This window comes from Microcaecilia unicolor, chromosome 11 (genome assembly GCF_901765095.1).
Source record: "Microcaecilia unicolor chromosome 11, aMicUni1.1, whole genome shotgun sequence".
NCBI lineage: Eukaryota > Metazoa > Chordata > Amphibia > Gymnophiona > Siphonopidae > Microcaecilia > Microcaecilia unicolor.
The window spans coordinates 186,316,759-186,388,847 of record NC_044041.1 but is presented as its reverse complement, the minus strand read 5'-3'; the positions used below and the strand labels follow the sequence as shown (position 1 = coordinate 186,388,847).

General features: G+C 43.5%; 1 protein-coding gene across 1 annotated transcript; it reads left to right on the top strand.

Moving 5' to 3' along the window:
• The first annotated feature begins 28,469 nt into the window (after window positions 1–28,469).
• Window positions 28,470–70,252, top strand: SERINC2 (serine incorporator 2). The gene is made up of 10 exons (XM_030218784.1): window positions 28,470–28,612; window positions 44,122–44,283; window positions 47,108–47,286; window positions 50,347–50,426; window positions 54,717–54,854; window positions 57,054–57,223; window positions 59,106–59,196; window positions 60,527–60,653; window positions 64,174–64,386; window positions 68,334–70,252. Exons 1-10 carry the CDS (start codon window positions 28,574–28,576, stop codon window positions 68,470–68,472), a joined length of 1,338 nt encoding a protein of 445 aa, XP_030074644.1. The 5' UTR covers window positions 28,470–28,573; the 3' UTR covers window positions 68,473–70,252.
• Window positions 70,253–72,089: the final 1,837 nt, after the last annotated feature.

The window sequence follows — 72,089 nt, the reverse complement described above, 5'->3', positions numbered from 1 at the left end:
AAGTTGTATGTGTAAGTGGGAGCCCCACCCATGTCCTGCCCACATATATGCCCCTTGCATTTACGTGCTATGTAAGCTATGTGCTCTATTGCAGAATAGCAATGGCACTTTCACAAGTGTACATTTATGCATATAAGTGTTAGGACTCTTTACATTTATGCACACTAAGGGGTGTGAATATGTGGCACGTAGATATAGAATTATTCCAAAGGTCTGTTCAGCTTTTGTCTCTGTATCACCATGGGATTGATATTCCTTGACTTGCTAATATCCACTATCCTAGGCTCATTGCTTTGATGATTTTCCCCACAGTGTCCCTTTGCTTTTTGTTGATGACAGCCCAGTATCAATAGGCTTCAGTCCACTACCCTCTCTGGCCAAGATTTCACAGGGTGCATCAGGCGCCAGGACAAATTAAAAGAGTTACAAGAAAAAATAAACTCATTCTTAATGTCAAGGGAAGACAGGTACAGCTCATATACCACACCCTTAAACCAATTTGAAGCTATGCTGATGGGGATTGTGAACTTTGCGTCGTGAAAACTATTCCCTGATGCCCTCCTGGCAGGGTGTGGACAGGCATTACTCCAGAATTAACTCACCTCCTTGCAGGCCACAAATAGTTTGACACAGTAAAACCATCCAACATGAATGGAGGAAGGGGTATCATTTACTTTACACAAAAGCACCCTTCAGGCAAGCAGTTTCTAAGTTATATATATATATTTAGAGTTGAATTGGGTTCTCTTAAGATTATTACACATTTTAATCAAGGAGGGGCGAGTTTAGTTGTTGATTTTAAAACTTGTCTTTTTAATTGTTATTTTATCAACCACCAGATATGTCTTCCATTGATCCTCTAGGGCAGATTTCACCAACCCTCTCCCCGAGGCACACCTTGCTAGTCCGGTTTTCAGAATAATTACTATGAATATGTAAATCCATTCTTTATGCTAATCCTGGCTAGATGTGCTTCCAGGAGAGGGTTGAGAAGAGTTGCCCAAGAGCAAGGATGCTCAATGTCGGTCCTCGAGGGCCCCCAGAGAATCTTATTCCTACTACTACTACCACTATTTAGCATTTCTATAGCGCTACAAGGCGTACGCAGTGCTGCACAAACATAGAAGAAAGACAGTCCCTGCTCAAAGAGCTTACAATCTAATAGACAAAAAATAAATAAAGTAATCAAATCAATTAATGTGAACGGGAAGGACGAGAGGAGGGTAGGTGGAGGCGAGTGGTTACAAGTGGTTACCAGTCAAAGGCAATGTTAAAGAGGCGGGCTTTCAGTCTAGATTTAAAGGTGGCCAAGGATGGGGCAAGACGTAGGGGCTCAGGAAGTTTATTCCAGGCGTAGGGTGCAGCGAGACAGAAGACGCGAAGTCTGGAGTTGGCAGTAGTGGAGAAGGGAACAGATAAGAAGGATTTATCCATGGAGCAGAGTGCACGGGAAGGGGTGTAGGTAGGGTTACCATATGGCTCCAGAAAAAGGAGGACGGATTGAGCCAGCCAGGTTTTACTTCCATTGCTTTCCATTGAAAGCAATGGAAGTAAAACCCGGCTGGCTCAATTACTTCCATTGAAAGCAATGGAAGTAAAACCCGGCTGGCTCAATCCGTCCTCCTTTTTCTGGAGCCATATGGTAACCCTAGGTGTAGGGAAGGACGAGTGTGGAGAGATACTGGGGAGCAGCAGAGTGAGTACATTTATAGGTTAGTAGAAGAAGTTTGAACAGGATGCGAAAACGGATAGGGAGCCAGTGAAGCGACTTGAGGAGAGGGGTAGTATGAGTAAAGCAACCCTGGCGGAAGACAAGACGGGCAGCAGAGTTTTGAACCGATTGGAGAGGGGAGAGGTGACTAAGTGGGAGGCCAGCAAGAAGCAGATTGCAGTAGTCTAAATGAGAGGTGACAAGGGTGTGGATGAGGGTTTTGGTAGAGTGCTCGGAAAGAAAGGGACGGATTTTACGGATGTTGTAAAAAAGAAACGACAGGTCTTGGCGATCTGCTGGATATGAGCAGAGAAGGAGAGAGAAGAGTCAAAGATGACCCCAAGGTTTCGAGCTGAGGAGACAGGGAGAATGAGAGAGCCATCAATTTTAACAAACTTCTTCAAAATATAGGTTTTTACATTTTTCTTGAATAAACAGCAAAACAAAAATTGAAATCATTCCAGGACCTCGATGCTTGAATTGCAAGAAATCTATCACAACATTTTAAATCTCTTTACTCCCTTAATAGATGGAAGGATGAAAAGTGAATTGTGAAATGATCTTCTATCCCTATTATTGGACATAAATTCCATATGATCCGTTATATAAATTGGGCATTCACCGTTTAGGAGCTTATATAGAAAGCAAAAGAATTTGAACATAATCCTCACCTCTATAGGCAACCAATGTAATTCAACAAAATATGAAGAAATTTTACCCTGCTTCTGTAGTGAAAAAATTAATTGGATTGCAGTGTTCTGGATTGTTTGCAATCGCCGGATAACTTGTCTAGGTGCACCTAATAAGATTAGAATAGTCCAACTTGGACAAAAGCAAAGCCTGTACTATTAATCTGAACTGCTCCATTCAAATTACTTTCTAATGGGCAATTGACAAGTTCTAAGGCAGCGTGGACAGATCATTTGGTGCTGCAAATGTTAGCAGGATTATGCATCAAGAACTCTGTGTGGAACGATAAACAGATGTTTATTCACAGTTGTTTTATTGCTGAGGCCCGGTTTAAGGATGACCTAGAGTCACAGTGAGTGAGATGTTCAGTTAGTTCTCATTTAGAAGTTTTGTTAGATAATTAGAATCCACTGTTGGTAGCTTCTTGAGCTGTTGCTTGCCAGTGTGTAACCTCTCAAACAAAGGTCTTAAACTCCTTGGGTGAATAGCAATTTATAGGTATTGAAGTGAGATTTGCGTCCTGCAGAAAGGATATGGCAGCACATGGAATCATTTGAGAAGGAAGGGTATGTGCCAAAGCTGATAATGTGCAAAAGGGGCTGTACAGCATAGGGGAATAGTTTATTTATAGATATGTTTCTCACTGTTTAAATCAACCTAGAGCCCCTTTTTCAGTAGTTAAGAAGTTGAACATCACATGTTGAAGACTCGGTCAGGATTTACCAGTGTAAAGGTGACATCATTTAGGATCACAGGAAGAACAAACTTTTTCACTAGAAGCTTAACCTCCCGGTAGGCCAAGGCCAAAACAGCTTAGTATCCCCAGAGGGGCCAAGTAGGAGATGGAGTTACTGCCATACCCAGGTCAACCTGAAGTTGCTGATCCATTCCGTGCATATTGCTTTACTTCTAATTTCCCTTATGGATCATATTTCCATTCTTGCAACAGAGCAAAATGAGGACCAGACCAGCATGTACTAGGGGTATGAATGCACTCGATCTGCAGCCCCCCCTTACCTCTCTACCCACATCTCCCCTTATGTTCCTACCCGTAACCTCCGCTCTCAAGACAAATCCCTCCTTTCAGTACCCTTCTCCACCACCGCCAACTCCAGGCTCCGCCCTTTCTGCCTCGCCTCACCCCATGCTTGGAATAAACTCCCTGAGCCCATACACCAGGCCCCCCTCCCTGCCCATCTTCAAATCCTTACTCAAAGCCCACCTCTTCAATGTCGCCTTCGGCACCTAACCACTATACCTCTATTCAAGAAATCTAAACTGCACCAACTTGACATTTCGTCCTTTAGATTGTAAGCTCCTTTGAGCAGGGACTGCCCTTCTTTGTCAAACTGTACAGCGCTGCGTAACCCTAGTAGTGCTCTAGAAATGTTAAGTAGTAGTAAGTAGTATGAACCAGAGAGGCTTCATTTCACGTCATTTCTTATGTTGGTTCCAGGAATGTTCATTTTTGTTGTCTTTTTTTTTTTTTTCATTTTCATTTTGCCATCACAGGAGCAATATCATTAAGAAAAGTGCGGTCTTTCGAAAACAGTGCGCATTTGTTGCGAAAGAGCACACACTATTCGCAGAGCAAGCACTGTTAAAGGGTGCGCACAATCTCCCGATAGTGCGCACATTGGCACATTGGAAGAGTGCACAGTATTGATGGCATATGAAAAACTCCACAAAGTTTCATGGTTTTTTTTCTGCTCATTTTCACTTGCCAATGACATGAAATAACAAAGGATATATCATTGGTCTATCCTGTGTTGTTTCCTTAAGATAAGTGCATCTTTATTTCCTCTTCATGAAAAAGTTTGCTTTTAGGAAGAATGAAAATTTCTAAAAAAAAAAAAAAAAAGTGCACAATGATATTTGAAAGAGTGTAAAGTACGAAGACATTAAAAGTGCAATAAAAATTTTGTTTGGGAGGTTTTTGACGAGTGATTGAATTCAGCCGGGTGGCAGCAACAGTGAAAGCTTGACTGGAAGTTAAATAGCCACGAGCTTCTGAGGTCTTTTCCACCCGTTTATTTGAAAGATGTTTATTTGAATGAAGTGTGTATAGTTGAGCTGATTCGGTCAATGGACACTCAGTTCTACATCTATGCGATTGATGTGCGGCTACTCATACCCATTGAATCTGACTTGCCTACAGCCTTGAATAAACTGATTACCTGTCTAACATCAATTCAAGAATGGGCTAAACACAACAAACTTTGCCTGAACCCAAGTCAAACCGAGCTTCTCTGGGTCTCTAACACGTGGATACATACCTGACTTCAAAATCCCTTTTAGGAAGTACGAACTCCCCCTCAAATCACAAGTCAGGAACCTTGGAATAGAGTTAGATTCAACACTTACTCTGATTCCCCAAATCCAAGCAATCTTCAAGAGCTGCTTCTACTATTTGCGACAGCTACGCTGCCTCTCTCCTTACATCAAGAAGGTAAATCTTATCCTAGTTGTGCATGCCATGGTAACATCAAGACTAGATTACTGCAATGCACTATACAATGGTCTGACTACAAAGGGCCTGCACCAGCTCCAATTGATTCAGAATGCAGCAGCAAGACTCATAGAAGGTTGCAAGTGATGTGACCACATCACACCATTTTTGCAAAAACTTCATTGGCTACCAGTACAATACAGGGCTAAATTTAAAACTCTATGTCTGATCTTCAAGGCCCTCAAAGGAAATGGCCCTGAGTACCTGAAGAATAGGACGATCCTTTACACACCGCCAAGGACACTAAGGTCCTCTCAAGGACTATCACTAACCACACCCTCTCCAAAAGACATTACATGATGTGATACCCGCAAGCGAGCCTTCTCTGGAGTAGCCTCCACACTCTGGAATGCACTGCCTGAAAAGCTTCGCTTAACACAAGACTACCTCTACTTCAGGAAGCAGGAGAAAGCTTGGCTCTTCAGCAAGGCCTTTAATGGAAGAAGTAACTAACTCCTTAGTCTCACTCACACACACAAGGAGTGACTCAGGCTGCATAAACTGCAGCAGGTCATGTTTATCCACTCCTGCCCTAGCTGTGATAATATTTAACCATCTCTCTGTACAACTTCCTTTAAATCAGTCACCTTACTTTCTAACTCTTCTTACTCTCTTACCTATCTACAGTGGTGGAAATAAGTATTTGATCCCTTGCTGATTTTGTAAGTTTGCCCACTGACAAAGACATGAGCAGCCCATAATTGAAGGGTAGGTTATTGGTAACAGTGAGAGATAGCACATCACAAATTAACCCTAGAACGCATATTGGGGGCCTTTTAGGCCCCCATGCTTACATTTTTGCTATTATCTGCAAAATTACTTTAGTTAGAATTTTGAAACTCAAGGTATTCCTCAAGTATGTCATTGTTGATAATATCCAGTTGTTCATATAATTTTTTTTCATAGGCATTATGGTGTAACAATGCTTGTTTGGTGAAAACTACATCTGTACGAATTGGGGGCCTTTTAGGCCCCCGCTGTTTTTATCATGTTCTCAGAAGTGTTTGTGTCTCAAGTTACTTTATTTGTACTCAGTAATGCTGGTGGAGGGGCCAGGGTGTGGATAATAACATGTGAGGATGTCATGTGATTTTTGGAGGGAGTGATAAGGCCATGACATCACCTCAGGTCCTCTGAACACTGAGGACAGTATACACTGTGAGCTAATTGCTGAAGGACCTATGATAAGATAAGCTGTTGAGAGGAAATCTGTTTCATTTTCTAACATCTAGTCAGCAATGGCACAGTCTTCCTCCAAGTGTCTGACTGACCAAGAGATTGAAGCGATTATGTTTCAAAGCGATGATGAAAGTGAACTATCTTTGTCTGATGAAGAATATCTGCCACCAGCTAATCAAACATCCTCATCCAGTGATTCTTCTGATGATGAAGAAGTGAATCTAGTGGATCCTCAAGAAGTGATAAGTAGAACATCCAAAACGAATGTTTTTTGGGACAGTAATCCTACATTAGTCGGACGTACTCCAATACACAATATTGTGAGACAGGCTCAAGGAGCTGTGGGAAGTCCCAGTTACTTTACCCCTAAAGATGTATTCTGTACTTATTTTTCTGACAATATTGCAGAAGAGGTCCTATTATGTTCAAACCTAGAAGGAAGATGTATCGCTTCAGCAAAAAATAAGTCCTGGAAAAATATCTCAAAAGAGGAACTTTATGCATATATTGGACTTTTCCTGCTGGCAGGGAGTCAAAAATCGTATGATGTCCCAATACGAGAATTATTTCTGGACCCACTTTCTGATCCACACTATAAGGCGACAATGTCAGTGGGCAGATATGAGGAAATTAGAAGGATCATTCGCTTTGATGATAAGCGAACTCGTGCAGCGAGGTTTGAAACAGACAAATTAGCCCCTATCAGTTATATCTGGAACATATTTATCAAAAATTGCACAAAACTTTACAATCCTAGTACTAATGTTACTGTAGATGAGCAACTTGTACCGTTCAGAGGACGCTGCAAATTCATACAATACATGCCCAGCAAGCCAGCCAAGTACGGTATAAAAATCTTCTGGATGTGTGATTCTGCAAATTATTATGGCATAAATGGCGTAATCTACTGTGGCAAAGAGGTTGGTGCACCAGTACAGAAGGATCTGGGGTCTGAAATAGTCAAAACTCTTGCTGTTCCAATATTCAATTCAGGTAGAAACATCACCATGGACAATTATTTCACCAATGTTGAACTAGGCAATTTTCTGCTTGCAAAAGCTATTACACTTGTTGGTACTATAAAGCAAAACAGACGAGATATTCCAGCAGCACTCAAACACAATCGTCAGCGAGCACTTTATGAGAGTGTCTTTGGATTCAATAACAAAGCGACTTTGGTATCTTACAAGGCAAAGAAGGAGAAATCTGTAATTTTACTCAGTACCATGCATCACGATTGCAGTGTTGACAGCAATAACCAAAAATTGAAACCAGAAATCATCCTGCATTACAATGCAACAAAAGGAGGTGTAGATAAAATGGATGAGATGGTGGGAGAATATTCGTGTAAGAGGCAAACAAAACGATGGCCTGTAGTACTATTTTCAAATATGCTTGATGTAGCAGCCCTAAATTCATTCATTATTTATACAGAAACTCATCCTGAATTTCATGCACAGAGGAAGGACAGGAGACGCTTATTCTTGAAGGACCTTTGTCATGAACTTGTAATACCTCACATGATAGAGCGAAGCGACTTGAAATGCTTGCCAAAGAAAACTAAAGAAGCAATGAAACGGTGTGGCGTACAGTTTCAGATTACTCCAGAGCCAGGAGAAAGAAAACGAAAGCGTTGTTTCATGTGTCCAAGAAACAAAGAGAGGAAAACTGAGCGATATTGTTCCACTTGTAAGGAAACTGTTTGCAAAGAACACTCTTCTGAAAAAATAACATGTCAGAATTGTTTGGAAGACTAATATAATAGAAAAGAAAGTTAGAATAAAAATGTAGCTGCAGCTAATTTGCTATAGATTTCTATGCATTTTTGTGTGTTTTCATGTCTTTGAGTGAAATTTGGGAAAAAAAAGATTTTTTGGTGTTTTCTGTGAAAAATTATAATTAAAATGTTGTCCACTATTCATATTTTATTGAGCAATTTTGAAATAAACTTGTGAAAGTTATTTAAGTGTGTTTTTCTACATTATGTGCATGGGGGCCTAAAAGGCCCCCATGACGTTAATATGTATATTTTTAACGTCATGCGTTCTAGGGTTAAATCTGGAAAATCACATTGTGGAAAGTATATGAATTTATTTGCATTCTGCAGAGGGAAATAAGTATTTAATCCCTCTGGCAAACAAGACCTAATACTTGGTGGCAAAACCCTTGTTGGCAAGCACAGCGGTCAGACGTCTTCTGTAGTTGATGATGAGGTTTGCACACATGTCAGGAGGAATTTTGGTCCACTCCTCTTTGCAGATCATCTCTAAATCATTAAGAGTTCTGGGCTGTCGCTTGGCAACTCGCAGCTTCAGCTCCCTCCATAAGTTTTCAATGGGATTAAGGTCTGGTGACTGGCTAGGCCACTCCATGACCCTAATGTGCTTCTTCCTGAGCCACTCCTTTGTTGCCTTGGCTGTATGTTTTGGGTCATTGTCGTGCTGGAAGACCCAGCCACGACCCATTTTTAAGGCCCTGGCGGAGGGAAGGAGGTTGTCACTCAGAATTGTACGGTACATGGCCCCATCCATTCTCCCATTGATGCGGTGAAGTAGTCCTGTGCCCTTAGCAGAGAAACACCCCCAAAACATAACATTTCCACCTCCATGCTTGACAGTGGGGACGGTGTTCTTTGGGTCATAGGCAGCATTTCTCTTCCTCCAAACACGGCGAGTTGAGTTCATGCCAAAGAGCTCAATTTTTGTCTCATCTGACCACAGCACCTTCTCCCAATCACTCTCGGCATCATCCAGGTGTTCACTGGCAAACTTCAGATGGGCCGTCACATGTGCCTTCCGGAGCAGGGGGACCTTGCGGGCACTGCAGGATTGCAATCCGTTATGTCGTAATGTGTTACCAATGGTTTTCGTGGTGACAGTGGTCCCAGCTGCCTTGAGATCATTGACAAGTTCCCCCCTTGTAGTTGTAGGCTGATTTCTAACCTTCCTCATGATCAAGGATACCCCACGAGGTGAGATTTTGCGTGGAGCCCCAGATCTTTGTCGATTGACAGTCATTTTGTACTTCTTCCATTTTCTTACTATGGCACCAACAGTTGTCTCCTTCTCGCCCAGCGTCTTACTGATGGTTTTGTAGCCCATTCCAGCCTTGTGCAGGTGTATGATCTTGTCCCTGACATCCTTAGACAGCTCCTTGCTCTTGGCCATTTTGTAGAGGTTAGAGTCTGACTGATTCACTGAGTCTGTGGACAGGTGTCTTTCATACAGGTGACCATTGCCGACAGCTGTCTGTCATGCAGGTAACGAGTTGATTTGGAGCATCTACCTGGTCTGTAGGGGCCAGATCTCTTACTGGTTGGTGGGGGATCAAATACTTATTTCCCTCTGCAGAATGCAAATAAATTCATATACTTTCCACAATGTGATTTTCCGGATTTAATTTGTGATGTGCTATCTCTCACTGTTACCAATAACCTACCCTTCAATTATGGGCTGCTCATGTCTTTGTCAGTGGGCAAACTTACAAAATCAGCAAGGGATCAAATACTTATTTCCACCACTGTATATGTTCCATCTTTGCTTTACCCTTCACTATCAATTAAAATATTCTATTACGTATTGTGTTGACAATGTAAGTAGTATACTATGACATACTTTGTATTATTTGAATATTTTTAGTGCTCTAATTCCCTATTGCTCATGTTTGATCTATTCTTACTGTACACCGCCTTGAGTGAATTCCTTCAAAAAGGCGGTAAATAAATCCTAATAAATATCACTTCATTCAGACTGTGTAAGTTCCGCTATTGTTGTGTTGTGATATTTTTCAAATGAATGCACATTCCCGGCATCTACAGCTTGACCTAGGTGAGGTAGCAACTTTAATTACTAGTAGCAAGGTGTTAACTCCCCTGTAGAGTACAAAAGGTGGGAGAGCGACCAAGGATACCAGAAACTGGAGGATGTTCGTTAATAAACAATTTTATTAAAAATTTGAAGACTCCTCCAGTTTCTGGTATCCTTGGTCGCTCTCCCACTTTTTGTACTGTACTGTTTTTACCGTGGGGCGTTTGAGTTCTCCGCTTGCGGGCGGATCTTCTCTCACAGTTAACTCCCCTGTTCAATCAGGGTCTGCTTAGGGATCTCTTCCACCATAGTTCTATAGATAAAATTTAATTTAGCAGTCTTTGGGAATGATACACATGCTAGAATGGCGTGCTCATCTTATGGAATACACTTCCACTGGATTTACAGGCAGAAGCGAACTTGACATGGTTTAGGAAATAGCTTAAGACTGTTTTGGTTAATTAAGGGATTGCCTATTGGCAGGGCTGCCAAGTTACCCATTTTCCGAAGGGAGACTTTTTGGCCTGTCCTGGTTTTAAATTTACATCAAAGCTGTGTGAGATTCGTAGACTCTGATCCTACCCACTGACGTAAGCACTGCAGGACCCATAAAGTATCAGGATGAAGCTGTCAGGGCAGGGGGGCACTATGGAGCCCAACCAGGACAGACACATGTGCTAAAAGCAGTGGCGTACCAAGGGGGGGGGGGGACGGTGGGGGCGGTCCGGCCCGGGTGCACGCCGCTGGGGGGGTGCCACGGCGTGCACCTGTTCCTCCGAGTTTGCTAAACTTCGTTCTTTTCGCTGCAGCTCCCTCTGCCCCGGAACAGGTTCCTGTTCCAGGGCAGAGGGAGCTGCAGCGAACAAATGAAGTTTAGCGAACTCGGAGGAGCAGGTGCGCGCCGCGGCACCCCCCCCCCAGCGGCGTGCACCCGGGGGGGTGTCATTTCGCCGGAGGGGGGAGGTGTCATCTAGCGGGGGGGGGGCACATCGGCGCTCCGCCCCGGGTGCCATCCAGGCCAGGAACGCCACTGGCTAAAAGCGCTTCTTTCATTAGGCTTCAACTGAGATATTTTCTTGATTTCAGCAGGGATTAAAATCTACACAGAAGATTTTCATACTCCACAATGTTTAGCAACAAAGAATCTAAAAATGATTCCTCCTTCTCGGTAACTTATGGATTAAAATGCCACAAAAAATAACCCACTGACACCAGAGAAGAGCTCACAGACTGATTCAACAGTTTCCTCTTCCATACTCAAAGAAATAAAAGAGCTTAAAGAAGGTATGCAATCTCAGTTGTCTTTAATCCAATCAATGCAAGCTGGTTTGGCTCATTTCATTGAACAAATGATAACCTCGCAGCAAAAAATAGAACATCTTGAACCTTGCGTGCAGACTCTTGAACAGCAGCCCGTTAAAATCCCTTTGAATTCAGCCGCCATCCTGAAAATGCAAGTGGACATTGGCTGCAGTAATGTCCTAATGCTTGGAATTCCTGAAAGGGAAGAAATTGGCAATATGATTAAATACTTAACATCTAAGCTTTCACAACTCCGAAGCATAGAATTTGAGCAGCCTCTGGAAATTGAGCGTGCTCACCGCGTGCCTTCTAGAACTTTCCCATCAGGGAAAGGCCCTCGACCAGTGCTGCTTAAACTTCTCAGATATCAACAAGCACTGGAGATCACGAATGCTGTCAAAAGCGAAAAGCCTGTTTTATCTTCAAGGAAGGAAAATAATTGCGGTGCTTTTGACTGTGCTGAACGCATAACGGTATCTTGAGAGATTAAGATAAGCACATTGAGTGCTTGGATTTTATATACACTAGCAGTTTGCAGTATCAGGTATTGCATCACTTTGATAAGTCCCCTGACGAAGGCGTACATTCTGAAACATGGCCAGTGTTGGGATTTTTGGTCAAATGCAAAGATTGTATTGAGAATACTCCCATTAGCCCCAATATTCAGACCATGGGAGATAGGCTGTCTTCCACGGCCACACTGAACCCAGATATTCAATGCCGGACTATTTCCGGTGTTTGGCATTGAATTTCCTTGGGGGTTTTTTCAGCCAGTTTGAAGATTAAAGGCTATGTCGATATCCAGACATCTTTAAACTGGCCAAAGATATACCAGGGTTTGAGGTGGCCAAATATGACCACCAAACCTAGTTTGAAAATCGGCAAATAACCAGTTATATCGCGTGATATAATTGGTTATCCACCAGCAGCTAACCCCGGATACTCAGCAGAGGATAGCCCATTTTCCTCGCTGAATATTGGTAGATAGCCGGTTAAGGTTAATTCTCTCCAAATACTTGACCTGCTCAGATCTGTACTTATAACCATACTTCAAACAGCAAACAAAAGAAATCAACAACTCTATAACATGAGAATTACACTGTGGCCTCTCGCCCGATATAAACTCTCCCTACTGCTGCACGACTGACTTTGGAAGAATGGCAGCTTCATGGAGGAACCCTAACTAATTACAGCAACTCAGGTTCAAAGCTGCTTGTTTAGTTTTTCAAATCTTACAGGGCTTCGCCTCTGAACTGCTGACTCAGACCGCTTCGCTATATCTGGTCCAGTCTAACAGACTAAAACAACCGCTAATGTGAGCCTCACCATTTCAAAAGACAATTCGAAATCAGAAGATTTTCAGCTGTCTATTCCCCATACTTGGAGTCTCTCTACCTATTCCCGTCAGAACAGAAAACAGCTCAGTAAGAGGCTGAAAACCTTTCTCTTCCCAAAGACTGCTTCATAATAATCCATCATGACTTCTCCTTCCTATTATCATCCATTATCCTTTCCTTTAATGTTTTTAGTCTCATGCATTACACCAATGGTCTCTAATGTTCCTCATTCCTCACAATAACATTATCTGCTTTTGTCTCACCTAGAATGGAAACCGCACTGAACCCTGGAAAGGGGATATTAGCAGGTACATAAGAATTGAATTGAATTAAGCACTATTTAACTGGTCAGCGCTAAATATCAGGCGGATTGTTTTTAAGGAATAAAAAGACTTTTTCGATCTTGGATTTTATCTTGGCGTCTTCCACTCTTTTTCTCTGACTGGCTAAAACCACGGCTTTGAAGAGGAAGCTATTTTTATCTCAGTGTGCAGACCTAAAGCTACTAGGAGGAAAAATATGGCCTTCAGTATAGTGCCAGAACTGTGGTCACTCATAACAACTAAACCATCTGGTATCCCGATACTGAATAATTACAGGTATACAGAAGCGCAATTGAATACGCTGAGCTGTTTTTCCTGCATCGGCAGTGGATTACAATTGTAGCAGAAGCCTTGCTTTCATTCTCTCTGAGCTTAATATTCGTGTATTTATATATCACAAGACTCCTGAAGAAGGCGTCTGTAGCGCCGAAACACGGCTGTGTTGAGTCGAGTGTATATTTAAATAAAGAGATTGTTCCTAACCTACGTCACCTACTAGTGTTGTTCAAGAGCCTACTCCTCCTAATCCCCCTTTCCTCACATACATCGAGCAGCACAAGATTCGTTCAAATAACTCCTCCATTATTTTTTTTGTTACATTTGTACCCCACGCTTTCCCACTCATGGCAGGCTCAATGCAGCTTACATGGGGCAATGGAGGGTTAAGTGACTTGCCCAGAGTCACAAGGAGCTGCCTGTGCCTGAAGTGGGAATCGAACTCAGTTCCTCAGTTCCCCAGGACCAAAGTCCACCACCCTAACCACTAGGCCACTCCTCCACTGTTGCTACTATTTGAGATTCTACATGGAATGTTGCTATTCCACGTAGAAGTCGGTCCTTGCAGACTTCTGTGCAGGACGTCAGACTCTCAGAAACAGAAGCCTGCGCAGCCTTCTACATGGAATGTTGCTAGTGGAATAGCAACAATGTAGAATCTCCAATAGTATCTATTTTATTTTTGTTACATTTGTACCCTGCGCTTTCCCACTCATGGCAGGCTCAATGCAGCTTACATGGGGCAATGGAGGGTTAAGTGACTTGCCCAGAGTCACAAGGAGCTGCCTGTGCCTGAAGTGGGAATCAAACTCAGTTCCTCAGGACCAAAGTCCACCACCCTAACCACTAGGCCACTCCTCCACTGTTGCTACTATTTGAGATTCTACATGGAATGTTGCTATTCCACGTAGAAGTCGGTCCTTGCAGACTTCTGTGCAGGACGTCAGACTCTCAGAAACAGAAGCCTGCGCAGCCTTCTACATGGAATGTTGCTAGTGGAATAGCAACAATGTAGAATCTCCAATAGTATCTATTTTATTTTTGTTACATTTGTACCCTGCGCTTTCCCACTCATGGCAGGCTCAATGCGGCTTACATGGGGCAATGGAGGGTTAAGTGACTTGCCCAGAGTCACAAGGAGCTGCCTGTGCCTGAAGTGGGAATCGAACTCAGTTCCTCAGTTCCCCAGGACCAAAGTCCACCACCCTAACCACTAGGCCACTCCTCCACTGTTGCTACTATTTGAGATTCTACATGGAATGTTGCTATTCCACGTAGAAGTCGGTCCTTGCAGACTTCTGTGCAGGACGTCAGACTCTCAGAAACAGAAGCCTGCGCAGCCTTCTACATGGAATGTTGCTAGTGGAATAGCAACAATGTAGAATCTCCAATAGTATCTATTTTATTTTTGTTACATTTGTACCCTGCGCTTTCCCACTCATGGCAGGCTCAATGCGGCTTACATGGGGCAATGGAGGGTTAAGTGACTTGCCCAGAGTCACAAGGAGTGGGAATCGAACTCAGTTCCTTAGTTCCCCAGGACCAAAGTCCACCACCCTAACCACTAGGCCACTCCTCCACTCCAGGTTTGATATTTTCTACCATATTTGGTGGCTTTGTTTATATAAATACTTACATTATCTTCACTTACTACCTTTACAGCTCAATTTACATACCTCAGTCTCAAGTTTATAATGTTCTCGGAATTGTTGGAACAGTTTTATAAACGCATGTGACTCTGCTGTTTTGTGTAAATATAATGGAGCCTCAGTTACGCTCTGCTTTTCTTTCTGGGTTTCACCCCCCCCCCCCCCCCCAATTAAATACTGCCAAGGCCGGCAAGCAAGACACGTCTGACTTGCTCTGCATGAGCCATGTGTTTTTCTTCATCAAGAGAGAAAAAGAATTTATAAGGACAGCTACTAGATGGTTTATATCGAAAGACCTTTTCATATATATATATTTATTTCTTTTACAATGTTAATTTTATTTTCTACATACAATATTCATGGCTCGTTCCTCTAAATATAAAATGCTTACTCCAAACGTCCATGAACGAATTACCCTATAAAAAGGAAATCTTTAACTGTCTAAAGAAATAGAAAAAGAGATATTTTCGTCTTGCAAATTTGATAAGTTAGAGGCTGACTGAATTTTGGTTTCAGATTCAGCACCGAAATCTGGGTTCAGGCTTCAGCCAAACCTGAAACTCTCCACTCCCTCAGTCGCCCAACCAACCACCACCCCACCCCTGATAAAAACAAGTCCCCCCCCCCTCCACCGCCAACCTGGCCCCCGTTCATTACTAGGCCCTCCACAGGCCTACCTTAGGAAACCCTAGTGGTCTAGTGGTCTCTTCAGGAGCAAGAAAGAACCCTACTCTTTCCTGCCCGGTGCTGCTGCTACTTTAAAATGGCTGCCAAGACTTCAGCAGCAACCCCACAGGGCTGGTGCGAGAGGCCCTGGCAGCCATGTTGAGTTTGACAATGGCATAATTAAAAGCAATCGCTCTTGCTTATGCCAGTGCCACTCTCAAAATGGATAGAAAATCATGTGTCCCTGCTAGTAACAAAAAGTGTGGAGTTTCTATATGGTTTTCATCATTACATATTCAAATCATTCGACAAAAAACAGGTATTAATGACAGAAGAGCGTTAGTCCTGGTTTAATTTCCTAATAACACAAATATTGTTTCTGAATATTTATGCTCCCAATAATGACTCACCACAGTTTATTCAGGATTTATTTTTAGACAGACAATCTAAATGTCGTCCCTCTTGCAACAAAACTTTACAAGCTCTACTTGATATGATGGATCATATAGGTCTACTTGATCCTTGGTGACTGACCCACCCAAGAGATTGAGTTTATGTAGAGGGGCATTTTTGATATAATGTCTATGTCTGACTTTGGAGGTTTTGCACAAAACATCCAAAATCCAAATAGGGAAAGAAAGTCATTTTCGAAAAAGAAAAATGTCTGTCTTTTCTTTTGTAAATACTGTTTCGAATGAGGTTTTCTGCTTTGGACATTTTGTTTTTTGGTGCATTAAAAAACAAAAACAAAACATGAATAATTTCAAAACGTAGATATTCATGCTTTTGGGATGTAGGAGGAGCCAGCATTTTTAGTAGACTGGTACCCCAGACATCCCAGGAGAGCAATGGATCACCCTAGAGGGCACTTTACTTCATGAAATTGCTCCCAGGTGCACATCTCACCTTTGCTCCCTCATCTTGTCCCCTGAGCTCTCCAAAACTCATCCAAAACCCACCACCCCTCACTGTACACCACTACAATAGCCCTTATGGGTGAAAGGGGCATCTATATGTGGGTACAGTAGAGTTTTTTGGTGACTTTGGGAAGGGTCACAGTTTCCACCACAAGTGTGTCAGGTAGAGGGAGATAGGGACCTGAGTCACCCACTCCATAGTGCACTCCACTGACCACTACACTACTCCAGGGACCTGTAGGCTGCTGTAATAGACCTGACTTTAACATCTGAGGCTGTCATACAGGCTGGTAAGTCATATTTTTATTTACATTTTTGGGGAGTGGGAGGTGGTCAGCAGGGCACTTTTTTGTAACTTATTCATTCTAAAAACAGGTCTAGCTCATAACGTCTTAGTTTTAGTCCTGGATGGTTTTGTTTTGTTCCACTATGGCTGAAAAATGTCCAAGTCTTAGGAATGCCCAAATCCCACCCTTAACACACCTCTGACAGGGAGGGCCCCTTAAGATTTGGATGCACTGCAGAAGAACAGCATAGAAAAACATCTGAAAAATAGGTTTCGAAAATACCGATTTGGACATTTTTGTGAGAAAAACATCCAAATTCTGCTTTCTGACGCTTTTGGATGTTTTTCTCTTTCGAAAATGAGCCCCGCGGAGGGGCATAATTGAAAGGGATGTCCTCGTTTTGATTTGGACGTCCTCACAAAACGTCCCCATCCTTATTATCGAAATAAGATGGACGTCCATCTTTTGTTTTGATAATACGGTCAGGGATGCCCAAATCCAGAAATTTGGTTGTCCCTAGACTTGGTCGTTTCTGATTTTCAGCGATAATTGAAACCAAGGACATCCGTCTCAGAAACGACCAAATGCAAGCCATTTGGTCATGGGAGGAGCCAGCATTTGTAGTGCAGTGGCCCCCCTGACATGCCAGGACACGAACCAGGCACCCTAGGGGACACTGCAGTGGACTTCATAAATTGCTCCCAGGTACATAGCTCCCTTACCTTTTGTGCTGAGCCCCTCCAAAACCCACTACCCACAACTGTACACCACTACCATAGCCCTTACGGGTGAAGGGGGCACCTAGATGTGGGAACTGTGGGTTTCTGTGGGTTTTGGAGGGCTCGCTGTTTCCTCCACAAATGTAACAGGTAGGGGGGTGGGCCTGGGTCCGCCTGCCTGAAGTGCACTGCACCCACTAAAACTCCGCCAGGTACCTGCATACTGCTGTGAAGGACCTGCATATGACATCTGAGGCTGGCAATCAATATTTTTAAAGATGTTTTTTGAGGGTGGGATAGGGTTAGTGACCACTAGGGGAGTAAGGGGAGGTCATCCCCGATTCTCTTTGGTGGTTATCTGGTCATTTCAGGCACCTTTTTGTGCCTTGGTCGTAAGAAAAACACGACCAGGTAAAGTCGTCCAAGTGTTCATCAGGGATGTCCTTGTTTCTTTCGATTATGGGTTGAGGACGTCTTAGTGTTAGGCACGCCCATGTCCTGCCTTCGCTACGCCTCCGATACACCCCCTTGAACTTTGGCCATCCCTGCGATGGAAAGCAATTGGGGACGTCCAAAATCGGCTTTCGATTATACCGATTTGGACGACCCTGTGAAAAGGACATCCATCTTCCGATTTATGTCGAAAGGTGGGCATCCTTCGCTTTCGAAAATGAGCCCAAAAGTGTACTCAATTCCACATAACACATACTCATTTATTTTTGCGTTTGTGATCTTTTCTCGTTTGTTTATCATTAATGTTATTATTTCTGTTATTTTTATATTGTTGTAACTTGAAAAAGAACGATAAAATATATTTAGGGGAAAAAAAAAGGATGAAGCTGTCGGAAATCCAGGGCTGGCTTAAAATCTCCCTCCTGGAACTGGTGGGCCTGAATTAATCCAAAATGTAATTAAGAGCTAGCGGTTCCTTCGTTACCTGGTGGTGGGCAGGCTATGCCCATCAGCCCCTCCAATGTCTAAGTTTCACAAGTTACACGATACAAGTCTTCTTTAGTTCCTGCTTTTTAAATTTGCTTTCCAAGATCTGGTCACATCCATCTCTTAGACTCAGGAAGCCGCAGATTTTGTACAGTCTGTTCTTAATTATCTGCACCTGATTTCACTTAGCTCAGCCTTCCTGTGAGCTCTGCAGTCCTGTTTGGTTCATGCTATGAGGTGGTTCTTTTTGAGTCTGGCGAGTACTGATCTAGCTCCTGAATTTCTGTCTGGTGAAATTTACCTGGCAGTTGATTGTAAAATGACTTCCCTTGATATAGATACTCTGCACTATGTCTGCTTTAAAGAGAAACCCTGCAGTTTTAGATCTTTTCCACAGCATTCAGTAAGATCTGGAGTGGAAGCAGTGAGAGACCGGACAGCCTAATGACCAATTACGACAACGCAGCCCTTCTAACCAGCGTTAATTACTTATGATGTCCCTTTTCAATGCAGGGGATTTATTTTTTTGGAATAGGGGATTAAAATGATATTACCCTCTTCTTTAGCAAAAATCCCATTCCGAAAAACCGTCTTTATACATTTTCCAAAATAATTCAAAAACTCACTAGTGACATCCTGCATGAATAAGCTGTGATAAACTATCCTATATAATAAAAATCACCTCCAACGTTCTGAAGCTGAGAAAGTGAAGCCTTGAAGCCTGCTGTATCAATCTCCTGAAATGACATCATGTACTTCTGTCTTCGTAAAAATCAGTCACTGGAAGGGAACGCTGCAGAGTTGCCAGTCAACAGAACGCAACATCACATGCATGAGGGTGTCATTGTTCCTCCCTTCCTCCCTCCCTCTCTTCCAGTTCCAGGCCCCCTACCTCCAAATTTTAAAAGTCAACTTCACTTACGAAGTCAGGTTTACGGCGGCCGACAGCAGCAGCGGTAACAGGCATGCATGCCCTTATGAGGGCGGGACCAGAGCTGAGAGAGAGAGAAGGGTCGAGCCTGCACGCCTGTTACTGCTGCTGCTGTCGGCCGCCGTAAACCCGACTTCGTAAGTGAAGTTGACTTTTAAAATTTGGAGGTAGGGGGCCTGGAACTGGAAGAGAGGGAGGGAGGAAGGGAGGGACGACAACACCCTCATGCGTGTGACGTCGTGTTACAAGGGGGGAGATCCTGGAACTGGGTGGGAGGGTGGGAGGGAAGGGGGAACCTGAAACGCGGAGGGAGGGGGGACACTGGAACTGGGAGGGAGGGAGGGGGCCCATGGCACACACTCTCATTTTCACACACTCACACATTCACTCTCTCTCACACAGTCACTCTCACACACACTCTCTCAAACGTACACACTCCGAGGAAAATCTTGCTTGCGCCCCGTTTCATTGGTTTCAGAAACGGGCCTTTTTTCCTAGTTCCACATATAAGGTACCCTATAGAAAAATGCCCTAGCTGACGTTGAGGCTCGTCTAGCCCTCTTTAATTGAGTCATAATCATTCTATTGTCTTTGCATTGACCAAAGTACTCTATTCGGGGTGTAAGGCGTCTCCAGGCCATTTAAATTATTTTAAATATCGACTTGTTTGAATAAAAATGTATGCACTCAGCTCTAGCAAATTTTCAAATAGGCCAATTTCTGAGCATAACTCTCAAAATCAGGAACATAAATCCTTTGAATATTGGACTCAATCGGTCCTGACAGCCATAGAGGGGCATAATCGAACGTTGCCAGCCAAATAGATTGCCGGCGATCTATGTTGGCGGCGGCGCTACAGCTGGCCGGAACCATATTATCGAAAAAGATGGCTGGCCATCTTTTTTTCGATAATACGGTTTAGCCCGGCCAAATGCCGTGGAGTTCGCCGGGTTTGAGATGGCCAGGTTTGTTTTTCAGCGATAATGGAAAGTTATGTCGGCCATCTCAAACCCCGGCCAAATTTAAGGCATTTGGCCGTGGAAAGAGCCAGCATTTTTAGTGCACTGGCCCCCCTGACATGCCAGGACACCAACCAGCCACCCTAGGGGTCACTGCGGTGGACTTCAGAAAAGCTTTCACGTGCATAGCTCCCTTACTTTGGGAGCTGAGCCCCCCAACCCCCCCCCCCCAAACCCACTACCCACAAATGTACTGCACCCACTAAAATTGCTCCAGGGACCTGCATACAGCCTCTAGGACTTATTGCTGCTGTATAACTTTGGCACACCAGTTCAACCTGAAGACTAATCTCTCTGAAAAAGTCCTTTCTTGAAATAACCACATTTACTCACAGTTAACTGCAGATCAGAGGTTGTGCCCCACTGGCAAAGAGTCCCCTGGTACTAAGATTAGCAGTAGGTCAGAGCTGGCACAATGGTGTACAATGCCCTCTTTCAGCACCATTCAAGGTAAGAACTGTAAGAACTACGTTCTCTAACGTGGGTAACACAGGAAAGGGAACTAAAACTGGCTTACAAAAATGGCCACTACCGCATGGACTACAACAGGAAACAAAGCAGGGCACACTCTGACCCAGTTAGCAGGGGGGAAAAGCACCATGTGAGTAGAGCCCAGTACCCTACATCCACCACAAATCATTGCTAATGTGACTCTGCAGGGCACCTAACAGAAAAGGTGTCACACTCACCCGAGAGCCACATCGCAACCAGGGAAAGGCTGTCGGAGGATACAACACATTCTGCTGTCTTGGAGGTGGGTACGGCATTTGAGGCTGGCATACAGGCTGGCAAAAAAGGTTTTTAGTTTTATTTTTTAGTTTGGAAGGGGATTGGTGACCACTGGGGGAGTATGGGGAGGTCATCTCCCATTCCTTCCAGTGGTCATCTGGTCAGTTGGGGCACCTTTTTGAGGCTTGGTCGTGAAAATAAAAGGACCAAGTAAAGCCGGCGAAATACTGCTTAACGCCTCTTTTTTTTCCATTATCGGTGAAAGCCGGCCATCTGGTAGCCATGCCCATGTCCCGCCCATGTCCCGCCTTCGCTAATCTACCGACACGCCCCCTTGAACTTTCGCCGGTGAAGTGATGGGAAAGCGGCGATGCTGTCAAAAATGCCGCTTTTGATTATACCGATTTCGCCGCTTTTAAGAAATCGCTGGCCATCTTCTGATTTGTGTCGGAAGATGGCCGGCGATCACTTTCGATTATAAGCTGGATAGTAACTCAAAGAACCATCAGTGTGTACTTTTCCCTGCAGGGAGGGTGGTTAGTTTTCAAATGGCCCATTTACTTGGGTAAATGACTATGAAAATTGTCCTCATTAGGTATGTGATACAAAATTTTTAATTTGTGAAATTATGATGTCCAATTCTATGTTTTTGCAAGAACGTTCTGGGAGGTGCGGTGATGGGCTGACCATGATTTTGTGTTTATCAAAATCTCGGGGGAGGGGGCCTCACTTTAGTTGAAGGGGTGCAAGGGGTTTACTGGGTGTTTGATATACCGCTTTACAAGGGGACACTCAAAGTGGTTTACATTCTAATTTGGAAAAGGAAAGGAATTCCATTAATCAAAGGAAAGATGAAAGGGAGAGGAGAGGAAAAAGAATATGCATAAGCATGAACAGGTCAATCTGCTGAACCCCAGCTGTGAATGACAGAGGAGCTAGGGAGCATAGTATGGTGATCTGAAGGCTTGCTGGAAAAGAGAAGTTTTTAAGGCATTCCTGAATTTTAGGTAGGAATCCTCTTTACATAGATCAGGAGGCAGAGAATTCCACAGGGATGGAGCAATGAAGAAAAAGGCAGAACTGCAGGTGAATTCAAATTGAGAGTGGAAGACTAATGGGATGCTCAGATGACATAAGCAGAGCACAGTGCAGGCTGGACACTGAGGGATAATAAGGGAAGATAGATAGGAAAGGGCAGAGGCGAAAAGAATTTTGTGGGTCAGAATCTTGAACTGAATCCTAAACCCAACAGGAAGCCAGTGGTGTTGAATCAAGAGTGGGGGTTCACTCTATCAAATTTCTTTGCTTCTGAAAAAAACGTGAATGACAGTGTTTTGAACAGACTGAAAACAACTGAGTAAACAAGAGTTGAGGCCAACATAAATGATGTTGCAGTAGTCCAAACAAGATAAAACCGTAGTGCAGAAAACAGCCATAGAGGCAGATGGCCTCAGCTCTGCGAGTATATCAGCAAATAAGTTTTGGTCCCCAGTAGAAACATAGCGAAATGGTTTTCCAGCATCCTAAAATATCTTGAAATAGCTCAAATTACATCAGTCTATGTAAAACTGTGGAACTTCCTGGAACTTCCAGGTATACACAAAAAGTAGCACGTGTGAGTTTATCTTGTTGGGCAGACTGGATGGACCGTGCAGGTCTTTTTCTGCCGTCATCTACTATGTTACTAAGCAGCTCCATCAAAGAAGACACCCTTCTGGAACAGAAATGCTGGACAGATTGATGAATAAAGCACAAATAATCCCAATAATTAATATCCCGGCAAAAATCAACCAACCAAAAAACGAGCCAGAAACTCAAAGCGTGGATACTGAGATAAGGGTAAGAGGTTGACTGCTCATTGATTCCAATCTAATGTATATAATACCATAGCTTATACTGTATAATGGAGGGCTCTCAGAATCTACACTCACCCATAAACGAGATTCAACTCATGAGTTCATTGATCTCGAAGGGTGGTTGAGCATCTCAATCATAGAGCCTCTCCGTAGTTTTTTAAATTTTTATATGCGCTTCCTTCTCTAAAACCATAACAGTGCTCTTATAAACAAAATTAAATATCTAATGTGCACTTCAAACTCATACCCCTAGTTCCACTCGCCCTCACTACAAAATTTTTAATTTTAATATTGTCTCTGTAATTATCTGTATTCCAAAGATGCTTAACATTCTACGTCACTTATCTTTTGCTTAAAAACTGTATGCTGGTTTTTTCTTTTCTCCATATGTTGCTTCCTTCAACCGCCGCTACGTCCTTGCGAAATTTAGACACAAAGGCTAAGCAGCAGTCTCTGTCTTCAAGTCATTAAAGAGTCCAACACTGCAGGGTTTCGCCAATAAACTTCCTCAGGAACTCCTAATGAGTGGAGGAGTGGCCTAGTGGTTAGGGTGGTGGACTTTGGTCCTGAGGCACTGAGTTCAATTCCCACTTCAGGCACAGGCAGCTCCTTGTGACTCTGGGCAAGTCACTTAACCCTCCATTGCCCCATGTAAGCCGCATTGAGCCTGCCATGAGTGGGAAAGCGCAGGGTACAAATGTAACAAAAATAAAATAGATACTATTGGAGATTCTACATGGAATGTTGCTACTATTGGAGATTCTACATGGAATGTTGCTATTCCACTAGCAACATTCCATGTAGAAGCCTGCACGGCCACATTGGTGATCTGCAAGGGCCAACTTCTACATGGAATGTTGGAATAGCAACATTCCATGTAGAATCTCAAATAGTAGCAACAGTGGAAGAGTGGCCTAGTGGTTAGGGTGGTGGACTTTGGTCCTGAGGAACTGAGTTCGATTCCTGGCACAGGCAGCTCCTTGTGACTCTGGGCAAGTCACTTAACCCTCCATTGCCCGCTGCATTGAGCCTGCCATGAGTGGGAAAGTGCGGGGTACAAATGTAACAAAACAAACAAATGCTCTCCAAATCTTAAGCCTTGAAGCAAACATCAGCACCTTTGACTTCTCAGTCAGATTGATGAGGTTTTGTCTATTGAATACTGTTTTTGGAAAAGTTACTTAAATAAAAAGTGTGTGTGTTTTTTTAACACTTTGGGTTTTTATTTTGTAAAATGCATTTTTAAAAGCACAGAGTTCCTACACTAGAGTGTCACGTGGGGTGGCAGAGTTCAGTTTTCTCAGGAAAATCAAATTTGATGTAGAAAATGAACAGGTATGCCAGCTCCTCTACTGAACAGGCCCCCATTGAAACAGTGGTTTTGTTACACTGCTAAAACTAGCACTTAAATTTCCGTGGGACTCAGAGGCAGTGCGATTCTGCGTGCATGCAAACTAGCGTTTAGATCCTGGTGTTTGAAAATAGTGGGGGTTTCTCCCCATTTAAAGCCGTTTTGTTTAGCGAACCAGCAGAGGGTAAAGGTTAACAGATTCAAGATAAACAATGTTTTTATTACAAATCTGCTGCTTGTGCTCTCGCACTATCACATGGTGTAAAAGGGGGCTTTACAGTGTGTGGAGGACACCCTGTCACAGTGTACCTGACCCAAATGTTTGCTAACAGGCAATAAATCCTACTAAATAAATATTATATTTTTTAACAAAGCAACCGCCTGGAGATTCTAGAGTTGCAACATGAAGCACATCCTTCTGTCACTCTACTGGTGAGAGAAGTTGTTGATGTACAGTTTACTCCATCTGCATGAGTCTGCAAAATGTCTGTGGCAAGGGGCAGGGAGAGAGCGAGGGCATATGCATGCTTAATATTTTGCAAGATCTAAGTGTAATAACTTAGGAGGTCTTTTATTGAAGCGCATTAAGCATTACCCTCGGATTCTGTACAGGCATGCAAATGTTGGTGCAGATCCCAGATCTGCGTGTAAACTAATTAGTAAATTAGGAAATAGCAGTCAATTATTGGAGTTAACAAGCAATTAATTGGCAGTAATTAGAGGTTAAGCGCGGATCTGCCCTATGCCCTATTCTATAACGTGCTTGCCTAAATGTCATAGTGCACACCTCCAAAGGGGGTGTGGCCATAGGAGGGTCATGGGCAGGTCAGGGGCATTCCCAGAAGTTTGGTGCAATGTTATAGAATACCTGCATTTGCACGCCTAACTGCCATCAGTTGGATGCCAGCATTTTCACCAGCCTTTGGCAGGCATAAGTACTCACGCCCAAAGTTGGACGTGAAATATGTGCTAAGCTAGTCCTATATAATAATTCTCACCTTCAACGTTCTGACGCTGCCTGGGACCGTGGCTCACTCGGATGTGGTCTGCTACCTGCGGTAGATAACACTGATGTCATACATCCCTTTGAGTCTGCTGCTTTCCCTTCTCTGAGCTCTGACTCTGACTCTGGTCCCGCCCTTGCGGAAACAGGAAATGAGGGCGGGACCAGAGCTCAGAGCGAAGAGAAGGAAAGGCAATAGACTCGCTGATCCTGCTCGCTCTTCAATGCTGCCGACTGGACCCCGGTAAGAGAGGGGGAGAGGGGGGTTGGCGATTTTAGAGGGGGAGACTGGCACTCAGAGGGAGGACAGAGCGAAGGAGAATGACGGAGGGAGGGAGGGGGGACTGCAACTCTGAGGGAGAACAGAGTGAAGGAGAGTGACAGAGAGAGGGAGGAAGCCATGGAAATCGGAGGGGAGGAAAGGGGGTCGTGGGACTTGGAGGGGACAGAGGGAGAGAGTGAGGGAGGAAAACCTTGCTAGTGCCTGTTTCCTTTCATACCGAAACGGGCCTTTTTTACTAGTATTATATAAAGGACGATCCACACAGAGCAAATTTACAGAATACTAGCTTATCACAAATCATCCCAGCGCCTAACTTGGGGTACCATTTATTGAATGTACCCCTTAATGCACAAATTAGCACGTAATAACTGCACCAACTGTTATATGGTGGATTTGCAGTTTGAAAGCACTAATTCACACTTCAAGTGCTTTTTGTGTTGAGGGAGGGAACTAGATGGGACATGGGTGGAGAATGAGCATGGACAACATACAGCAATTAGTGCGGGATACACACTGCACACTGTCAATTGTGCACTTCGCATAGATCCACTTACTCCCACATTCTGAGGGGTCCAGGGCCAAATCTATGGGGGCCCAGGCCCCCGTGGCCCCACATAGCTAAACCACTATGCTAAGCGTATTCTTTAATATACTGCGTCTAAATTCTAACCTGTGCAGGCAAAAAGGGGCGTAGAAATGGGCATTTCGTGAGTACTCCAAAATCTACACACGTTGTTATAAAAAAATGGGCCACTGCATGTAAATGTACGCGCAGGGGATTCACACCAGTTTTGTTTTGTTTTTTGTGTAAATGGACGCTTGTAGATTTAGACACATGAACGACTAAGCATATTCTAAATACTGTGCGTAGATTTACGTGCGGTATTTACACTTAGGTGTAATTGCCTAACACATGCCTCCTCAATAGGAGGTGCTAAATGCAGCCGCATTAATTGTGGCCTGGTTCTACGCACACTGATGCACACGTATCCATACGTTAACTGCACAGAACATGCTGGGCATTCCATCAATAATTAGCATGTAGCTACTGTACCTAACCCAAGCTGATTTTTGCTGTTAGGGCACATTAAGTGCAAAAACTGAATTCACTTTAGTAATACACCCCCTTTGTGTTATGATGCCACATATCAATACTTAGAATGGGGACAGGAAAATGTCCACTTGAATGTAATTCACTTTGAGCTACAACTGAAAATAACATGTATGCACATTTGTATAGTAATCAGCTGAATAGTTGCTACCGTGATAGGAAAAGAGTTTAGAGAAACCTTTTGTGCATGTCTGGCTCTACTCCTTGTTCACTATACCGGCTAGAACCAGTGTAAAAACCATGTTGCTGGCTCATTAGGTTTTGTGCATCTCAGTGTACAGAGTTTCACTAGTAACAAAGAGCTGACATTGTGATGTCATGATGCCTCATTCCACCAAAGTCTAACCTCATCAGTGATGTCACAATGACTTGATTGTCCTATACTTAGCTCACTTTTATTACATACAGCATTGATTTCAATTTCTAGAGACATCTCTTTTTTCTTTAATCAGCATGGGCTATCATTAAGACTTATTTTACTGTTAACCCCAGTTATTGGTAAGTAGGACTCATTAAAGTTGCCCACATTGATAATTACGCCCCGTAGTGTTTTGGCTCCAACATTGTGGAATACTCTTCCTTTGGATTTAAGACAAGAATAATCTTTTAAGAAATTTAAAAGTGGAGTAAACACTCTTTTTTTTCTGAGGGCTTTGGTTCATTATTCTTTATAAAATAATTACAGCTGTGCTTTGTGGTGACGGTGACTCAAAGTAGACGTAGATGGCTGTGAGGGTTGTGGTCAATTGATTAAAAGCAGAATGTTTTTGTTGTAACTGTTTATGTTTATTACGGTTTTATGTTTGTTTTTTATTTTAATAATATTTATTGTATAACACTGAGATTTAACTTTGATGGGTGGTCTATCAAATAAAGATGAAACTTGAAAAGTTGTGCGAGGGAAAGTCACTTCTCCAGGGTCACACCAAACCGGTCAGTCAGGATCTGAGGTAAAGTTATTTGCCTCAAGGTCATACTGAGTGGCAAAGTCATAATTAGAACTGGGGTGTGGAAAGACAGTAAATTTGCCATGTCATGCAACTATAGAGCCAAGGTTTAGAACTGACAGGGAAAGATGTCACATTGCTTCTAAGCCTCTTCCTGGTTAAGATCCAAGTGCTGTTTCTGCACTATGAGCTCAGGAGGGTTTGGTATTAGCCTTTTGGCTGAGGTCATGGAGAGGTAAGACCCTGCTGGAGACAGGTTTATGTAATGTCAATTACCAAACCAGGATTACACTTCCTGCTAAAAATAAAAAAGACGGGGGGGGGGGGGGGGGGGGGACCCAGAGTCAGTGGCAGGCAGGGCTGGATTTGGAAATGAGATACAGGGAGATAAACCTGATCTTCTATAAGCGGTTCCACAGGGGATCTGAACTTGGATGTGAATTTGATGCTTCCTGGTTATTACCTCACACCTCTACGACCGGCTCCCTTTGCTCCTTGGCATTTGATGCGCCTCCTCCCTCATACTGTAAACTCTAGCAGGGCTAATTTCACTAAAATCAACTGTTCCCTGATTTCTTCTATCTAGAGTCAAAAGGTGGAGGAAGAGAGGAGTCCCAAGGTAGCAGGTGACCTACAGGAGTCATTAACACCTGCCACCCGGTGACCCAGACAACAAAAGGACGAGGCAAGAAATGCAACCAGCAGACGGAACTTCCCGAAGATCCGGAATCAGCTGCAGACAACAGAGCGGCCGGCGGCGGAACTTCCCGAAGAGCCGGAAACATTCGAAAGGAGCCAGCGTTCCCCGAGGAGTTCCGAGTGGGAGGGGCAGAACCTCCTCGTGAGCCACCGAGGTAATTGGAAGAAGGCAGTGAAGTGGGAGGAGTCTTTGTCCCGAAGGGGCGGGGCCGTGCCATTCCCCACCCCTTCCGAGTGTTGTGTCTGGGAAGGTAACATTGTAACGCTTGTTGTGAGCAGCCGGAGTGGAGCAGCTTGAAGTCAGGATTCTGGAACGTAGCCTTCACCCGTCAGCATGGGAGCATGTCTGGGAGTCTGCTCCGTCCTCAGCTGCGTGAGTGCCCTGTAACCTTCTCTCCCCCCGATATTGTCCTGCTTTCCCGGGCTCTGGAGCTCCGTACAAATAACCCCATGGGGTATTCTCCACCCAGCACCGCCTCTCCTCTTTTGTACCTTCTACTTTGAGATCTGAAAACAAGATAGAAGCGATTTAAAAAGGATGAATAGAGACGATCCGATTAAAATCTAAGAGTTTACTTATTGAAAAGTTTCTCTCCATCTTTTAACTTGCTGGAAAATGAGCTTGACTTTTCTTTTATACCTTTAATAGAGTTCCTGCCCCCCCCCCCCCGCCCTAAAAATCCAGAGGGAAACTTTCAAGCTTTGAAAGACCCATATTTTTGCCTTAAACGAAATAATGCAGGAACATTGAAAAGCTTAAATTTAAATATGTTGGGTTAAAAAAATTCAGTTAAGTCTTTGTTTTTGTTTGATCGAAACATTTGGTTTTGAGGGAGCCGATCTCCAATGTTTAGATTTAAATAGCTTGTGTTGAATTGTATGTTGATGTTGTGAAAACAGTACTTTTTTTTCAAGGATTGGGCTAATGTTCTTTGAACGATGTGAGAGTAATTTTCTTTGTTTCGAACCTGTGAACTAAGCTGCCTTTTGCATCTGTAGTCTGAAAAAGTCAATGTTCATTTAAGCACGGAGAACATTAGAATACATTAGACAAACGTAACGTATCACTTTTGTTCAAGTAAAGTTTCTACTTATTTTTTTGCCCTGAGAAAAGCTGTTTAGCCATCCTCTCCTTCCCACCTTTCATATTTCTATGCATGCACACAAAAAAGTTGATTAATTTTATTGGGATAGGAATGGCCTAGTGGTTACAGCAAAGGGCTCTCACTTTTCTCAGTGATGCATAGCCTGGCCTTGGACAAGTTGCTTTATCCTCCCGTTGATACCCACTTAGATTACCAACTATTTAGGATAGGACCTGTATCAAATTTCAAATAACGATGTAAGTCAACTTTAGCATCGTTTGGAAAGGTGGGTAACAATTCCAAGATTAAATTATCAATAGAAATCAAACAAAATAAAACATGGAAAAGAAAATAAGATGATACCTTTTTTATTGGACATAACTTAATACATTTCTTGATTAGCTTAAATTAAATTAAAATTAAATTAAAATTTAAAATGTAATTACTCCAGAGGGGCCTTCGACAGCCCAGAATGCTGTTAGAATACCCTGCACTGGGACTTTCTGGTCTATGTATCCCCGATTTTGCATTGTAGGGCATGGAATAGCTTGACTGCTTCAGCAACAAAGTAGCTATGTTAAAATTATGTTTATAATAAGTGCCAGTCTGCCATTTTAGTTTTCACCCCAGTGTCAGCCACAAAAAAAAAGAATGCTTTGCTATTCCAGCAATCAGATGACTTGATTTAATGGAGGAAGGCTGGCCCTGAAAATGTATTCTACCATTAATTCAAAAACCCACAAATGACCACAAATCTGGAAAATGGATCTCCGGGCAGCTCCATCAATAGCAACCATGTGTTTCCCCCACCCCCACCTGGGAAATGCTGGGCGGCTCTTTCAGGCAATTAATAATGGGTGAAGTTAGGTGGTAGTTATTCATGTAATATTTTATTATTATGGATTGATGATGTCTTATGTTTGTCTTAATTTTTTCTTGAAGGACAAAGTCTTTGCCCACCACACTATTTTATGGAGCGCTTGAGCGAGAAATGTCAGATTATATACAGTTTATTGTCTGAATAGATGCCAGGGGTCAGTAGAATTATAATCTGGTCTATGTGTTTTAGGACCGTGGTGCATCTGGTTTGGCTGACAAAATTTAGAGAAATGTCTCCTGTATTCTCCAAAGCAGTTTTGATGTTATTTTGTTGGATGTAGAATTAGTATCTTTGTGCTTATAAATTTATAACAGAAACATGAAGACCATACTGTGATAAAAATAAATCCCATTGTAGCCCGTGGGTTAAGAGATGTTTGATATCAACTGTATTTGATAAAATAAGGCTTTGAATGTTACAAATTTAAAGGGGAAATGACAGGTCTTATTATGAGACTCCCCCCCCCCCCCCCACACACACACACACACACTCCTCCCCAACAGACTGAAGAATTAAGGCATTTATGATGGTCAGCAATGCAGTATCATGGGCTGACCACATAAATACATTCAGGTTCAGTGGGTAATTCCCTGGCCAAGGAGGGGCTCACAGTCTAACTTGTATTTGAGGCAATGAAGGGTTAAGTGATTTGCCAAGCAGCTACAGTGGGATTTGCACCTGGCTCCTCTGGATGTTTAATGCTCTAACTAGAGAATGGCATGGGGATGGGGACAAACTTGCCCCCATGTCATTCTCTACTTTGAAGCCTGTTAATGAACTGGACCATTATTTGTGTTTGAGAGATGCAGGCAGCGATATTTTGATTTTTTTTTTTTTTTTTTTTAAACAAGCAAACACGCTGGCCACAACTGGCAAAATTTACATGGGTGATCCTGTACATTCCTGCTACCAGCACATCTTCTAAGAAGACATCTTCTATTGCAGGAAGGACTGTGGAAGACAGGAGAGCTAGACTGAATTCTTAGATTGTTGATTTATTATTCATCCACAGATTAAAAAATTATAACTGTGCTTCATAGGGCATATTTCTCCTCCATAAGGACATACAGAATGGGTTATATTTTGTACCCCTGGACATTTTAACAGGATGGATGAGGATTCTCTGGGGTAGTAGAAGTTGGCTATTGTTGGGGTTGGAAGGGTGTGTGTGGGGGGGTTATTATGGTTGCTCATTGTTATTGTTTTCTGTTTGTGATTTTATAAAGAGCTGCATAGCATATTGTTCCTTTTTATCCTGGAGGAGGAGTAGCCTAGTGGTTAGTGCAGCGGACTTTGATCCTGGGGAACTGGGTTCGATTCCCACTGCAGCTCCTTGCGACTCTGGGCAAGTCACTTAACCCTCCATTGCCCCAGGTACAAAATAAGTACCTGTATATATGTAAACCGCTTTGATTGTAGTTACAAAATATCACAGAAAGGCGGTATATCAAGTCCCATTTCCCTTTCTCTTAATAAAAAGATTTAAATATAAAATCATAAGTGTTTGATGCTTCTGCAGATGAGGACAGAGCCCGCAGGGACAGAACCTGCAGGGGCGGGGATGGAGACAGAACCCACAGGGACAGGGCTGGGATGGGGACAGACTTTGTCCCCAGAGGCTACTCTTCCTCTCTCCTGTGACTGGAAGGTTTCCATTTAACCTGAGGAAGAGCTGGAGCATCCTGGGGGAGGGGATAGGCCTATATAAGGAGAAGGGCAATGTTTGATTGCTACTTGGATAAAATTGCCCATAAAAGTGGACCACATAAACAGCACTGCTGACTTCACATGGAAATCTTAAATCCTATATGTTTAGGACCTATTAAACACTCCAATTTATGAAGCTAAATTGGCAGGATTTTGCATCACGATAGTCATATAACTTATATGGATCTTAGGCAGCAGATCAGGATGAGCCTCTAGAGCTCTGGCCCTACACACCATCTGCAACTAGAAAGCTGGGGGGGGGGGGGGGGGGAGGAGAGAAATGTTGGCCTCTCTCTAAGCTACTTTTTCCCAAATCTGCCCTGGGGGATTCCCAGCCAGTCAGTTTTTCAGGCTATCCACAATGAGATTTGCTTGCCTTGCCTCTAACTGATGAATATTCATTGTGGATATCCTGAAAACCTGAGTGGCTGGGGTTCCCCCAGGACAGGTTTAGGAACAACGGCTCTAAGCAAAAGATTGTAATGCTGCTCCTCATACATCTCACTGGATGTTGCCATGTATTAATGTTCTTCCTTGTATCTGGTTACAGAGATATTTAATATGGGCTGCAACACTACTAGGACATGTAGGAATTTTCTGCTGGGGAAAGGAAGGCAACCAAACAGGTTCTTCCCTTGTCTGACAGAAACTTAGCCAGTCAAGGTACAGCCTATAATAATCTCTTATGCCTCACCTTGCAGGAGGTGTAGCCCTCAGGCAACATGTTTATATAACCTCCTTCCTCTTCCAGTCATGTGCTGTCCCCTTGCTGGTGAAATCAGTAGGTCACAGTTCCTGGTATAATGTTCTGTTCAGGAAACCTACCTGCCTGGAAAGGGAAAGAGGGAAATAATCCTTGGTGGGTGGGTGTGTAATGAGCTGGTGCACTAAGGCATCTGTAATTTTAATTGATGCTGAGGGAACAGGTATAACAGACCTCCCTGTTGTGCTTGGTCACTGTTACAATGGGTAGGTAGGGTGTGGCTCTGACTAGTGTCACATTACTATGCCTGGGCTGATTCAGCTGTTGATAAAATGTAGCTAGGCTGATTATGACTGCTTTCCCCAGCTATCTTCTTGTGCAAATATTTGAGTATGTTGCTGACTGCTTTCAATTAGAGAATGTATTTTAATGTATTCTAGAAGGCGGGAGGGAGGGAGGGAGGTTGGTCTGTTATGTTTCAACGATTTTTATTGATGACAAATTGGAAAATACAACTTACTATACCATATTAATAGCATGTTTAACATGAGCACCGCTGGTACACATCCTTATTGTTAGTCATCAAGCTTTTACATTTAACCCTCCCCCTTCTGCTATTTTGTTCAACTGTTTGACACCTGAATATAATACAACCCAATCTTAATTGCAGTATAACAGAACATTTAAAACTTACAGTGCGTAAACCGCCTAATATCTCAAGGGAGGTTGGTCTGTTTAAAAAAAAAAAGGCAGTGTGTCTATTTAGTTTTCAAGTTGTTACTGCAGTTAAGGAGAACGACAGAGTACTTTTTTCTCTCCATATTTATTTTTTTGTAGCATTTGTATCCCACATTTTCCCACCTATTTGCAGGCTCAATGTGGCTTACATATATACAGGTCAGACCATTCTTTTTTTTTTTTTCTTCACTATTTGTAGCTGTGCTGAAATAGTTGCTCACACTCGGTAGGCAAGGGCAATTCTTTCACAATCACGTACACCTCCTTGCAGGGCTGTGGAGTTGGTAAAAATATACCGACTCAAGACTCCAGCTTCAAAATAAAAACTTACAATATATGTGGTAAATTTATCAATTTATGGTTATATATTTTTTTGTCCAGATTTCTTTGTTTAAATTTCAATTAAATATATTTTTTAGTTTGTCTGTTTACTAATCCCGCACTGTAGGCACGCAACCCTTTTAGCGTGCGCTAATGCTAGAGACACCCGTAGGAATATAATGGGTGTCTCTATTTATTTATTTAGATTTTGCTCACACCTTTTTCAGTAGTAGCTCAAGGTGAGTTACATTCAGGTACACTGGATATTTCTCTGTCCCAGGAGGGCTCCCAATCTAACTTTGTACCTGAGGCAATGGAGGGTTAAGTGACTTGCCCAAGATCACAAGGAGCAGCATTGGGATTTCCACTGGCCACCTCTGGATTGCAAGACCAGTGCTCTAACCACTAGGCCACTCCTCCACCCCAAAGAATCTTGTTACTCTTTAAGGTTCTACATGGAATGTTGCTACACTTTGAAATTCTGCATGGAATCTTGTTATTCTTTAGAGTTCTAGAATCTTTATTTATTTATTTATTTAGATTTTGCTCACACCTTTTTCAGTAGCAGCTCAAGGTGAGTTACATTCAGGTACTCTGGATATTTCTCTGTCCCAGGAGGGCTCACAATCTAAGTTTGTACCTGAGGCAATGGAGGGTTCAGTGACTTGCCCAAGATCACAAGGAGCAGCAGTGGGATTTGAACTGGCCACCTCTGGATTGCAAGACTGGTGCTCTAACCACTAGGCCACTCCTCCACTATTGTTAGCGCATGCTTATTTTTAGCACACACTAACATAGTAACATAGTAGACGACGGCAGAAAAAGACCTGCATGGTCCATCCAGTCTGCCCAACAAGATAAACTCATATGTGCTACTTTTTGTGTATACTTTACCTTGATTTATATCTGCCATTTTCAGGGCACAGACTGTAGAAGTCTGTCCAGCACCAGCCCCACCTCCCACCACCGGCTCTGTGACCCAATCTCGGTTAAGCTTCTGTAAAAAGTTAGCACACCTTAGTCTTTTGTACATAAATAGTCTTTCTGTAATCAAATTTCTTAGATTTACTGTACATAGTAGGAGTTGTAAAGTAGAAAAATAGAAGTTTGACTCGAAGGTTTGGTGTACAGACTCCACAGCCATGCTTCCAAGGGCTCTATTGCTGTAAGAAAAGAGCGATTTGGGGACACTTTTTTCAGACAGCCCTGGGGACTTTTTATATTTATTTTCCAGGTGAAATTACATGCCTAGTTTAGCTTTAGTTCATTTATTTGATAAACCACTGAATCTACAAAAATTCTAAGCAGCTTGCATCTATATAAAACAGTACAAAGTAGAGAAGTAAGAAAGTATTAAAGTTAAACAAAATATGTCATAGAAAATATGCTTGGGGGAATAGAAAGTTGCAATTTAAAAACAGTGATATAATCTAAAGATGACACAATGTGATTGCCCAGTACCGGACCACAGAGCTCAGTGTGAGAAGCAACGCTTGAAAGAATAATAAAAAGTCCTGTGGAAAGCTTTCTCAAAATGAAGGAAAATCTTTACGTGAACTTTAAATTTAGATACCTCTAATCTAATGTAAAGAGGTAGCGTTCCACAAAGTAGGGTGTATTATCAAGACAAATTCTTAGGTAAGATGGAGGAGCCAGAAGATTTTGCCGAGATGTTCAAAAGGTGCTGATGGGTGAGTGGAACAACAGAATTTTGAAAGGAAGAGAGGAAAACGATAATAGTAAACCAAATGTGTGGTGGTTTAAAAAACTTAAAAGGAATTAAGGAAACTAGAAGCCTGTGTTAAGCAGAAAAGAAAGGAGACTCATTGTTTTGTTTTGTTTTGTTTTTTAGTATTTTTATTAATTTTAGTAAATTTCAGTACAAAAGAAATATGAGTAACAACAAATGGATTAGATAATTTAACTTAACATTGGAAAATATAAAAAGAAAGAAGAGAGAAAAAAAGAGAAATTGTCATACATGTAATATAAATACAAGAATACTTCTCATTTTACATCTTGGAAATAAGATATTAAGGGAGACCACCCCTGTTTTGTGCTAGCTTTTTTTTTTTTTTTTGCCTTATTACCATTTTGAATGTTATGCTACGGTGGATATGCTAGCCATATGGGCATTCTAGAGTCATACCCGTTTTCCGTTATGTCATATCGCAGTATTGGTGCAGATTTTGCCCTGATGCTCTTGCAGTTAAGAGACTACTTTTACTTAGCTCCATGTGACCCTGGGCAAGTCACTTAGCCCACAAAAACAGGATCTAATTCACTCAAATACAGGTATAACAATCCTAAACCAAAACGGTGAATATCAAAATTTTGGACAAAAAAAAAACATTTTTAAGAATAAAAGACCTCATAAAACTGCAGCAACCAACACAATAAACTTTGTCAATGTTCACTGTTGCCCACGGTTAAAACAGAAATCGTAGGTCAAAAACCTCAAGGTGAAAAAAAGTGTCCAAAAATAATGTCTGCAAATGTCTCGCTCGCACTATCTCAAAAGTATATTCAATAATAGCAAACGCAGCACTTATCTTGTTATGGCCCAACATTCTAATGTTCACAATCAGGGTCAAAGTGGTTTGCATGTGATAATACAATCTTCCACAGTGTAGAGCACAGGAAAAGACGGGGACCCATTTCGCTTCAGGCTTCATCTGGAGCAGTGGCGTCGTGACGGCAGCTGACACCCGGGGCGGGTCGCCGCTGCGCACCCTCCCCCCTCCATAGCGCAACCCCCCCCCCCCTGCGAGAACATACCTGGAAGGCGGTGAGGGGCGGGCGTGAGGGCCAATCCGCCGAGTGCACACCGCTGGGGGGTGTCGGCGCCTCGCTGGTTCCTTGCTCTCTCTGCCCCGGAACAGGAAGTAACCTGTTCCGGGGCAGAGAGAGCAAGGAACCAGCGAGGCGCCGACACCCCCCAGCGGCGTGCACCCGGGGCGGACCGCCCCCCCTTCCTACACCACTGATCTGGAGACCTCGCTGCATAATTTCATTCAGTGCTATCTGACTGCAAACTTTCAGTCACTTAGCCCAGGTACAATATATACTGCTTAGGTTGTGAGTCCTTTAGGGACAACACTAATACTTGTATAGCAAAAATTGTACTTGTTAACTTCTGTGGAGGAGATTTTATATATGGCGCCTAAAAAAGCACTGAAATCCGTGCTGACTAAGCGTATTCTATAATCAATACCTAGGTGTAGGCACCAATTAAAGAATATGCTTAGTTGATATTTCAGTGCTGATATCGGCACGCATCCATTTACACCAATGAAAACCTGGTGTAAATCTCGGCGCGTACATTTTGGCACACTGGTCCATATTCTATAAGTAGGCGCCTAAATTTTGGAATGCCCATGAACACCCAGGTCCCTTTTTGCCTTGCATTAGAAGTTCAGCACATATCGTTACAGAATACGCTTAGCGAGTGGTGAGCCTAAATTCTAGTCGGTGCTCATTATTGCTTGTTAAGTGCTGTTATCAGTGCTCATTAGCTTGTTATGTCAAGTTATGCGCAGTGTTGTAGAATCTGCTCCGATTTCAGCACACTATATAGAATCCAGGGGTGTAGGCCTATTCGAAGGCCTCAGTGGTATATCAAATTCGCTAAATAATATTAATAATAAATAACTGAGGATTCGACAGCGCTAAACCACTTTGAAAAAAGCTGCACTGGCTCCCAATCAAAGAACAGATCATCTTCAAAATCTGCACCTTAGTCCACAAAATTATGTACGGCATAGTCCCGGGATACATGACAGACCTCATAGATCTACCAACTAGAAAATGACTCGGATCAGCACGATCATACCTAAACCTACATTACCCAAATTGTAAAGGACTTAAGCACAAAACAATTCATGCATCCAACTTCTCCTACATAAGCGCACAACTATGGAATGGACTCCCGCATGCAGTGAAAACAATACAAGACCACCTAAGCTTCAGGAAATCATTGAAAACCCACCTCTTCAAAAAAAGCTTATCCCACTGATCCAACATAAATCCCCAAACCCAGCAACACAAGATCATCTGCGATCGTACTAGACAATTTATTATCTTCAACCCCATGACGCCTGAAACACTTCTGCCTTTGACTATAACACAACCTTGTATTTGTTATCAACCGTAATGGCAATCGCCACTACGATACTTTGTAAGCCACATTGAGCCTGCAAATAGGTGGGAAAATGTGAGGTATAAATGTAACTAATAAATAAATAAAATTAAGGATGGCTCATTGAATCTTGGAATGTGGGTTAACTTCACCAGTTGCAGATTCTGAGGTTATGACATGTAACCTGGTGATTTGAGGTTGTATAGCTTTTATTTTTATTCCCCCACTTTTTGACTTTTGGTTTTGTCGTCTTTGGTTTCTATTATTTCTTTGTTACAGTAGGTTTACCTTTGGGACCTACTAGCCAGTTCTTGGGCCACAGCATCCTGTTTGAATATTATGTATGATGCATGTTTATTGATTTTTTGTTTTGTTTGGTATGTTTGTCCCTGAGTTTTTGATTAGAACTTTAGTAGTGTTGATGTTTGTTCTGTTAATGTTATTGGCTGTATTAAATTGTTTATGTATATTGTTTTTCTTTTTATTAATTACAACATAAAACATGAATAAAGCAATTGGTAGGTTCTATAAAGCTGTAATTCTTCCTTTCTATACAGCCTTCTGATGGTTTAAAAACTGCCAGCCAAACTTGTTGTTTTTGGTGCTATTCTGCATTTTATAGACACTGTTACCTTTTGTAGTTTAGGTTTCTTGTAGCTGTATTGATCTTTGAGGCAGCTGGACTCTTTGCAGGCTGTGATTAGCTTTAATTAGACCTGTATAAAAGATTGATATTTATAAGGCCACAAAGATCTGCTGTATGAAAAAAAGAGAGAATCTGCACACACTTTATATAATTTTATACTGTGCTCCAATAAAAAGCATCCTAACCTTCCATTTTGATGTTGTAAATTCACACGACTCATTGGAGTTGGGTACAGCTTCCTAGAGCACAATTGCAAAACTGGCCAACACATCCTTCAGGAATTCTAGCCTGGGATTTATTAACCACCTCTTAGGAAGAAGGTCACCCAAGGCAGTGTACGACAGGTTTAGCTCGATGACAACTTACAGCTGTTCTAACAGCATAACAATAGTAAAATGACCAAATGTCAGCATAAAAATATAATACACGAGGAAAGCTTGGAGGTTGCTATTTCTGATGGGGTTTATATCCCATCACAGAAATTGGGGAAGCCTAGAGAAGAAGAAACGTTAACTACAGCATTTAAGCAGAAGAGAGGCTAGGAGGAAGGCGGGAACAACAATTATAACCTCAGCAGAGGGAGCTGGGTGGGGTGGATTCCAAGCCAATCGCAGAAGCAGGAGGGTTAGAGCCTCATCAGGGAGAGCTGGGAGGGAACACAGTCCTAGCCAATTATAGGGAGTAGAAGCAGGAGGAGGAGTCAACAGTGCTATAAAATAGAGGTGACAGAGCAGAGCTCAGTCTCTGAGACTGAAGAATATGGAGCTTCTGCCCAGAAGACCTACAGGCAGGCTGGCGAGCCTGGCCTTTCTTTTTCATTTGTGATTAACTGGAAACTTTTTTTTTTTTTTAAATCTAGTGAACCCTGAGGATTGTTGCCAGTGGCGTAGCTATGTGGGGGGATGGCGCCCCTCCAAATTTCTTCTGGGCCCCTAGTTTTGCTGGCGTAGGTCCCCCAACCCCTGCCATTCTGAAGCCTTCATCCAGCACCGGTCTTGGCGCCGCCTCATTGCCTGCCCTGCTCACTCTTCCCCTCATGTCCGGCACGCTCAGTTTCACTAAAAAGAGCGTGCCGGACATGAGGGGAAGAGTGAGCAGGGCAGCAACGCAGTGACGCCGAGACCGGTGCTGGATGAAGGCTTCAGCTCACGGGGGTTCGGACCCCTGCCAGCCAAGGTATTAAATTGTGGTGGCGGAGGAGGGGACTGTAATACAGCAGACCAAAATGTGCCCCCCCCCCCCCACCTCGGGCTCTGGTTGCCTCTCGCTGTGAGGTCTGGCTACGCCCCTGATTGTTGCAATAGGGTTGTTTTATTAATTAGGATTTATTTACCGCATTTTTGAAGGAATTTACTCAGCAGTGTACAATAAGAATACATCAAACATAAGCTATAGACAATTACAACAGTAAAAATATTCAAATAACAATACAAAGTATGGCATAGGGTTGTTTTGTTTGGACCTTGATGTGAACTGCATAACACCCTAGTCAACTAGGGAGGACTAGGACGTTTTCGCCTCCCCACAGGGGCTCACCCTGGGAAATGGCATAAGGAATCCAGAAGGGGACCTGGACTCGGTGTTGGAGAGAGACTTGGGTGACTGTTGATAATCCATTTCGTGTGTGAGTTGCCAGATTCTAGACACAGCAACGGTTGGTCAGCCAGAGGATATTTGCAGCCAGCTACTGTTGACTCACAAGCAGAGGATGCATCACACTATTTCTAGGATTTAATTTGCCGGTGATGTAATACAGTATCAGAAATGTACATATTAGAACAGCACAATAGAACATTCGTATAACAGAAATATGGTACATATAAATGATAGTATATAAAAACATTCATGTAACAGAAATATATGATATGATACTAGGTAGCTTTTGGGGAGGAAGGGCAGTTCAAGCCCAGACGACAGAGGTAATACAAAAGTTATTAGGATAAATAGATTAAAGGTATGTACCGTCTATGTGGCAAGCCAGTCCAGATGTGGAGTGAGTAGATAGTCACCACCACAGCTGTTAAATGCTTGGGAGAAGAACCAGGCTTTCATCTGTTTCCTGAAGTAGATGTGATGTAGCCCCCCTGGGAGAGAGTTCCAGAGTGTGGGAGCTACTCCTGAGAAGACTCGGAGGTGGGTATCACATCATGCTATTTCCTTTGGTACAGATAGTGTTCAGGGAGACTTTTTCTTGAATTTTGAAGGTCTGTGGCTGCGAGTTGCTTAAAGGAGCAGTGCAAGAGAATTGACTTGCTGGTTCAAATAATTATGTTCACTTGTTTTCAGTTAATCTACTGGATTTAAGATGATATCCGTGGCATTTCATGGCCTTAAGAACTTGTTGAATCCATTATGTTGTGTCCACTTAAGGCATTCTCAGGGTGGTTGTGTTTTTTGGTAGTGGTTGGAGTATACATGCAAGTGGGCCTTCTTGACTGTGACCTGTGTGCCATGGAATGGACTCCAGATATATTAGGGGGAGTTGGAGCACACTATTTATTGCATTTGTATCCCACATTTTCCCACCTCTTTGCAGGCTCAATGTGGCTTACAATACATCATGGATAGTGGACATAGAAGAGAATAGACATTTGGTGTTACGGAAGGATATTGGGTTGCATGGTAATGGAATACACGATAGTAGTATAGCAGAATACATTATAAGACATTTCTGGATATATGTGAAGGATATTATATGACATGTGTTGATCTTTTGTGGTATATCTTGTCAAAGAGATGAGTCTTCAGTAGTTTGCGGAAGCTGGTCAGTTAATAGATCCCTTTTAGGTTGCGTGGTAACGCGTTCCAGAGTTGCGTGCTTATATAGGAAAAGGTAGATGCGTGCATTAATTTGTATTTTAGACCTTTACAGTTGGGAAAGTGAAGATTAAGGAATGTGCGAGAAGAGTTTTTTGCATTCCTGGGTGGTAGATCTATTAGGTCTGACATGTAGGCTGGGGCATCTCCTAGTTCTTCTTAAGAAGGGCCTGAAAATCTGGATACTCCATCAAGCTTTTTGGGTAATCGGCAATGATGCAGATAAAGAAGAGGTTGTGTGAAGATGAGGATTTCTTTACAGACTGTACTATGTTTATGGTTCACTGGGTTGGCTACATTCCTGTGAATAATTGTGAAGAGGTTGGTTGGTAGGGAGTGTTTTAAAAAGCTATTTTTTTTTCTATTGAAGTGTGAATGGTTTTTTTTTTGTTTTTGTAAACAGTATCCACTTTGTAAAGTGAATTATGCTTGATTAAATAAAATTAGGTTAAAATTTTAACCTTTTCAAAAGCTGAGGAGTAGCCTAGCGGTTAGTGCAGCATACTTTGATCCTCGGGAACTGAGTTCGATTCCCACTGCAGCTCCTTGTGACTCTGGGCAAGTCACTTAACCCTCCATTGCCCCAGGTACAAAGAAGTAACCGTATATACTATGTAAACCGCTTTGAATGTAGTTGCAAAAAACCACAGAAAGGCAGTATATCAAGTCCCTTTCCCTGCTTAGCTATCTTGACCAATGTGAGGTAGTAAATTGGTTGCTTGTGTGGACTTTCCTTGGGTCACAGAGGAATGCATCGGAGTGACTTATAAAGTGTCAAAATGATTATATCTACCACAGAAGCCAGTATGTTTGCCTGTGGTACTTTTCTCAGGATCACAGCCAGTATTGGTGGAAGCAGCAGGATTTGATCCCAGGTGTCCTGGTTCCTAGTCTTACTCCAACTTTCCAGTAAAGGGAAGGGAAATGGGACTTGATATACCGCCTTTCTGAGGTTTTTGCAACTACATTCAAAGCGGTTTACATATATTCAGGTACTTATTTTGTACCAGGGGCAATGGAGGGCTAAGTGACTTGCCCAGAGTCACAAGGAGCTGCAGTGGGGATCAAACTCAGTTCTCCAGGATCAAAGTCCGCTGTACTAACCACTAGCCTACTCCTCCACTAGCAACTTTCCATGTAGAGGCCTGCCCTTGCAGATCAGCAATGCGGCCACGCAGGCTTCTGTTTCTGTGAGTCTGACGTCCTGCACGTACGTGCAGGACGTCAGACTCACAGAAACAGAAGCCTGCACGGCCGAGTTGCTGATCTGCAAGGCCAGGCTTCTACATGGAATTTTGCCAGTGGAATAGCAACATTAGCATTCCATGTAGAATCTCAAATAGTAGCAACAGAATCTCCAATAGTAGCAACATTCCATCTAGAATCTACAAATAGCTTCAACATTCCATGTAGAATCTCAAATAGGGAAAGGGAAATGGGACTTGATATACCGCCTTTCTGAGGTTTTTGCAACTACATTCAAAGCAGTTTACATATATTCAGGTACTTATTTTGTACCAGGGGCAATGGAGGGTTAAGTGACTTGCCCAGAGTCACAAGGAGCTGCAGTGGGAATCGAACTCAGTTCCCCGGATCAAAGTCCACTGCACTAACCACTAGGCTGCTACTCCACCTATAATAAGTATCCTACTTATTTTTCACTCTTGGTTGGCTGTAATGAGGCTCCTACTTTTTTTTTTTTTTTTCTTCAGAAGATATATAGAGAAAGGGGTAAAGATCCTGATGGCCAGCTCAGTGGCTTACTACTAATCCTCTGTCACAAAGAAGGCCCTGGCTCGATACCCAATTCAAGCTTCCTGGTTGGCTATGGGAGGCAGCATTCATAAGCCATTGTTGCAAACATCTGGTGACTGGGTTCAGAGTCCATGAGTCAGGGTTCCGGAAGGAGCTCTGGTGTATTTTTGGCCTCGGAACCATTGCTGCAATGACCAGACTAGGAAGAAAGAAAGGCAAGATCTATTAAAATGGGAGGGGTGGGAATCCCAGGGAATTGTGAATAAGGGTCCATGGCACCAGAATCCCAATACTGGTTTCAAATGAGCCGGAAAGAGATAAGTAAATACAGAAATGAGAAATAAATCATTAATATAGTAAAAAAAAAATTGGAGATGATAAATGGGCAGGTTGATATTTTGCATAATTAATGTGCAATACTTTAATGGTTCTAACAAACCTTGTTATCAGTATCTTTAGTACCAGTTTGATGCTCGTTTTTTTTTTTTTTTAATTTGCTTATGCTAAGAGCTCCGATTATGTTTGGCAGTGATGTGTGTCCTTCATGGGGGGGAGGGGGAAGGATTCAGGTAGTTTCATGCTTCTGCCCATTTGTCGTCTTTGAAAAATTCTTCCGTCTCTTCCATTAGACAACACAAGGAAACTGAACCTCAATTGATAGCAACCTGAGCTTTTGAGAACAAATTAAAAATTATACAATTTCTAGGGAGCTTATAGGCAAAATTAAAATATAAAGTAGCATTCACGGTGTTCCCAAGTCAATCTCTAGTTTTCAGGATATCCACAGTAAATGTAAACATTTTTGTGCAATTGAATACAATTCCTGAAATTTCAGTTTTTATTTGTCTTCCAAAACTCATTTTGGAGCTTTTGTAGACCTTGTGATTTAATTAACTAAAGCTAATTGAATTGTAGATGAGCAAAATTAAAGTAAATTAGTCTTCTAGAATTTGCAGTAAGTTGTTCAATTTTTAGTTTGGGGTTTGCAGGTATAAAGGATGTTGATGGTACTACCTGGAGTTTCCCCGAATGTCACAGATTTTCTGTTGTGGGAAAGGACAGTACAGACTAAAATGCCGTTACTTTTTCCAGATGTCCTGCCTTTGTGGCACTGCTCCGTGTCTCTTGTGTGGCTGCTGCCCTTCCACGAAGAACTCCACGGTGACACGTCTGGTCTTCACCTTCTTCCTGCTCCTGGGGACGCTGGTAGCATGTATCATGATCATTCCAGGGGTTGAAGATGGACTTAAACAGGTAACGGATCCTGTTTGATGCTGTGTTTGAGAGTAAATTGACATGTGGTGAGATGAATTAGGATAAGTTTTAACACATTGGAAGGCCAGTGTAATAAGTTGCGCATTAGAGCCATGTGCTGTTGAAGGCACAAACAATTGATTATTGGCATTTAACAAGCACTTAATTAGCAGGAATTAGGAGTTAACACGTGGATCTTCCCTACGCCCTATTCGATAACATGTATGCCTAGATTCCATAGGTCAACTCCAAAGAGGTGTGGCCATCGGAGGGACATGGACCAGTCAGGGGTGCTCCCATAATTTAGGCGCAGTGTTATAGAATATCTGGATTTGTGAACTTTAAGTTTTCGCATTTGCACCAACCTTTGAAAGATGTAAGCGCTCAGGTCCAAAGTTAGGTGCAAGATACTCACTAACAGGGGCATAGCTGCTATGGGGCCACGGGGGCCTGGGCCCCCATAGATTTGGCCCTGGACCCCTCTGCCAGTGACCCTTTCAACCCCCTCCTCCCGCCGCCAACCCACCGCCTGCTACCTTTGCTGGCGGGGACCCCAACCCCCGCCAGCCGAAGTCTTCTTCCTTCGTTTGGTTTCTGACTCTGACGTCAAATGCCCAAACACCTGGGAACACCTGTGTCTTTACTGGGGTTATGAATTATATCATTGGTCAAAAGAACCTTGTTTCAATATAATTGATCACTATGCACAGTTATATTTCAATTTTTTGCACATAATTGCTATTAAAACTGCAACTGAGTTCATAAAAAATCAATATTCAAAGAACAAAAAGCGCTTAACTTTCGCTTTCACCTGTATGAAAATATGTGTGAAGTATGTGCCCCCTCCTCAGCCTGAACTTAACGCTCTTGCTCTGCCCATTTGCAGGCATCTGTTCTCATGCAGCATGCCAGGCTCCCTGCTTTGGACTGTGAGACCTTGGTCCCTCCAGATACCCTGTATCGGTCCTTGGTTGAGCTCACAGGGTGATGGAACTTTCCAAATAAACATTCACATCACTGGCCCCATAAAATGCAAAAAAATAAAAAAAACAAAGGTGGAAGAGCGCCAACAAGTCCAAAAATGACCACTTCTGAAACCACGGTAGTAAGAGCACCAAATGAAAGTTTATTGGGACCCTACACGGTCCGTGTTTCGGCTAGACAGCCTTCATCAGGGGTCAACAGCTTGACACAGTATACAGATTGGCTTCTTGATCTCTCAAGTTGAAGATAAATATAAACAGGCTTCGAAAGCAGGGATTAGAGGCACCCTGACCCCAATGTAATCAACTTAACTTCCGCTCTCTGTTGAACAGCTGATTAGCAGAGGTTGTCAGGCACAAGGTTACACTGAGAATCTCCTTGGTCAGAGAGATCAGAGCTCCAGCTTTGATCTCGCGAGACTAAAACGACGGCGATAATTCCAATTTCCTTGAACCCAAATAATAGCCCCTTTCCACTTCTATTTTTCTTCTTCCCATAAAATGCAAGCTCTAAGCTGCTTATGTATGTAATGCACAGGTGTGGCTTTGTTTTTAAATGAAAGGTACCAAAAGCCTTAAACTCTTAATTATTCCAGTTAGTCATAGCTACCTGACTAATGGCCACACACCCACTTAACATATAACCTTAGATATTTTTTAAAGTTGATAAGCAGTACAGAGGTTGTAAGCAGTACAGTCACCCAAGAACTGTCTTATCAAGTGGAGTGAAGGAGTAGCCTAGTGGTTAGTGCAACAGACTTTGATCCTGGGGAACTGGGTTCAATTCCCTCCAAAACTCATCAAAAACCTACTCTACCTACATATAGGTGACACCTGCAGGTATAAGGGCTGCTGTTGTGGTGTACAGTTGGATATAGTTTTTTTTTTTGGGGGGGGGGGAGGGTTGGAGGGTTCATAATACAATAAAAGAAGGTAACGGTAAGATGTGTACCTGGGAAAACTTTGTGATGTCCACTGCTGGGATGTCTGTATGGGCCAGTCTAAGAATTCGGCCCCCCTCCCCCCCAGTACATCCCAATGGCTTGTTTTTGTGTGTTTTTTCCCTTGGGTTGAAGTCACAAAAGAAAAATGCACTAAGCACAGGAACATCTAGCAAAATGGCCATTTCTGAAGACATTTTTTAGGTTCGAAAATGTCGGTGTGTTCACGACTGGATTTTTGGATATTTTCTGCAAAACACCCCAAATCAGATTTAGACATAACATAGTAGATGACGGCAGAAAAAGACCTGCACGGTCCATCCAGTCTGCCCAAGAAGATAAATTCATATGTGCTACTTTTTTATTTGTACTGTCCTCTTCAGTGCACAGACTGTATAAGTCTGGCCAGCCCTATCCCCGCCTCCCAACCACCAACCCCACCTCCCTCCACCAGCTCTGGCACAGACTGTATAAGTCTGCCCAGCACTATCCTCGCCTCCCAACTACCAGTCCCGCCTCCCACCACCAGCTCTGGCACAGACCGTATAAGTCTGCTCAGCACTATCCCTGCCTCCCACCACCGGCTCTGGCAGAGACCGTATAAGTCTGCCCAGCACTATCCCCGCCGCCCAACCACCAGCCCCGGCACAGACCGTATAAGTCTGCCCAGCACTAGTCCATCGAAAATGCCCCTCCACATACATTAACTTGAGAATATAACGTCTCTGTCTCATGCTGTTTTATTCTTGATGTAGCAGTTTTCAAAAAAAATTGTTCCCTAGCTTCCTCTGCTCTTTTCAAAGACAAACATCATTTTATATACACCTGCTGTTGGGTCATTTCCTCCCCTGGTAATGTGCCTCTTTTTTTTTTTTTTCTATTGTCCTGTTCTCATGATAGATCCCTTGGTTTTGTGATACCTCCACCACCTTGCATGGTTCTGTGAACTGTGACGTTGTCGTTGGTTATAAAGCAGTGTACCGCATGTGCTTTGCCATGGCTGGCTTCTTCTTCCTGTTTGCCCTGATTATGATCTGTGTCAAAAGCAGTAAAGATCCCAGAGCCTACATACAGAATGGGTGAGTTCCCTTGTCATGTTTCTAAAGACCTTTTAACGCTATCTTGAGCTCTGCACTTGCAGAGAGAGAAATGGATATGGTTTCCTAGATGTGATCAAAATCTGCAGGTTTAATGTGGTTCCTGGACTAAACTTGGAAAATGCTATCTGATCATAGGAGCCAACATTTCAAAATTTTGGGGGGTGCTAAGCCCAATGGAAATAACCCCTCCCTGGACACATACAAGGGATTTTCTCTCGGGGTTGCTCAAGCACCCACAGCACCCACAGAGTCGGCTCCAATGTATCTGATTGTGATTGTTCTGAAAACTCAGATATCTGAGATACCTAGAACAGGTTTGGGAATCCTTGATCAATCACTCAACGTTCTAGAGTTGTATTTCTATGTAAACATGGACATTGCTTTATGTATCTGCCTTCAAACAGCTACTTTCCAAGTAGAGAGGATAGGGACACAGCACATTGTACCCCTATGCCTGTTTATATCGGCAGAGAGGCAAGATTCCCCCCCCCCCAAAAAAAAAAAAAAGCTTTTCAGTGTATTGGCCTCAAGTGCCAGGCCAGTAGGTCTACCAAGTGGAGCAGAATTTATCCAACAAACTTTTTATGGGGGGGAGGGTAGAATCTGAAGCTACAGTTTATAGATGCAATGAGATTAAGCCAGATTTGACTGAATGCATATAGGGGGTCTCCAGAGTGTGCTAGTATCTCCTGCTTGTTCACTGTGAAGATCCTGAAAACACAAGTGGCTGTGGGGCTTCAGGATGGGTGTATGAGGACCACCAGCTAGTCTTCAGGATATCACTGATGAATATGCATGAGGCAAATTTGCATGCCTCTCCCCTCCATTGAGGGATGTACTGACAATGATCTGAGCCCCTATGCAATAATGGTCATGGGCCCCTAACCACCTATTAAGTGATTAAAGTACGTGGAGGCTAGGGGAGTGAGCTGCCTTCTGCTGCTGTGTGTCCTCAGGCACTGTCCTTTTGTCCCTATGGCCTGTTCACCCATGCCTCCATTATATGCAAATCCCTGCTGTGTATATTCATTAGGGATACCCTGAAAACCTGACTAGCTGGTGGTCCCCTAGGACAGACTTGAAAACCACTGGCTCTAGATTATACACCAGCAGATATTGAGCTGGCAGTGGTGAGCATTTTTTTTTGTTACATTTGTACCCCGCACTTTCCCACTCATGGCAGGCTCAATGCGGCTTACATGGGGCAATGAAGGGTTAAGTGAGTTGTCCAGAGTCACAAGGAGCTGCCTGTGCCTGAAGTGGGAATCGAACTCAGTTCCTCAGTTCCCCAGGCCCAAAGTCCACCACCCTAACCACTAGGCCACTCCTCCACTGTTGCTACTATTTGAGATTCTACATGGAATGTTGCTATTCCACTAGCAACATTCCATGTAGAAGTCGGCCCTTGCAGATCACCAATGTGGCCGCGCAGGCTTCTGCTTCTGTGAGTCTGATGTCCTGCACATACGTGCAGGACGTCAGACTCACAGAAACAGAAGCCTGCGCAGCCTTCTACATGGAATGTTGCTAGTGGAATAGCAACATTCCATATAGAATCTCCAATAGTAGCAACATTCCATGTAGAATCTCCAATAGTAGCAACATTCCATGTAGAATCTCCAATAGTATCTATTTTATTTTTGTTACATTTGTACCCTGCGCTTTCCCACTCATGGCAGGCTCAATGCGGCTTACATGGGGCAATGGAGGGTTAAGTGACTTGCCCAGAGTCACAAGGAGCTGCCTGTGCCTGAAGTGGGAATCGAACTCAGTTCCTCAGGACTAAAGTCCACCACCCTAACCACTAGGCCACTCCTCCACTGACCGCCACTGGTTTTCCCTGGATATTCAATGCCAGGCCCTGTTCAGGATTTGGCATTAAAATATCCAGTGGGTTGTTTTGAGTCGACACACAGGCGGTTACGTCAATATTCAGCCCCGCCCATGTAAGCTGACCTGCATAAAGGACTGCTATTTGTGTCCTAATTTTAAGCGGTTTTCAGGGGCGTAGCCAGACAACAGATTGTGGGTGGGCCTAGGCAAGAAGTGGGTGGGCACCAAGTGTTCTCCCACCCCCACTACCATCACCACCACCAAAAAAATTATCTAAGCTGGCAGGAAAACGCTTCTTTCCACCTTGGCAGTCTGCAAAGGCATGCGCTGAAAAAAAGCATGCGCAGGTTCCGGTATCGTTGAGAGTAGCGTTTTTGTTACCATTAGGCGGAAGTCTTCAGCTGGCGGAGCTTGGGATCCCCACCAGCTACCGCTAAACTCATGTTACTGTTGGGTGGGCCTTAGCCCTAAGTAGATGGGCCCTGGCCCACCTGAGCCCACCTGTTGCTACGCCACTGGTTTACTTATATGGTGAGGGGCCAAATACCAGCACTTAACCTGACTCCGCCCCCTGGAATGCCCCCAAGTTAGCTACTTTTGAATTTGGCACTAACCAGTCGCACTCAGCTGGAGATAACTGGTTACGTGCCGCTGAAAATGACCGGATAGCAGCAAACAAGCAATTTAACCGGTCGGCAGCCATTTCCGGCCAGATAAATCGTTTTTGAATATCGGCTGGATAGTGTTTTCTGGTAAACTCATTTCTTTTGGACAGATGAGACCCAAGCAAACCCAAAGGCTTCTGAAGCCACAGGGTATTGTGTGGTGCTGTCCCTAGTTACTAAACTCTGGAGTGGAGGCGTAGCCTAGTGGTTAGTGCAGTGGACTTTGATCCTGGGGAACTGAGCTCGATTCCCACTGCAGCTCCTTGTGACTCTGGGCAAATCACTTAACCCTCCATTGCCCCTGGTACAAAATAAGTACCTGAATATATGTAAACCGCTTTGAATGTAGTTGCAAAAACCTCAGAAAGGCGATATATCAAGTCCCATTTCCCTTTCCCTATTTTACTATTGGTTGCATAGGTCTAGCATTGTCCAATAACCACAGCCTTAATCTCTAGCTGATCACGCAGCGGCTCTTCATAACCTCTCCTGTCCTATTTTCTTTTTCTTTTCTGATGTGTATTTTGTCTGTTCTTGGCAGGTTTTGGTTCTTTAAGTTTTTGATTTTAATTGGCATCACGGTGGGAGCCTTCTTCATTCCCAATGAACCATTCACATCAGGTAAGCCCTGTATGAATTGCAGATCCCTCTTATTTTAAAGTACTAAACACAGAGCAGCCGAGCAACATGGTTTCCAGTAGAAGGCATTAGGCCAGTCCTAGCATTTTGCATCAGAGCAAAAGGCCAGTTCTGGATGTCCACTGAGGCCAAGCCAAGAAAGAAGCTTTCTTTTTGCTCTTGAAACTATGCCAAATTGCACATTAGCAAAAAAATAATGCACAAGACCCTGGGCTAATTAACACAGTTGAAGTAGATCTATTTGTTGTGCTGCCTAGGTTCCTTGGCAACAAAAAAACAAAGTAGGATTAGAAAAAAAGATACATCTTAAGCTACAAAAGAATTACAAAGAAGCAGCTAGACTTGATAGTCCTAAAAGCATCCTCAGGTGCATCCAAGTAACTCTTCACAATCACTTATGGTTGCATATTCTATCAGTTCATGTAATAACATAGGAGACAGCTTTTTAAAAAATTATTATTGAGTGTGCTAAGCCCAGGAATTTGTGGAGAAGTGGCCTAGTGGTTAGGGTGGTGGACTTTGGTCCTGAGGAACTGAGTTCGATTCCCACTTTAGGCACAGGCAGCTCCTTGTGACTCTGGGCAAGTCACTTAACCCTCCATTGAATGGATCCTAAGGAGCTTAGCCGAGATTGGGTGGCAGAGCCGGTGGTGGGAGGCGGGGCTGGTGGTTGGGAGGCGGGGATAGTGCTGGGCAGACTTATACAGTCTGTGCCCTGAAGAGGACAGGTACAAATCAAAGGGTAAGGTATACACAAAAAGTAGCACATATGAGTTTATCTTGTTGGGCAGACTGGATGGACCATGCAGGTCTTTTTCTGCCGTCATTTACTATGTTACTATGTAAGCCGCATTGAGCCTGCCATGAGTGGGAAAGCGCAGGGTACAAATGTAACAAAAATAAAATAGATACTATTGGAGATTCTACATGGAATGTTGCTAGTGGAGGAGTGGCCTAGTGGTTAGTGTGGTGGACTTTGGTCCTGAGGAACTGAGTTCGATTCCCACTTCAGGCACAGGCAGCTCCTTGTGACTCTGGGCAAGTCACTTAACCCTCCATTGCCCCATGTAAGCTGCATTGAGCCTGCCATGAGTGGGAAAGCGCGGGGTACAAATGTAACAAAAAATAAAAATAAATTTTCTCAATATAGAGCAAGCTCCTATGTTTAATAATGTGTGGTAACCCCAAATGTTTTCCTGTTCCCAGTAGAGAACGGGGAACCTACATGAAAGTGTATTTGTCTTCCACAATCACCATAAGCCACGTTTTAAGACCCACATCCTGTCCTTGGGTACCTGTGGCTTTTTTTTTTCTTTCCTTCACCTAATGCCACAGGGAGGTAGTGTGCCCAGGACATGCCCAGGTTCTGGCACCATTGTTTGAACCTTCAGTTTCTTCTTGAATTCAATGTTGTTTGTCTGTATACTATGGGGAGAGTTGTTCCTGCATGGGCAGAATTCCTCCCCCCCCCCCCCCCCCCCCCCCCCCGAAGCAGATAGGATGGTCTGGGATATTATTTTCTGGGAACCAGTGACTATCCAATTTGACACATACCATTCATAAAATACATAACAAATATAACAATTTAAACAAAAAGCATATTTAAATCTGCAGCCTGGAAGAGCACAAATTTTAATTCTTTTGTAAACATGAAGATCATAAATCTCACATTTTCCAGTAGGAAATCCCACCGTCGAACCAGGAGAACGGGGTTTGATTTTTTTTTCCATTTTGGTTTCTTGTGACCCTGGGCAAGCCATTTAACCTTCCATTGCCCCAGGTTCAAAAAAACACAAGAACATAAGTGTTGCCTTACTGGGACAGACCAAAGGTCCATCAAGCCCAGTATCCTGTTTCCAACAGTGGCCAATCCAGGTCACAAATACCTGGGAAACAGTAAAATAGATTTATGCTGTTTATCCTAGAAACAAGCAGTAGATTTTCCCCAAGTCCATTGTAATGGCTTATGGATTTTTTTTCTTTTAGGAATTTATCCAAACCTTTTTTTTTTTTTTTTTAACTCTGCTAAGCTAACTAGATTGTGAGCTCACTAGGGAAGGTGAAAGTACCTGCATATAAAATGTATACTGCCTTTCTGTGGTACAATCAAATAATACTCAACTGTTGTCCTGTGCTGTTCTGCATTGTCCAGTTATTGCATTTCTTGACTGATTTTGGAACGAGCATTATTCATTATTTATTTTCCATCAGTGTAGACTTTTTTATGATAGCACAACATAAGGCTAATAGCAGGTCCAGCATGGTCTAAGGCAGTGATGGCGAACCTATGGCACTTTCCCTCCAGGCCCGCCCACTCAACATCCCCTCGCATGTCCTCCCTGCCGGCATGTCCTCCCTCAGTCAGTCCCGCCTTCTGACATCATTTCCGCGAGGGCGGGACTGACTGTGAGGGAACGAACTCACGAAGGGAAGGCTAGAGATGGGCAAGGCTTTCAAAGACGCGGCCGCTTCAATGGAGGTAATAAAAAAGATTTACACGCAGGGCAGGGCTTTCAAAGACGCGGCCGCTTCGACGGAGGTAATAAAAAAAGATTTACATGCAGGGCATGGATGGTAGCGGGAGGGGAGAGAAGAGAATCGCTGGGGATGGATGGATGTAGGGCAGGAGGGAGGAGAGTTGCTGGACATGGGTGGGTGGATGGAGGGGAGGGCAGGGGAGAGAGGAAAGTATGTGCCAAGGTTAGACAAGTTATCAGCATGCATGCAACAGCAAAAATCACATTAATTATTCAAAAGCATGCCAAATGCTTTTAAAGTTCTGTTATTCAGGTTAAATTGCCCAGTTGGCACTTTGTGATAAATAATTAGATTTTGGATTGCTGTTTGGGCACTCGGTCTCTGAAAGGTTCGCCATCACTGGTCTAGGGAGAGGACTTTGCTGTGTCTGTGCTGTTGCTCTGCATAGATATCCTTCTGAATGACTAATTGTATCCCTGTCTATGCACCCTCTCCGCAATGTGCTCAGACTCCAGAAGCACAACTGTTCTCACTGTCCTGTTTCTATAAAACTGGAAGCCCAACTTTAGACTTGGAAACTAAATTCAATAAGTTAGTGCCGAAAAAAATCATGCTTAGCACTGTTCTAAAAACGGCACTCAAGCGCCGTTTAGCACCAGGATCCACGACTTCTAGGTGTGACCATTTACACCAACCAAACCCTGGTGTAAATCCCCGTTCCTAAATTAGGCGTGGATTCCCCTTATTCTATAACAGTGCACATAAATTCTGGGAATGCCCCCGGTCTGCCCATGATTTTCCCATGGCCACGTCCCCTCTCTGGTTCCACGTGTAAATTTACGCAGGTAAATGCTAATGCCAGTTACCACTGATAATTGTTAGGGCCCAATTATTGACACTAATTGGCTCATTCAGTTACGTTGTGCACACAGATTGGGCATGCGCCCCCAAACCTTCGCATGAAATCTTTAGCGCCATTTATAGAATTTGGGGGGGGGGGTTAGTGTGCAAAATTGGGTGCCCAGTATATAGAATAAGGTCAGTTGTGCACACAACACACATTTAAGCCAATTAAAGCTAATTAGCATTGGCACCAATTGGCAATTGTGCATACAACTTTAATTGGCTTAAATTTGTGTTAATTAGCATTAATTGGTGCCAGTTGGCAACTGTGCACACAACTGACTTATGTGCACATCTTCTAGAATAACAATTTGTGTGCAGTTTCTAGGGGTGTGGCCATGGGAGGGTCAGGAACGTCACTATGAGTTAGACACGACCCCTAATAATCTGTAAGCTGTGCACATAACTGCCAACATTTAAGACACATCCATGATTACTTGCACCAGCCTTTGACATGATGCAAAGCTGCGAACTTAAACTAGTATTCTGTAGTGATAATTCTGCACAAAACTGCTGTTGCAATGCGCACTCATCTTGTATTATCCTGGTGCTTAATGCTTTTGGTGCCATATATTGAATTATTTCTTGCGCTCTGTGTACTCTTCTGTATGCATGGATGCTGGATTTTGCATTACCTCTGCTGATCTGCCAACTCTCTTATTTACAGTATATCCTAACGCTCTTTGATTTTAAGAGAAAGACCTTCTAACATTACACAAGCTAATTGGGTAGTTTTGCAAAAGAGGGTGACTGGGGATTATTCTGTTGCTATTCCATGCCTGCTGTATGAATAATAGTTGAAGAAAAAGCATTCGGGTTTGTGGTTCGGGGGAGTAGAAAAAAGATGGCATTCCATATCAATAACATGTCTTTCCTTTCTTCTCTCTCAAGTCTGGTTCTATTTTGGTGTGGTGGGGGGTTTCCTCTTCATCCTCGTCCAGCTCATCCTGCTGATTGACTTTGCCCACTCCTGGAGCCAGTCCTGGCTAGAGAAGGCAGAGGAAGGCAACACCAAATGCTGGTATGCAGGTATGTGGACTCAGATTGTAGGAACTAGGAAGCACCTGAAGGGGGTGCAAGCGAGGCAGTGTTTAAGAAGTTGTCACTTAGCATCAGCTACAGATCATAAAAGGAATTAAAAGTAGAAACATAACAGGCTCAATATGCACACAAAAAAAATCCCTGGCTCCTATGTTGCTCATAAATTTGTCCATTATTTTCAGTCAAACTTAGATCCTTTGGGTTTGTTTGTTTGTTTGTTTGTTTTTTCAGCTGAAAATTCATCTTAATTTAAGAGCAGAAGTTTATAAATGTAGGCCTGCCAAACATTTGCCTAGGTTTGAGTCTAATTTATAAGCCTAGTGCTGAAAATCCATGCAGCACTAATTGCCCCCCCCCCCCACCACCACTATTTCCCCACCAATACCCTGCCCCTGTTGCCACCCACTACTTGCCCTCCTAAATTTAGGAGTTCAGTGAAATTTTGATTATAAATTTACACTCTCAGCCCTAGTACGCATAAATCCTTTTGACCAGGCCCAACCTACCTAAGCTTTAATGACTTCATTGATGGTGTTTAACTGATAACAACTTAATGGATTTAGCTGTGTAGACCAGAAGAATGAGAACATTACTGCCGTTTTCCAAACCTTATCAGCAGATTAGCTTGTTTTGCTCTTGAGGTGGTTTACTTCCTCCTTTTCTGACTGAATTATAACTTTGCTTTAGAAGGTCTAGAACAATAAATACACAGAAATGCACCATGTTCACCACCACAGGGTACATTTGTTTATTTGTATTTTGCTCACACCTTTTTCAGTAGTAGCTCAAGGTTTTACATTCCAAGTATACTAGGTTTTTTTTTTGTACCTGAAGTAATGGAGGGTTAAGTGACTTGCCCAAGATCACAAGGAGTAGCAGCGGGATTTGAACCGGCCACCTCTGGATATCAAGACCAGTGTTCTAACCACTAGGCCACTCCTCCACTCTTCTCTCACAAGGCCAGATGCACTAAACAATCGTTAGAGCCCTTTCCTTACCGATTCCCTTAGCGAATCGGTAAGGAACGGGCATGCATTAAGGAAAGAGAATGCAAATGAGCTACTCATTGTAGCTCACTTGCATTCTCTATTCCATCGTTAAACGCGCTGTGATTGGCTCAGAGACTTCCAGATCTCTCAGCTGAGTGAAGCACTGCCAAAAAGGACGTTTTTATTATTGCGGGGGGGGGGGGGGGAAATGACAGCCAAAATGGATGTTTTTTGTTTTTTTTTTTGAATGGGCATCCTCAACTGCACTGTCGAGCCACATCGGAGGGGGTGAGCGGCACGGCGTTTTGGGGGCGGATGACAGCCAAAATAGACGTCTTTTTTAAAGCGGGGCGCTATTTTTTTTTTTTGTTACTTTTGTAACAGTTTTTCAATCCCGTGCAGCCCCAACGAGAGGTACAGATCTCTCGTTAGATTTTCCAGCGTTAAGGCAATCGGAAAGGGTTAATGCATCTCATTACAATAGGGTTTCTACACAATTTGCTCATCTGCATTCCGTTTTCGTTAGCTTGTACCGTCGTCGGAAAAGTCTTTAGTGCGTGCCAGGGTTTGCTACTTGCTCGTTAAGTTTAGTGCATCTTGCCCACAGTCCTTTCACATCCTGTCAAGTGAATAGTCTTCGCATCGGTAAAATTTAAGGGGCTTCGACGTTAGGTTCAGAACTTTTAGTACAAGAACAGTGCTGGGCAGACTTTTATGGTCTGTGCCCTGAGAATGGCAAGGACAAATCAAACTCAGGTATGCATATAAAGTATTACATACCATGTAAAATGAGTTTATCTTGTTGGGCAGACTGAATGGACCATGCAGGTCTTTATCTGCCGTAATTTACTATTCTACTCTTTGGGGTTCTACATGGAATGTTGCTACTAATTGGGATTCCGGAATCTTGTAACTTTAGGATTCCAGAATCTTCAGAACTTTTAGTGCAAGAACAGTGCTGGGCAGACTTCTACGGTCTGTGCCCTGAGAATGGCAAGGACAAATCAAACTCGGGTATACATATAAAGTATCACTTACCATGTAAAATGAGTTTATCTTGTTGGGCAGACTGGATGAACCATACAGGTCTTTATCTGCCATCATTTACATGTTACTGTGCACATAGAGGGGTGCCTGCCCTTTAACCACCTTATGCTTACTTATGAATCACAATTCTCCCTTATGTCTGTCTCCGCAGCCCTCCTGATTTGCACAGGCCTCCTGTATGCTGCTTCCATTGCTGCTGTGGTAGTATTGTACATCTTTTACACCAAATCTAACGACTGTACTGAAAACAAGGTGTTTATTAGCCTGAACCTGATCTTCTGCATCATTGTGTCTGTGGTGTCCATCCTGCCCAAAATCCAGGTAAGCAGGAGACAGCAAACCTTTAGGGGATGGGTGCATACGAAGAACCATTTATGAAGCTTATAAGAGTGATAAAGTGTTCAGGAAAAAAATGGAACATTGTCACTGGTCCAGAAGCACCATGTGATTGTCGTTCCTTTGCCTTCAGTGAATCACAAAAAGGCACCAGCCAATAAAAGATTTAACAATGATTGACATGTGCTGCAATCCCGTTGAAATTGCATAGGGTTACCATATGTCCGGATTTACCCGGACATGTCCTCTTTCGGAGAACGTGGGGAAGGCGCTTAGCTTGGCAGAGTTTAAAAAGGGGTTAGGCAGTTTCCTAAATGACAAGTCCATAAACCACTACTAAATGGACTTGGGAAAAATCCACAACTCCGGGAATAACATGTATAGAATGTACGTTTGGGAAGCTTGATTGGCCGCTGTCGTGGACAGGATGCTGGGCTCATAAGTACATAAGTAATGCCACACTGGGAAAAGACCAAGGGTCCATCGAGCCCAGCATCCTGTCTACGACAGCGGCCAATCCAGGCCAAGGGCACCTGGCAAGCTTCCCAAACGTACAAGGCTCGATGGACTCTTGGTCTTTTCCCAGTGTGGCATTACTTATGTACTTAGGAATACCAAGTAACCTTCTTCCCAACTGTAATCCAGTCCGGCACTTGAGTGCTCAATAATACCATTCTGTAACTTCTGGGAACACCCCATGATCTGCCCATGGCCCCTTTTGAGTTACGAATTTAGGTGAAATCAAAGTTCAGGTGCCTAAAGTAACCCAGAGGATTTACAACAAATCAGCCATCAAGAGTTATCCCACTGGATATATGTTTTACAGCAAATGTTGGACCTTGGAGGCATTGCTCGGATAACAACGAAAGCTAGTTCCAAGGAGCATATGCCACAATCAAGTCCAACGTTATATATATAATATGAAAACTCCACTTTTACTGCTGGTCTTGGTGACTTTGGCATGAAATCATAGCTACTTAAGCACACAACTATGGAATGGTCTCCCAAAAGCTGTGAAAACAATCCATGACCATCTAAACTTCAGGAAATCATTAAAAACCAACCTCTTCAAAAAGGCTTACCCCACCGATCCACCATAAATCCCCACTCCCAACAACACATCCTAACCAATGATAGTACTGGACAATATACAATCTTCATTCCCTTCGACCCTTATGGTGCCTAATACACACCTACCTCTTTTGACCACAATATAACCTGTATTTGTTGTCAACCGGATTGGCAAACGCCATTACGGTATTATGTAAGCCACATTGAGCCTGCAAATAGGTGGGAAAATGTGGGGTACAAATGTAACAAATAAATAGCTGTATCAAGGAGGGTCCCCTTTAAAAATGATACATGCCATCTGTAAGTGCCTGACGATTCAAGAATTATATCCAGTGAGAACTCTTGATAAAATGTAGGCAGGCATTTTATAAAATAGCGTGTAGGATGGATACACACACATCATCTCCAAATTGTTGCCAATTAGCATCAATTATTGATTAAGCTTATTAGTTTGCATGTAGATCTCTGATCCATGCCCAAATTTGCATACTCAACTTTGGATGGCCTATATGGAATTTGAGGTTAAATGTCGCTATAAGGGATCTTTCTCTCCTGTGATATCTATGATATGACATGCACTACTTTTCCTACTGTAGTCTGTAAACCGCTCTGAAGAGCACTCTTAAGTACCCTTAAACTTGAAACTTGATCTGCTTACCTTTTTTTTTATTTATTTATTTATAAGAGCTATTTTTCCTGACTCATGCTACCATAGAGGGCATCAACTTTAGCACCTACAGAACCTTAGCATTCCGTTAGTTTTTGCTTAATTCCTCACTCATTTCTTTCTCTTTAGGATGCCCAGCCTCACTCGGGACTGCTACAGGCTTCGGTGATCACCCTATATACCTTCTTTATCACATGGTCTGCTATGGCTAGTGTACCTAGTAAGTGAAATGATAGCAGATGCGGGGTGGGGGCCAGGTTGCATTGTTGTGGTGGTACAGTCCACCTTCTCGCTCAGTTCTGGTGGTGGGAGATGAAACCTTGCTTTCAATATACAACATCTTACATTATTTTTCAAGGGGCTTTCTTCTAATAACCTTTTTATTGAAGAACGATCAAAGGATGTCGTCGTATATGAGCTTTTGAAACCAGTTGCCTCCTTCAGATGCAGTTTGCATCTGATCTGTGGGTTACATCTGAAGAGGGGGATTAAAGTGCTCTCGAAAGCTCACATATGCAAGTTTAGTGGAGGTTGTAAAGAATAGCTTTCTCCAGGACTTTAAAAAGTCCTTTGTTGTTCTTAAATTATACTCTGATCAATGAAAATAGATTTCGGTTGGTAACATGCAAGGCTAACATAACAATAAGATACTTACAATAATATGAGCCCTGGGCATAGCAATGATTATAACTAGGGGTGGGCAACGATTAAACAATTAAAAAGGCCTACATTTTAGCCCATAAAGTGTAATTCCAACAAAGTGTAACTTAAACTTTCAAAAGTGTCATATGCCTTTTTCAACATGTAATACTGAAACTGAAGTGAAATGCAATGAGGAGAAGGAATAAAAATGGGGAAAAGAAAAAAAAAAAAGCAAAATATATTTCTGTAACCTGAGAAGTTTCTGATCCTGAATGTACTCACCATTGATTTTCAAATCTACTGATACATTTGTAGAAGGGAAAACGTGTTATGGGAGCACATCACAAAAGATCCCATTTAGGAATGTTATATGAAGTTCTGGTATCTATGGGTAAAACAGGCATGCATGCACCATGCAAACAGTGTGAGGGTGGAGACTGGTTCATTCTCAGCAAAGACAGAATTTAGTTGTTGATACATTTACCTTTACAGCTGAGCTCTGGATTTTTCTCCTTCCTCACTGCATCTGTCTTGGTCTTCCCCTGCACAGCCGGGCTCTGCAGATACTTGAGCTGCACCGTGCAGGAAGTTGGGGAAGTCAAGTGGGACTTGAAATCACGATACTTCCCCAACTTCCTGTACGGCACGGCTGAAGTATCTGCAGAAACCCGGCCGTGCAGGGGAAGACAGAGGCAGCAAGGAAGGAGAAAAATCCTGAGGCTCAGCGGTAAAGGTGAATGTGGGGGGGGGGGGGGGGGGTGGAATGCGTTTTTTTTTTTTAAGTTGTCGTTAAAATGAACATGGCACATTAAATCGTAATTGCCCACCCCTAATTATGACAAATAATGGGGGTAGGGGTGTCACTTTTGCAATAATTCTACTAAGAGTTTTGTGTTTGTAATCTGCAGATAAAAATTGTAATCCCAGCCTGTTGGCTGTAGTGTCGAACACAACTACTGGACAAGTGGTGCAGTGGTGGGATGCCCCCAGCATTGTGGGGTTGGTCATTTTCATTCTCTGCACTCTCTTCATAAGGTGAGTTGTGGTTGTTTAGAACAAACCAGACAATTTCACAAACGTGACAGAATCTGAGCAAATTCCTCATGAGTTGTCCTACTTCATGTTTAGACTTCTTATATGCTCCCTGTGGCAAGAAATAATACTTTTAGAGCTATGCGTTCGTGCATTTGTCTTCGGAAGGACATTTTGTAGTTTTCATAATGACTTTGAAAGCCAGAAGGTAAGTTCTTTACACTGTTGTTACCCAATTGCGGTTGGGGAAACAGAACCTGCAAGAGATGAAACCATTCATGCCAGCTCACGTGAAGAATCAGTAGTAGAACTGAAACTAGGATTAAGGAGGCTGGAGGTGGGTTGTAAAAAGTGGGAAAGCGGTTGGATAGTTTAAAAGCTACAAAGTTGGAAAAGTTAGGTCGGGATACAAGTGCTGTTCATGAAAAGAGCAAAATACCTGCTAGAGGTATTGGGAAGCTATCAGGCTTACTTTCGAAAGAGAAAGACGCCCATATTTCGACCCAAATCGGGAGATGGGTGCCTTTCTCCCGTGGGCGCCCAAATCGATATAATCGAAAGCCGATTTTGGGTGTCTTCAACTGCAATCTGTTGCGGAAATGGCCAAAGTTGACAGAGGCGTGGTGAAGGCGGGACTGGAGCGTGTTTATCGGCCGAGGAGAGATGGGCGCCCTTGACCAATAATCAAAAAAAGAAAGGTGTTTTTAGCGCAAATTTGGGTCACTTTTTTTGGACCCTTTTTTATCACAAGTCCCACAAAAGTGCACTAAATGACCAGATGACCACCGGAGGGAATTGGGGATGACCACCCCTGACTCCCCCAGTGGTCACCAACCCCCTCCCTCCCCCCCCCCCCCCAAAAAAAATTAAAAATCATTTTTTTTGCCAGCCCTTCAAACCGCCCCAAAATCCACTGTACCCTCATCTAGGTGCCCCCCTTCAGCCATAAGGGCTATGGTAATGGTGTAGAGTTGTGGGCAGTGGGTTTTGGGGGGGGATTTGAGGGGCTCAGCACCCAAAGGAAGGGAGCTATGGACTTGGGAGGTATTTGACTTTTTTAATTGTTACAAGTGCCCCCTAGGGTGCCCGGTTGGTGTCCTGGTATGTGAGGTCCAGTGCACTACGAATCCTGGCCCCTCCCATGACCAAATGCCTTGGATTTGTTCGTTTTTGAGCTGGGCGCCTTCGGTTTCCATTATCGCTGAAAAACAAAACTGCACAGCTCAAATCCACACAAATCCGATGCATTTGCCCGTCACAAACTGTATTATCGAAAAAAGATGGAAGCCCATTTTTTTCAAAAATACGGTCTGTCCCGCCCCTTCACGTACCCGTTCTCGGAGATAGACACCCTGGAAATGGGCGTTCACGTTCGATTATGCCCCTTTCAGTCTTTTATGTGGATTACTGTTGGGAACAGGCTGCCTGAAATGTGATAGGATGTTAATAAAACAAATTGAGTGGGACTGGTGCACAGGACAATCAAACTTGGAAACCATAAACAGGAAGTGGTAGGTAAAAGAATGTTGTAATATTGTCTTGCTTTTACATCGATCATGATGATATAGCAACTAGAATGTCGGGATAATTGTGAAACTGGCTTTGGAGTAGCTAGCTCGGAACCACGTTTGCACACAAAATACAGGGTCAAAGCGTTAGTGATGCAGTAGTATATTCTCAATTGAAGCATTTCATTTTGAGTTTAAGGGACCCTTTTACTAAAGCTTGGCGTTCGTCAACAGTATACACCAAGTGCCATGTAGACCATAGGTGTAAAATAGAATGATGATGAACAATCAAGGAAATGTTCTCGACCAACTAGAATATCATAAACTTAGTGCTCAATGTCCGAACTTGGATCCATGTTTCACTACAACGTGGTTGCTTCTTTAGGAGATAAAAGCTGTCACACACTAAGAGGCATATTTTCAAAGCACTTAGCCTTCCAAAGTTCCATAGGTTTCTATGGAACTTTGGAAGGCTAAGTGCTTTGAAACACTCCAAGATGGCACTCACATTGTGGTAAAACTTGGATCCGATTTGGTATTGATATTCCGGTTGGTTGAGAAGATTTCCTTGGTTGTTAATTATTATATTTGATTTATTCCAAAGATGGTGTGTTTATATTATTCTTTTAAGAGAAATTCCCAACTTTTGTGCAAATAAAAGGATGCACAGCATTTAGCATGCAATAATGTCTTGGTGCAAAGTAATCTTTAGTAAAAAGGCCCCTAAATTCATAATTTGGGGGGAGTTTTTTTCCATTTATTTCCCAGTTGTGTTACTAGTAACAAAGCATTAGCTTTAAGGCTGAAAAAAATAGTATGCTAGCATTCGAACATCTCACCTGCCAGCTTGTGGATTTGTTCCTAGCTAGATGTTTATATTGATCAAGCTAAAGATGGGATTTGGGCTTCTGATTGCTGTTAACTCACATCCGCTGGTGGGAAACTCTTCTCAGTCCACAGTCTTCTGGAAGAAGGGAAGTGACAGATGGGCTTCTATGAGGAATGTTAAGACTGAAGCCACAAGAATGAGGTTACGGGTGTATATTCAGGGCTGGCGGTAGCAAGCAGGATGATTGCCCAGGCCCCCAAACCTGCCTGAACTGAAGAAGGCATAGGCTGAAGACCAGCTTTGGGGCCCCCTCCCCAGTTTCTGCCCTGGGCCCCTGAATGTCTGACACCAGCCCTGTGTATATTAAATGTGGAGTGAAATGGAGAAATAAGGATGTTATTGTAGTGCACTTAGGAGAGAGATAGTAACATAGTAGATGACGGCAGATAAAGACCTGTACGGTCCATCCAGTCTGCCCAACAAGATAAACTCATATGTGCTACTTTATATGTGTACCTGACCTTGATTTATCCTTGCCATTTTCGGGGCATAAACCGTAGAAGTCTGCCCAGTACTTGCCCCACCTCCCAACCTCCGGTGCTGCCACCCAATCACTGCTAAGCTTCTGAACATTCATTCCTTCTGAACAGGATTCCTTTATGTTCATCCCACGCATTTTTGAATTCCGTTACCAAACGGAATTAGAAGCTAACCTAACATATAGATCTCTAGTTGGATGTATGAATCTTTTAAAATAGTAGTTGACTAGAAATTCAGTGGATTTTTTTTAAGAGAACAAAAATTCATGGTTCTTTGGGAAAAACTAAAGATCTTGATTATGTATACTTGGGAAGAAAGGCAGAAGAGGGAAGACATTTAAATACCTGTGTGGCATAAATGCACGGGAGGTGGGTCTCTTAAATTGAAAGGAGGCTTTGGATTGAGTGAGGGGCATAGGATGAAGTGAAACTCAGGAGTAATTAAGGACATAGTTCTTTTACTAAAAGGGTGGTGAATACAAAGGAACGGCCTTCCAGTGGAGGTGGTGGAGATGAATTTAAGAAAGCACGGTTCAAACACATAGGATCTCGAAGAGATAGTAGACTGGACAGGCAGAGTGGTTAGGCCTTCTGGTCTGTATTGTCTGTTTTCGGAGTGCTAATGTTACTTAACCTCTCTTTCCCAGTATCCGGTCCTCAAACAACACTCAGGTGAACAAACTGATGCAGACGGAGGAGAATCCAGCCATGCTGGGTGGTGGTGAAAGCAGCCCAGAGGATGGCGTTCATCGAGCCTATGACAATGAGGAGGAAGGTGTTTCCTATAGCTATACTTTCTTCCATTTCTGCCTGCTACTTGCATCCCTCTATATCATGATGACCCTTACACACTGGTACAAGTGAGTATCTCTCAGCTGGGCTTCTACAGCAGGGGCGTAGCCAGACAACAGATTTTGGGTGGGCCTAGGCAAGAATTGGGTGGGCACCAAGTGTTCTCCCCCCACCCCCCAAAAAAAAAAAAAATCTCAGCTGGTGGGAAAACGCTTCTTTCCATCTTGGCAGCAGGAATGCACTGAAAACTGAGCATGAGCAGGTGCCGGTGTTGTGGAGAGTAGCGTTTTCGTTACCATCAGGGGGAAATCTTCAGCTGGCGGAGCTTGGGATTCCCACCAGTTACCACTAAACATGTGCTACTGTTGGGTGGGCCTGAGCCATAAATGGGTGGGCCCTGGCCCACCCAAGCCCACCTGTGGCTGCGCCACTGTTCTACAGTACCTGAATTTAACTGGCCATGAGCTAAATCCTAAATCTTTCTTTCCCGTCCTGATGTTAGTGTGTTCTCAAATATTTTCTATTGATTGAGCTGTTTTTGAGACCGTCTTTAGTCAAGAGGTTCATTTTCCAAGTGGAGCTGAATCAGTCTGGCATACAAGTGTAGATCTCACTTGTATGCCAGACTGATTCATACGTATCATACTGTTTCTACCACTGTACCTTGGATATGAAGGTCTTCTCACATATGTGCATATGAATGGCCTAGTGGTTAGAGCACTGGTCTTGCAATCTAGAGGTGGCCAGTTCAAATCCCACTGCTGCTACTTGTGATCCAAAATCCAGAGGGTGTCAAAGGCATATGTCCTTCTCACAGAAATGTCCACATTTTGGACGTCCTCAACTGCCACGGAGGCATAGTGAAGGACATACTCTTTAAAAAAAAAAAAAAAAAAAGACAAAAAGTTTTTGAAGTTGGTTTTTTTTGGGGTGGGAGGTGGGGAAGTCAGGGGAGGTCATCCCCAATTCCCTCCGGTGGTCATCTGGTCAGTTTGGGCACCTTTTTGATGCTTGGTCATGAAAAGAAATGGACCAAGTAAAGTTGGCCAAATGTTCGTGAGGGATGGCCTTCTTTTTTCCATTATTGGTCGAGGATGCCCATCTGTTAACCACGCCCCCGTCCTGCCTTCGGTACACTGCCGACACACCCCCTTGAACTTTGGCCATCCCCACGGCGGAAAGCAGTTGAGGACGCCCAAAATCGGCTTTCGATTATGCCGATTTGGGCGACCTTAGGAGAAGGACGCCCATCTCCTGATTTGTGTCGGAAGATGGGCGCCCTTCTCCTTCGAAAATAAGCAGGATAGTAACATAGTAGATGACGACAGAGAAAGACCTGCACGGTCCATCCATTCTGCCCAACAAGATAAACTCATATGTGCTACTTTATGTGTATACCTGACCTTGATTTGTATCTGCCATTTTCAGTGCACAGACCGTAAAAATCTGCCCAACACTAGCCCCACCTCCCACCACCGGAACTTTGGAAGGCTAAGTGCTTTGAAAATATGCCTCTTAGTGTAACTCAGCACACCTTTTCTCAAGCTGATTATTTCTTGCTGAGGAGATGACACTTTTTGTGTAGCTTGCACACACGTGCTGAATGCTTTGATTTTTTTTTTTTTTGCTAACAAAAGAAAGCTTCTTTGCTGATCTCCAGTGACCTGGTGAAACCCTCATGCCTCCTAATAACTGATCTCCTGTGATAAATGTAATAATCTGCTTGGAAAAGTTTGACACATACAGAGAGAGGACTGGTGTGAAGATAATCAGATTATATCATTAGGTGGAATAACGCTGTTCCAGCTATGTTCTGTTTTCGTGAAGTATTCTGATGGACCTGCTGACAGTTCTGAGCAGACTTTTTTTTTTTTCTCCTGTTCCAATGGTGGTGTGAATGGGGTTTCCAAGGTAACAGCTGAAGAGTGTGAAGTAGAGAGATGGTACACCGCATCCATAGGCTCTATCTGTCGGAGGCGAGGAGGTATCCTCAGCTGACCCCTACACAAGATGCTAGAAAAGAACAAGCATGCACACAAGAGAAGGGGCTAGTTCAGGATAAGTGCCTCATGCCCTCACCTATGTGTTTGTTCTCTCTCTCTTTTTTTTTTTTTTTTAATGAATTTATATTTAGGTTGAGAAATTATTGGTAGGGGTGGAGGTTTTTCTGATAGCACATTCTTCCCTAGTGAAGACATTTCTGTTACTTTTGAAGAAGTGTTTCTATTAGTAATACCAGTGTACAATGAGTTTGTGCCATGCTGCATGCATGTGTGGTCAGTCGTCAGATGTAGCATATGTGGAAGCACTGCCGGCCCCCAGCTTCAGAACTGTATACTGGGACATCAGAGGGGTGGGAGATGGTGTTGACTCACCTTGCCAAACGTGAGCTTAAGGCAAGCTAAATACAGACCTTCCACCAGGTCAGCAAGGCCACAACATGCCTTGTGCTTTCCAATAGGTCTTAGCAGGCCAAAAGTCCCCGGTGTCGTTTATTTGATTTTTATTTCAATTGGTGTGTTAAATTATTTTTCAGGGACACAATCATCAGTGAGGTGCCCTACTGTTGACACAGGGAAAAAAAATGAATTTCAGACTTTCCTGGCTTTCTGTCTTAAAAGCATGGGTGATGGTCGATTCAAACAAATGCCCATCCCTGGGTGCTTTAAACAGCCATCTGAAAATTGCTCTCTCTTTCCATGTTACATGTAGTTTTATTTGCATTTAAAGAGGGCATTGCCAGGTGTGCATTTAGGTTGTGGGACGAAAATATCTTCTGTTCAATGCATCTTCCACCCTGTACGTGTTTCATTCCTATTAACACCCCCCCCCCCCCAAAAAAAAAAAAAAAAGCAGCTGGAAAGAGTGAGGACACCTGGATTTTCACTCTTGAAAGTTGGGCAGAGTTCACAGGTAAAATACTTGCAGACTCTCTCATGAAATGAATGGGTTGAAAATTATCCCCCTGTGGGAAGGGGGGGCGGGAAGGATGATTGTAGAAAAATGGAGAAGGGGAGAGATCAACCATGTTCTAAAACTGTGCACCAGGGGTATAGCCAGACCTCGATGGGAGGGGGGGTCCAGAGCCCAAGGTGGGGGGGGGGGCACAGTTTAGCCTGCCTCCCCCAGCCAACGACTCCCGACAACCCTCTCCTGTTGCCGCCGCCAGGTACCTTTGCTGGCGGGGATCCCCAACCCCCGCCAGCCGAAGTCGTCTTCAGCGCCAGTCTCCGGCACCTTCGCTGATCTGTTTCTGACTCCTGACATCCTGCATGCACGTCCTACACGGGTCTACATACAGGATGTGCACGCAGGACGTCGGGCGTCAGGACTGACAGAAACAGATCAGTGAAGGCGCCGGAGACCGGCGCTGAAGAAGATTTCAGCTGGTGGGGGTTGGGGACCCCTGCCAGCAAAGGTGCCTGGTGCGGGAGGGTCGGCGGCGGTGGGAGGGGGTGATTGAAAGTGTTGTGCTAATGATTAGTGTGCGCTAAATGATATAGGGGTCCTTAGTAAAAAAAAACAAAAAAAAAACAATGAGGCTTCAGATTCCAGGTGGAATTAGATAGTGTCTGTCTACCTCTTGGGCAGATGATCAGAAGCCCCGCGCTATTCCAAACTGTGCTAAAAATAATGCCGGAACAGCGCGGGGCTATACTGCCCCTATGATCAGAGCTAATGGTGAGGGAAAGGGGAGATCCTGTGTATCTGCTAATGATGGATCCTAGCAGGTCCCAGCCTAGGGTATTCTGAAAGCTCAAAGGAGCAGGAGGAATGTGTCAAGCCCCCAAAATGATATAGCAAGACATTTTTGAAAAGAAATGTCTTATTAGATCACTTTGAATTGCCTTTAAATTCTCTGCATATATTTCCATATCTTTGATAAGGATGCAAATAGAAGAACTTGAAAACAGTATTTGTAAATGCAGTAAGCCTCCCAAAAGGCTTCGTAGTGTCGCACCTGACCCCAGGACCCTTTGCGGTCTTTTCTAATTAACCTTGTGCTTCGTTTTAGGCCTGATGCTAATTACCAGGCGATGACCAGTGCCTGGTCTGCTGTCTGGGTGAAGATCGCTTCCAGTTGGATGGGACTTCTGCTGTACCTCTGGACCCTGGTGGCCCCCATTATACTCAAGAACAGAGAGTTCAACTAAAGCAGATGCCGCCTTGCCTTATAAAAACATGGATGTGTCTGCCGACCTTCACTTGACACACCAGTATGGTTGCCATCGCCTTAAGTGGTACGAGGGAGGAATCCATGGATCTCCCTGCCACTACTATGAACCCTACATGAAGAAAAGCTACAGTAAATATGGTCTCAACCAGGCACCAGAGTAAACTCTCAACCACACACATTGGTCTCCTATTTTTATGCCCCTCCCTCACCTTATGCCAAACCTCTGACAGCTATCATCCAATAAGGAACAGTGTGGGTGGAGCTACAGTGTACACTACAGTTACCTTATTGAGAACTGCCTTTCTTGTTTCCTGGAAGCCATATATGGTCATTGCATCTGGACTTGGCTGATTGGTGCTGTTCATGTTTTAGTAGCAGTTGGCTTGTGTTTTGTTTAAATGTAGTTTTGTGTTCAAAAAAGGAAAAGAAGCACCATTTGAAAGTATTTTTTATAGGAACGAAGTCCATAACTAGCAAATAGTGTTTTTGTATATTTATCTTCCTGTGTAAATCCTTATTTCTCTTTTCCATGCTGCATCTGCCTATCTTTGCTCCTTGTTTAGAAGGCAGGTCAGTTTGATGTGCCGTCCTAAAGGTGTGACTGTGGAACCACAAAGCCTGTATCCATTTAAACATCCCCTTGCTGTGTGCGTTACGTTCTGGATTTTAAGCAGCTGTAGTCCTAGTAAAATCTTGCCTTCTAAGTGCCCCCAAAGGAGCATCATATACTTTACTGTGCCATGGAACTAGGGTGCAAGGTATTCTGCAGAGCTAGGCTGGTGTTCAGTGCTTTTAAGTACTGCTTTCTGTCTATGGGATTTAAATGATTTTGCCTTCATGTGCCTTTGTTTAACTGTAGGTTGTAACAACTGTGCTGCCTTGAACTTCCAGTCAGCCTGGATGCCACACCATCCGCCCTAGAGGTGGCTGCATGAATATATTTCGGTATCCTGTCCTGCAGTGAGGAGTTTGATTCTCCCGCCATTGTTTCCGAAAGGTTATTTTCAGTGTACTTGAACTGCGTGTGTTTAGGATCATTAAAACCACACGGTAACTTGCAATACAGATCTGTACCGGTCCAGAATAAATCAGATGCTCCTGAAGAGCATCCAGGTGGATATCCCTAAGTGCCTTTTAGCCTGCTGTGAAACTGTGGCAAAGAGATTCCACCATCCCCAGCCACATCTGGATTTGCAGAAGTGCCTATTGCATTGTTAAACATGGCGTATGTTAAAAGCATTGTCCAGATGCATGGACTGGTTTTTAATAGTATATTTGAGGGGGCTCAGGGGTTTCCCCAAACTATTTAATATTGCAGTGGTACAGTGTGTTAAAATAAAGCAACCTCGATTTTTATTTTCATCTGATTTGGTTAAAGACTCTTGTAACAAGGTTTTCATATTTTGATTTTGGTTGTTATGAAGACTTTGGCAGCAAAGTGATGGGTGAATGAATGGGTATCTGGTGATGTGTCTGCATTTGTGTGAAATGACTCTCCTTGTTGGTTCTCAATGTTTTCAGTCACCTTGGACCAGGGGCGTAGCCAGAGCCCGAGGTTGGGGGCACATTTTGAGTGCTGCCCCGCCGCCTCACCACCGCATGCCTTGCCTTGCCTCCTCGCCCTCCCCCCACTGCCTCACCTCCTCGTCGCTCCCCCCCACCACAAAAACAAATACTTTGCTGGCAGGGTCCCCAACCCCACCAGCCGAAGCCTTCTTCAGCGCCAGTCTCCGGCCCTGCTCTTCTTGCTCCTTCTGTGCACGCTGACCCTCCTTTACGTTAAACTGAGCATGCTCAGTTTCACGTAAAGAAGCATCAGCGTGCACAGGAGGAGCAAGAAGAAAGAAGAGCAGGGCAGCGAATGTGGCTGTGCTGGAGACCGGCACTGAAGAAGGCTTTGGCTGGCGGGGGTTGGTGACCCCTGCCAGCCAAACCAGGGGCCCGGATGAAATTTGCGGGGGCCCAGGCTTCCCCCCCCCCCCCCCCCCCCGTAGCTACGCCACTGCCTTGGCCTGAGATATCTCAGTCACCTGTACATTCTGTTAATTTTTATGCTTTTTTAAAAATCTACCTGGTAATGTTGAAAATATTTTAATAAATGTAACATTATCTGTATACTGTCTGATATGGTGGTGTCTGTGCTTTGTGGGCCTGGTTGTGGAGACAGCTGAACCGTATTTGACCTTTGCTAGACTTTCACAAAATCTGTTGTACAGCAGGAATTCTTAGGGGTGGCGCCTTTTTTTGTTTTTTAAAGCAAATGGAACAGATCTGCAGAGACAGAAACCTCATGGTGTAACTACAGTATCTAATCACCTGCATTTCATTAGCTAATCCATTTCTCAGCGCTAAAACTATCCTTGTACGTGTAACTTGTCAGTAACAGAGTAACTTAATGCATTTGAGGAGGAGGTTAAGACATCACAAAGTTGATTTCAGTTGGCTGAGCACTGACAATTTATTAAACATGGTTTTTAAATCAAGATGCTTTTATTGTACAACACCTGACTTCACAATAATCGTTATTCAGGGATGTTCGGTTCAGGGGCGCAGCAAGACTTCGGTGGGAGGGGGGGTCCAGAGCCTGAGGTGAGGGGGCACATTTTAGCCCCGATCGCGACCCCCCCCCTCCCGCCGCCAACCCTCAGTCGATGTCTGCTACCTTTGCTGGCAGGGGACCCCAACCCCCGCCAGCTGAGGTCCTCTTCTTCCTTCGTTCTGTTTCTGAGTGACGTCCTGCACGTTAGACTCAGAAACAGAACGAGAGAAGAAGAGCACCTCGGCTGGCGGGGGTTGGGGTCTCCCGCCGGCAAAGGTAGCAGGCGGCGGGAGGGGGGTCCAGGGCCAAATCTACGGGGGCCCAGGCCCCCGTGGCACCACGTAGCTACGCCCCTGGTTCGGTTTAAACGCAGTGGTTCTCAACCTTTCTTCTGTTGTGACATAACCGACAGACATCGTTCAGTATGTGACACATGAACACTAAAATTCACAGCTGAACGAAGCACACCTAAATATTTTATCGTTTAACTGTAAGTTTACTATGAATTTGCCTATCCCATATCAAGAAGCTGTATGCAACACATCGGTCCTACGTCAAAGCAAACCTATTCGAGTTCTAGTTTCGCCTCAATAACAGCAACACAAACCTGCAAATTTGCTACTTGGAAACTATATCCCAAACAGTCTATGGACAGCAGACCTGCAACACGTTCAGCGGGGACTGGAGGCGGCAGTTATAAGTGGGAGGTTGGGGGGAAGCAGAAATAGGGACCAGTTATGGGGATTTCAAGAACCTGAGTCAAGATTGCTCGGCCCAGCTTGCAGGCACTGAGGGCTGTAAAGGAAACACAGACTTACTGTTTTGTTGCATACCAGTGTGTCCCAACACTGTGGGTTTGCTGTGCTTTCCTGTAATGACTGGAGTTCTAATGTTTGTCCAATTTGTACATATTGTATTGCTTCTTTTTTATAAATTGTAAACCGTTCTGTCTTGCAGTAGCAATAAGATACGGTATATAAATTGATGTAAATAAATAAATAAACACAACTGGTTGAGAACCACATGTTTTAATGTGATATGCAGGCAAGCTCATC

Coding starts and splice junctions, on each gene's coding strand:
- SERINC2 (XM_030218784.1), top strand. CDS start 28,574: ATGGGAGCATGTCTGGGAGTCTGCTCCGTCCTCAGCTGC. Junction 50,427..54,716: donor CAATGAACCATTCACATCAG/GTAAGCCCTGTA, acceptor TTCTCTCTCAAG/TCTGGTTCTATTTTGGTGTG. Junction 57,224..59,105: donor CCATCCTGCCCAAAATCCAG/GTAAGCAGGAGA, acceptor CTTTCTCTTTAG/GATGCCCAGCCTCACTCGGG.